Source organism: Apium graveolens, chromosome 4, assembly GCF_009905375.1.
Source record: "Apium graveolens cultivar Ventura chromosome 4, ASM990537v1, whole genome shotgun sequence".
NCBI classification, from domain to species: Eukaryota; Viridiplantae; Streptophyta; class Magnoliopsida; order Apiales; family Apiaceae; genus Apium; species Apium graveolens.
In genome coordinates this window covers 195,349,436-195,421,524 of record NC_133650.1, presented here as the reverse complement: position 1 = coordinate 195,421,524, position 72,089 = coordinate 195,349,436, and the positions used below count along the sequence as shown (strand labels likewise).

Genomic DNA, 72,089 nt, shown 5'->3' with positions numbered 1-72,089 from the left:
AAAATCAAATCAAGTTGATTTTGGTACCCAAGTTTCCCTGGGTCCTGCCTTGTTAGCTTTCTTCTTTGGTTTCTTAAGGCTTGACCTGATTTGACTTGGGAATTTCATATTCATCCTTAGTCATTTGAGTTGAACCTTTGAAACTAGCCATTAAAATAAAATTATCATGCATATTTTGGTTTACATGAAAAGGCATGCTATTTGCAAACATGTTATTCTAGTAAGGCATGTTAAATGGCATTTCAGGCATACTAAATGCAGCATAATAGGATAGGTGCAAATGGCATATTAGCAAATTGTGCATTCTTATTCAGAGCAGGCATAGCATTCATAGGCATGGCAATCATGTTGGGGAAAAAGAAGGTACATACATGGGAGTAGGCATAGCATTCTTGCAATTAACAGACAAATGATTAACACTACCACACTTAACACAGATTTTTCTTGGAGCATATTTATCAGGTGTGTAGTTATTATGTTTATTAATTCCTACTTTCCCATTCCTATTATTTTTCTTTTTGGATTCTTTTTTAACCTTAATCTTTTCTAATATGTCATTTAATTTTTTGATAGACAGATGCCCAACATTAACTTTCTTTTGTTTTGTAACTTGACTTGATTCTCCTGGAACAAAGTTTTAAGAAACTAATCCATATTTCTCATTCAATTTAACTAACTTAGCTTTGCTAACTGGTTTACTCACAGCCGAAAGATGTGGCTCTTTGTTCTCGACGGATAAACCTTTTGATTATCTGACGGATGATTTCATCATCCGTCGAGTCCACATCTGTAAAGAGTCCTTCAACCAGATTGGGGTCAAGCTTCTCTTTGCTCTTTTTCCAGGATGCATCACAAAAGGATTCTATACCTTGAACTTTAGTAATTTGAGCATGAACATCTCTAGATGATTTCCATGCTTTAATTACTTCTTGTTCTCTCTCAAGCTGTTTCCTTAAAATCTCTTCTTTCTTCAAGGACTCAGTTAATTCATCTTTAGCAATTTTACACTCAATTCTCAATTTTTTAAATTCAATAAATTGAGACTCTAACACATTATTCCTCTCACTTAAAAATAAATTGTTCTCTTTTATTTTAGCATTTTCCTTACTGAGATACTTAAGTGTAACACGCAGGTGATATAATTCTGTAGACATGTCATTTATTGCATCATTACACTCAGCTTTGGATAAATGTGCTAGATTAGTGATGATTACTTGATTGCTTGAAGAACTGGTCTCCATTTCATCTGATTTGGCCATAAGGGCTAAATTTAACATAGCTTGTTTCTTCATCTTCATCCAATCCATTTGTAGCCCAGTCATTCTCCTGTGTGATAAAAGCCCTTTCCTTTTGTTTGAGCAACTCAAAGTATTTCTGTTTATAAACAACAGGCTCAAACTTCTTTTTGCTAGAATCAAACTTTCTACACTCACTAGCAAAATGACCTGCCAAGCCACATTTGAAACACTTGAATTTTGACTTATCAACCATGTTTCTATTTGGCTTGGCTGCTCCAAAATTCTTCTTGAATTTGAGCTTGGAAAATCTCCTGGATAAAAATGCTAGATGCTCATCAATATCATCCATGTCATCTTGGATCAACTGATCTTCATTCTCAGCTACCAGCCCTTTACCCTTGCTTTCACAGACCTTTAATATAGACTCAATAGCTTCCACCTGTATCTCTTTCTCCTTCTCTAACTCATCAACTAGTGCTATGGATCCTCCTTTCTTCCTTCCTTTCTCCATCCTTTTATCTTGCTCTATTTCAAGCTCATAGGTTTTCAGGATGCCATACAGTCTCTCCAAGGTGAATTCCTTGTAATCCTGGGAATTTCTCAATGAGACTGTCATTGGCTTCCACTCCTTTGGAGAGATCTAAGGAACTTGAGATTAGAGTCTTTTGTTTGATAGACTCTTCCATGCAGCTTCAGAGCATTTAGTAGCTTTTGAAATCTACTAAATATATCAGTGAGTGACTCACTTTCTTCACAGTGGAAATGCTCATATTGTTTAATCAGGAGCTGCATCTTGTTCTCCCTTACTTGCTCAGTACCATCACAGATAATCTGTATTGTGTCCCAAACCTCTTAGGCTGTTTTACAGTTAATGATGTTATCAAACATATCACCATCAACACCATTGAACAATACGTTCATGGCCTTCTTATCCTTCCTGACTTGCTCAATATCAGGATCTGACCATTTATGCCTAGGTTTTGGAACAGATGGTTCATTGCCAGTTGCAGCTCTCATAGGTACATGAGGACCCCTCTCTATGCAGTCCACATAGGCCTCATCTTGGGAAAGGAGATGTAGGTGCATCTTCACCTTCCAATGATGATAATTCTCTTTGTCCAAAAATGGGATCTTTACTTTAACATCCTTTTTGTTCATCTTGCTGTTTGTTGTGATCTTTACATTCTTTGTACTTCAAGAGCTTGCTCTGATACCAATTATTATTCCTTAACAATACAACAAGAATTACAGAAGGGGGGTTGAATGTAATTCTGGCTTCTTTTTGAGATTCTAAAAATGTTCTAACTTAATATATATATATATATCTATATATATATATATATATATAACAGTGTTTGATTGGCAGTAAGGCGGAATAAAAGAGCAATAGAAATCAAAACTCTAAGTAAGAAAACACAAGCTTTAAAACTTTCTGGTGGATTTGAAAGTATCCACCAGATATATATATATATATATCAGATTTAGAACTCTGTGATGCTTTGAATATCACACAACTGCTTTACAAGTTGAATAAATAAAACTACAGAGAAATTCTTACAGAATATAACTTGATATGTTTCTCTAAAAATAAGCTTGCTTGGTTGATTGTTTTACATGCTAAAATTGGTTTATATATCACCAAGTTACACGACAGTAAGACAAGATAATAAAACAAAACATATCTATTCTAACTCCATGCTGCTTCACTACTCTATTCCAGCATCTTTGAAAATCTTCACATTTGCATGGAAATGGTAATGCTTCTTTGTTCTAAAAATCCCACTTAACAGGCTGCCACATTCCTTTTGCAAACACCCGATGCATGTGACTGTGTTGTCACTATTAACAGCTATTTTGAATTTGATCATCCGTCGGGACTATGTTGGTCATCTTTCGGAAGTCTTGTTGATTATCCGTTGGGAGTCTTGTAGATCATCCGTCGGGAGTCTATCTGTCACTTGACTCTATTTCACTTATACAGAATTACAAGACATCTCATATTTACAATTAGCCAACATACTCTGCATATCTATTTAGTGGTCAACATGATTTGGAGAATCCTACAGAATCTACTAGACAAAAACATGTTATTTACAGAGATGTGCTGCAGTACTTATTTGTTACATAAGGTACACTCTCGATGGATGTCAAATTTTCATCCGTCAGGACTATAAAGTTCATCCGTCGGGACTATAATAGAACATTCGTCGAGAGATACAAAATTCACCAAATTAAATCTACTAAGGTGTTTTGTTTAACTTATCATCAAGTTCAAAACATATTCCTAATAAGAACCCGTCTTAAAAAGGGGATTAAGGTGTTTAAGCATATGAATACGAATTATATGTTAAATAGAAATGTTTAAATGAATATTATATTCCAGTTTAACGTGTCAGCTAGTATAGAGTATGATTGTGAAGCGTAGTTGAAAACGCTTAGCGTCGGGCCGTTAGTCAGGACGCGACCCGTTACGTGAAAAATGAATATTAATAAAAAGGGGGAATTTTTATGCTTGAGCATATTTTAAAATGAGTCGTGATATGTGAGTTTATGTTGTTCCCTATTAATGTGCATGAATATGTGATCTGGAATTTTTAATTGATTTTAAGGGATTTATTTGATTTAAATAAGGTAATATGAACCTTTATATATTTTTATAAAATTATCTGAGTATGGTCAAGGCGTGAAATTTGCTTTATTATCTTCAAAATAGTCCGGGAGACTTTCTAAAAATGATAGATGAAATTATTCTGTAATCGGCGTATTTTAAAATGATTTTATCGGGTTATATTTCTATTTTGAGCGTAACCTTGTAAAATTCATATAAAATAAACCGTACGCCCAAAAATTATTTTAAAAATATGGCTAGAAAGCTAATTTCAAGATCTATATTTTAAAATTGTTATTCGTATCATTTTCACATTTTATGAGAGAGTTATATATTATCCAAATTTGTTTTTGAGTTTTTGAATAAAAGAAAAGAAGTTTCTAGAATTAGTTGGAAAAAGACCATTTTGCACCTCCACTCACTTATAATTACACCCACTCTTCTTTCCTTCCTCCCCAATCTATTATTCCTCTTGGATCACTCTTTCTTTCTCTTTTCTTTTCTCCATCTCTCCCCCAAATTTGCTGTGTGTTTGTGCCTTCTCTCTATCTGTGTCTCTCTCCCTCACTCTGTCTCTCTCCCCCCTCTCTCTGTGTGTGTTTGTGTATGCGTTTGCATGTTTGCGGTTGTGATTATGGTGAGTGTTGTGTATGTGGATTTATTTGATGAAAATTTACTAGTGTGTTATATTTTCCTTTCTCAATTTCTTTCCAAATTGGTTGTAGATATTTGCTTATATGTACTCTGTGTTTTGACCGAGTATTATTTTTGCACCAAAATGTACTATTTAGAAATAAACAAATGGGTCCATGATCTGTATTTTAGGCAATGTTATTGTTTAAATGCTTTGGGTAGAGTTTAAAACTGTTAAAATAGTGTTTGGATGCTTTGGGTAGAATTTAAGACTGTTAAAATAGAAATAAACAAGTGGGTCTTCTATCTATATACTCTTTGCATGTAAGTGTTTAAGAAGGTTTTTGCATCAACATCTCATGGTCATATCTAAGAAAACATAATTTCTTAGTGTGTGATTTTAAGAGAGTATAGGGCACTAAAATTATATGCTTTTCTATGGTTTTGTTTTGATGTTGGTTCAAATTTTGCTAGTAAAAAGAAGGGTTTGATTTTGATTCAAGTTTTGCAAAGGGTTTTGGTTTGAAAGTCTATTTTTTTGTCCGGGTTTTCTTTAAAATGGTTCGAATGGATGAGTTGTGGCTTGAACTTAAGTTTATGCTTGATTCTTGAGCTTGCATATTGATCATTATTAGTTAATAGTTAACTTTTAGGCTTGCATGTTGATCATTGCTAGTTAATAGATAATTTTTGGGCTTGCATGTTGATGATTGGATTTTGGTTCGATTTTATGTAAAAGAAAAAGAGTTTAAAGGGGTTTTCTTGGTAAAAATTGAGTGAAGATAAGCTTTAAAGATAAAAATTGACTTTGCATGTTAATTTAAGAGTTGGATGTTGTTGGTTTGATTAGGGCCGAATAAGGCTTAGATTGTTAAGAAATAAATAAGTTTTAAACTACTTGATTGGTTGATGAGATTTGTGATTTGATAACTTGTTGCTTATGACCTTGTTTTGATTCGATTTTTATGGTATGAATGGATGATATGGCAACATTTAATTAGTTTAAGTCCTAATAAAGCTAGGATAAAAATCTAGATTATGCATGATGACAATAAATGGTTGCATGTTGATTCTTGGCTTGGTTCCATTATTTTGGTTCGAATTTTTGAGTTAAAAAGAAAGGAATAAGTTGTTTGGTTGTCGAGTTATTTGTTTGGTTTACTATGTGTTTTTGGTTCAAATTTTGGTATTAGAAAGAAAAGGATGAGTTGTTTCGATATAAGGTTATATAAGTAAGGTTTGGAGTATTAAGGTATAGTATGTTATGTGATATCGTTGAGTCGTACTATGTGATTCGATGATTAATTGTAAATTTGGAGTATACGAGTATATAATGCATGATATGAGAATATGGTCGAGCATATCAAGCATATCAAAAATTAATTAATTTGATAATCAGTTAACCAAGTTTTAATACATTAACAATCAAATCTTTGCGTAGTACACTCATAAAACGCATTCGAATAATCACATAATCAATTAAGTTAGCAAATCAGATAAGTAACTTAGTATTTTATGAATTTCACTTATACAAACAGACTAAATTTCCATTCACAATCAAAGAAAATGCTATCATATCCTTCTCTATACAAGTTCTCGGACGAGGTTTAGGATTTAATTAAATCAACAGATTCATAGAAGCCAGAGTATCATATCAAGCACATCAAAACCCGGCTCATTCAATAATCAATCAAGCAAATAACAATAAGCTATCACTTCTTTTCACGGTTTACTCACAAGATGCATTCGAACAATTCCATACTCAATCAAGACACATATCAGATAACCAATTCAACATCTCAAGGATTTCACTCATATATTAGAGACTTGCAAATGTTAAAAAAACTTCCTAGTGTAAGAACTCGAATTTTTGAGACCTTATAAAACGTTTAATGAATAGTAACCCTGATGGACGGGGAAAACTTTTTACCCCACACTATGTAGTGCATGAGAAAATGAGTTTCGGATTTGATATTATGATTATACGTACCAAATGAGTGTATGTAAACGCTATTAGTTTTCGAAGAAAACGAACTTTGAAAAATGACCATATTTATGAATCATCGAGGATTACGAGAATCACAATATAATTACGAATTTAAAACCCTACGGATTTATATCCAAGTACGATAATTCAAAACATAAGGAATAAATATGAGAGGAATTACGTCGCGAACCATTTACGAGGAAGTATTACGAAAACGTTTAAGCGACCGAGCGAATGCGTAAACGATTAAATAAATGTAACGCAGTAACTAACCATGGTAGAAAAGTATCCATGGTTACTTTATCAAATAGTAAGCTAAGGTGTAGGATGATCAACCAAGGCTATCAAATAATAAGCTAAAGAGCTAAACAAATGGATTAGCTTAAATCTACCAATGCTAGCTAGATTTGTCTCCAAGATTGGCAAAAAAGATCAAATCCTAGGATAGATACTAAGGAATAACAATCAAATAAAAATATATCACAAGCCTCATTTCCAAGAAGCAACCAAGGAAGCATCACCAAAAACTCTCTCTTTCTCTCCCAACCTTCTCCATTCGGCCCTTCACCCTAAAACAAAGAAATCAAAATCAAAACTTCAAGCTCTAGCCATGGATAAATCCTCCCATTAATTCTCAAGCTTCCTACCAACCAAACTAAGGTAAGATAAATCTTTTTTCTCTTTTTATCAAGGTTTGATGGGTGAAATAAAATCAAGAAAGTTGATAATGAAAAGTGTGAATAGTAACTCTTCTTTGGTTTCTTGATTTTAATGGTTGTTTTAGGTTCCAAAAGCTATACAAAGCACTCCCAAGACTTCACCATCATCAATAACACATCTCAAGATCTCAATAAAGGTATAAATCTTTGACCCTACATTATTTAACATTTAAGTTCAAGATCCTTTTAGTATGTAGTTGTAAACCTAGTTTTGATGGGAGTATTGTTGTAATCTTGATGTTTAGCTAAGTAGATTTAAGGTTGATTGTTGTTGCCTCAAGAACATGATGTTCTTGAGAGGAGTTAGTGTGGTGATGATGATATGTTGATTATTGGTGGTAGTATAAAGATTTAAGGCATAAACGAAACTCCGATCGTGACCGTAATCTCGTTAAAATGAACAAAACATAATTTTAAGTTTCTGCAGAAATTCCCAAAGATGTAAACTGTAGTTTCTTGACAAATAACCATTTATTATGATAGAAAATGTTATAAGGATCGTTTAAGCACTTGAATCGCTTGATTCCGAATTACGGATAAAAAATTATGGTCGTTTTAATAAAAGTGATTTACGCGATAAAAATTGCTACGAATTACGAACTTTGAAAATATAAAGGACCGACTTAATAATGTTCATAAATCATGAAATTTTTACAGAGAGTATTACATTGAGTTTCCTAACTGCCATAAAAATTTCAAGTGATTTAATGATTTTTCAATTTTATAAAAATATCGAAGCCGAGACCGCGCGATTTGAAACCGTAGAATCCATAAGCAGAGCCGACGACGAAAATGAAAATGATCTTAAGATACTTTAAAAAAGGAAGCAACCATGATGTGAATAAGGACTTAAAGGAATAATAAGGATAATATAAGTTGAGAGGGTGCATAATAATTAGCGCATGAGTGCGGGTAGCCGTATAACCTAACGAAACGAATTGTGTTTATGATTATAGATTTCCGAGCGGAGCCTAGAGTATCCTCCACCTCGAGATACTCAGGCAAGTTTATGAACCCAACTCCATTTACTGTTGTGTTGTGAAAGGATTACTTTATTATCATTGCATAAATACCATGCTTGCCATGATACGTAGTAATTGAACTTTTCGCATAATATAGCGATGTTGTAAGATAAGTAAGTATCGTAGAATGTTTAATTCCTCTTTAAGCGTGACATATAAGTATAAGATCGTGAGTCGGTCGGGATTTTAAGATAAAAACCCGGTGATCATCCCGGTGATATTATAGGACGATTAAAAGTCCATAGTAGTACGGTTTAAAAGGACTCAACGTCCACTTACAAAATACTAAACACCTCGAACTTTTATTAAAACGATTTCTAAAGATCATACTCCCTCAACTATACTTTATCATTCGAATAATAAATATCTATTTAATGTTCATTTATTATGGGAGATGTATTCTCCAGTGAATATTTATTTCAGACTTGATTAAATATTAAAGATTATTAAATTACTTAAACATAAATTAGTTGAGGAATATTATTTCAAACATTCTTTTAAAAGTATAATTATTCGAGGTTTAATTATTCAACGATTAATATTTGATTATTAAGCATTAGTTATTTAATGGTTTAATTATGATTTAAAACTCATAGAACCTGATTCAAAATTTCGGAAAATCATTCGAATAATTTCAGATCGTCGGAGAATATTATCTCAACTTATCTTAAATATTTGGATTATAGTTTCAAAAGAAACTCCCCCTAATATAATAAATATGTTGACAACGGTCAACTCACATCCCTAGTACTTCCTCCGAAAATTCTCGGAAGTACATATATATACGTACAAATCAAAGTGTACCTATCCACGAGCAATATGCTTGGGGAACAATATAAGTTCCGGATTGATGATGAGATTCTTACAAGGACAAGGAGGGGTAGACTCCGGTACTTCGTGGACTGGGGAGACTACCAATTTACTACCACATGAGAAGGTATCTTATATACTGATGAACATGTGGAGTATGCGTACCTGAGAGGGATGGACACAAAACCGTGTCTTGAGAGGGATAGACACGAAGTGTGTACCTGAGAGGGACAGACACTGAAAAGGCCCAAATGTGGCTAGGGTGATAACCAATAATAAAAAGGGAATCATCCATCTACATGTAGAAAAGGTTATTATTTCCGTAGTACGACTGATCATCGTATACGGTGGTTCCGGTGAATGTCTTATTCTTCCAATTAAAATTGTGATGCAATACCGTAACCCAAGCCTAGGTGTTGAGTTTACTATTAAGGTATTCGCAGGATAATAAAATCCAATAAATAATTGTCATATGAAGGTGTGTATCACCAAGGAAAACTATTTTCGAATAAAACATAATTATCATATATGATGTTTTACGTGAGTTACCATACAGTCATTTTCATACTGTACATTTTTATGCAGTGCATTATAGCTCACACTTGTTTTCTTAAATTGACACAACACAACAGTGAATCAAGATGCCTACCATGAGAACCACAACCAGGAAACAGGTAGGAAATGGACAACTGTTCCGTAGGTTGTTTGGTGTTGTACCACAGGTAGTCCGAATAAGCTGGATTGGTTTTCAGTTGTTTTTAGTTCGGCTTATTTATAAGTATGACTTATGTAAGGTAATAAATAAGAAACGTATATTTGGCCGACGGACTAGCCTTACTTAAAGGTTATTCCCCGGTAAAATTTAATTACTTTTGGGTTGTAATAATTATCACTTTGTGGTTGATCTACTCTAGTAATGAATGGTTCGTTTCCAAGACAATAACCTGTAAGTGTGTGTGTGTGTGTGATAAGTATGGGGTCTTAAAGTATGAGTATTTATATATTGTGATGTGAGGTATGTGGTTTATGGTGATTGAGATGGCGTGGCCTCCGAGATCCCTGACCCCGGATTTTGGGGCGCCAAACTAGGGCCTGTACCTTAGCCAAGTGTACAGATCTTACGTGGTTGACTCAGTCGCGGACTAAGTCAAACTCTGAATTCGTGAGTTTGAGCCGTATGCAACATCTTTCTTCGCAGCTCCTTCATCCTCAATCAGTTCGTTTTCTTCTCCTGTCATTAATCTTATAAAACATATTAGGGTTTTATAAAATCAAACAAAACTGAAAATGCGACTATTTATGTGTGTGTCTATGAAAACAACAAGTCGTTCGTATGTCCGATTCGATGATTTTCAACAATTTATAAAGAAATTGCTGATTGAGTTCATCGAATTCATTTTTTTTTACCAACCCAACATGATTTTTCATCAATATTATGGATGATTGATGAAATGTTAAAAGAAACGAGCACATATCGTGTAATTGACTATCTAATTTCATAGAAAATCAAGTGATTTGATCAGGATAGGTTTCTAGGGTTTGAGAAAGGAGAGAGATAGACGAGCGGCGAAAGAGAGAGTTTAGACATTAGGTTTATGAGTGAGCCGTGAGAGAGAACTGTAGAAACAGTGTACAAATTTTATATTTTAGAGAATCAATGGATGAGATTTGATTACATCATAAATGTGTGGCTGAGATCGTAGGGTTAAAAAATATGGATTGGGTTCAACACAATTGGGCTGGGCCTTCAAAAAAACAATTAGGTTAAAAAAAATGTTAGAAAATTTATCTGGACTATATTTGTCCATAGAAATATTCATGGGCTTAATATTAATTTTACTTGGGCCTAATAATAATTCTGTTGGGCTTGACCAAAAACAATTCAAAATATAATTATATATATAGATATATTTAAAAAATATTTTTCCAAGATCAAATAAATAACATCTATTTATATAATATATAAATATTTTATGAAATATCAGAATATATAATATTTATTTTTGTGAGAATAGATTCCAAGCACTTAAAAATCTCATGGAATAATAATATTCACTTAATTATTTCTATTTTCCCGGTAAATCTGGGCTGTTTAAGTTCTCCCTAAACCCAATCAATAATTTTCTTTATTGATAAATCTGAATTTTAGAGAAGCTTAATAGCTTGATCAAGAAATATCCTTTTCGCGAGATGGCTTATGATCCTCAAATATTCTCACTTTATTTTTATAGATATTTATATTGTTGAGAATTGGCTAAGTCGAAGATCATGATATGTCTAACAATCAGGATATGATCAACTGATGTGATATGATTATTCGTTGAAAGCTTCCTTATCATCCGTTGACGAGCTTTAGTCATCCATTGAAATATACAAATGATTATCCGTTGAAGCTACAACATTTATCCGTTGAGAATGACTTGGATGATAAGCCAGGACTGCGAGATAAATCAGAAGGTGCTGATTTATAGGATTTAGTTGATTTAGATATGTAAAGTGTTTGAGTTATATTGTAATATATCTTGTAATTGATAGAGGACTAATTTGTAGCTGTGTAGTATATAAACACAGAATAGGTTATCACAATGTGGTGTGCAGAACTCGAGTATTCATATAACCTAGAAGCTCTTAAGAATATTATTCTTGAGAGAGTTTTATAACAGTTTATCAAAGATCAATATAAACTATTATTTGATTCATCTGTTCTTACTTTACTTTCTTAATACATCAATTTGTTTAGAAATTATATCCAACCTCCTTAGACAATTACTTTACTGGGCAACAAGTGGTACTTACTTCCAGTCATCTTGACCTTTGCAAATTACTTTACTGGGCAACAAGTGGTATCAGAGCGTCAAATTAAACTGTTAATTTGCAAAGGTCAAGATGACTGGAAGTAAGTATGAAAGCATGAAAATTCCCATCCTGAAGAAAGCTGATTACTCTACATAGAGAGTAAAGATGTTGATATTCCTTGAAGCTATTGATGATTCATAAGTTGATATCATCAAAACAGGACATTCATACCCTATGAAAACTGTGGCTATGACTACAAATACTCTTGAACATTATGCCATAAAGGAAAAATCAAAGTGGTCATATCCAGAAAAAGATGCAATGCTTAAGGATGCTAAAGTCATGAATATTCTGCATAATAGTTTGGACAATATGATGTCAAATAGAATTATTTCCTGCAAGCCTGCAAAGAAGATATGTGATGCCTTGGAGACACAGTGCCAATATGCAATGGCAATAAAGAAAAATAGAAGAGTTGTTCTTGTGCAAGAATATGAGCAATTTGATGCCAAGGATGATGAGTCAATTACTGACATATATAATAGATTTCTGACACTGTCGAATGATATATCATTGGTTGGAAAAGAATATGAAAGAGAAGACTCAAATCGTTGGTTTGACCGACGGACTACGCTCACAAAGGCAAGGAAAAAATGAGTGAGAGGTCAAGGAGAAGAAACATTATGGATGAGTCAGATATTGATGATGTATCAGATCCTGGATACTGATGAGGATTCTAAGATTGATATGGATGATCCTCAAATGGTTGAAATGGATGTAATGCTTGTGAAAGGCTTCAGAAGGATGAGGTTTGCAAAACCACAAAGAAAAGGTGGTTTCAACAGAAGGTTCTCTAGTCAAGGCAAAGACAGGTTCAGAAAGAGTGATGGTCAGTACAACAAGGAAAGGAAGTTTGACAAGACCAAGGTGACATGTTACAACTGTAATGAAAGGGGACATCTGGCTAATGAGTGCCCCAAGATAATTGGAAAAACTTTGGTCATAACAAACTCCAACAGAGACTGGATGGATTCATCAGAAACTGACAATGATGATGAATGCTATGCACTCATTAAACTCATGGAGAGAATGCCTCAGGAACTGATAAGGTACCTTCAGTTATATTTCCTGTTGATATTGATAATTTGTTTAACTGCAAACCTTCTTATACTCTTTGCATGTTACTTTTAAAAGTAAGACTATTGAATGTGTTAGTTTGATTGCTGATAATAAAAGGCTTAAAGAAAGAAATGATTTCTTAAAACCTGAGTTAGTTTACATGCATGAGAATGAAAAGGCATGTAAGAAGGCACAATATAATGAAACTCAGATAAACATTTGTTATTCCCAAACAATCTAAACAAGAATTATAGAAGGGGGTTGATTGGAATTCTGGCTTCTTTTGAATTTCAAGAACAGTTCTTCTCTAAATAAATAACTGTGTTTGATTTTGCAATAGTGCAGAATAAAAGTAAAGTAGAAATCAAAACACAAAGCATTTTAATACAGGTATTTAAAAACTTTCTGGTGGATTGAAATTGTTCACCAGAGATATATATTAAGTAGAGAACTCTGTGTTACTAAATGTACACAGCTGCTTACAAGTTGAACAACAAGAATAGAGAAATTATTTACAGATTTTGCCTTATCTATTTCTCTGGTAATTGCTTACTTTCTTAGATACAAATTAACTTGCTACCCTTGGTTTATATATCACCAAGTTACATGATAAAAAGATAAGATAATAAGACAAACTATTTTTAGTCTAATTACATGCTGCTATACTTCTCTTTCCAGCATCTTTGAATATCTTCCGTTTAAAATGGAAATGGAAATGCTTCTTTTGTTCTCTAAAACTTTAGTTAGGCTGCCACATTCCATTTGCATACAATCAACGCATGTGACTATCAAGTCACTGTCAACTGCTCTTTTGAATATGATCATTCTTTGAAACTTTGGTTGATCATCCATTGAAACTCAGGTTGATCATCCGTCGAGACTTATGTTGATCATCCGTGAGACTTTTTGAATCATCCGTTGAGACCTTCTTCTTGCCATTTGACTTCATTTCATTTATACAAGATTACAAGGCATCTAATATTTACAATTATCCATCCTATCTTTCATATCAATCTAGTAGTCAATCATGACTCAAACATTCTACAACATCTAGTTCACTAAGTTACATAAGTACATAAATGTGCTACTAGTCTTATTGATACATAAGCTACTCTTTTAACGGATGTTGAATTGATCATTCGTTGAAAGCTACAATTTCATTTAAATAAAATCTACTAAGTGTTTTGTTCAAGTTACCATCAAGTACACAACATATTCCTAACAATCTCCACCAATTTATGTCTACTGGAATTGTAGCCATAAATTAAGAGAAACTTGATGATAACAAAACACTCTATGAATACAGTTAGAGATAAAGTAGATTAAAATTTACAAGTGCTACAGTTTGTTGAAAAATCTTACAAGGAAAGATTTGTAGAGTGTCTTATAGATCATTTTTAAGGTGCTCCTCTAGACTGAACAAATTAGATCATTTCTTTGATGGTCTTGACTTCTTTCCCAGCTTCACATCATTCTCTTCAATCTGATATTGGAGTTCTCTGAAAAATTCCGATTCATCCTCATTTGTTAGATCTAGCTTTTCTTGCATTTCTTTGAGAGTTTCATTGCTTGCAATCTTTAGCTGGTCTTCCAATCTGAAGAATCTTCTAATATATTTTTCATCCTTGAACTCCATAATCCAGTATGGCTTCAAGTGCACCTTATCTCCAGTAAAAGGAATTGTCAATACTCTTGGGAGTGCATTTGGTCCTCTCCAGCTATTCCTCATCTCCTTAATCTTGTTTAATACCATTTTCTTGGCAACTATATTGAATCCAAATTTTTTTTGATTGTAGAGAAGATGGTTACTAGAGTGGAATAACCTTCATTGAGAATTCTGTGAAGTGGCCATGTAAACTCTTTACTACCCTTGTACTTGAAGACTAGTCTCTCTGGAAGGTGCTTGTAGGCATCAATAGATCTAACTTCTTCTAGCTCATTCAGATAGACATTTATGTCTGAAATTCCTTGATGTCACATATGTAGAGTTGATCTCCCTTGTTGACATTAGGCTTGGGTTTGGCCACTTGCTTGGATTTTAGTTTGGCAGGCTTGACTGTTTTGACTATTCTTTCCTTTGTCTTCCTTTGTTTGGAAAAGATTGGAAGATTTAGATCAGGAAGAGGCAAGTTGTCCCAATCTATAGGTTCATCCTTGAGAATCACAGGTTCACCATGAAAAGTGATGTTGGGATCAACCTTGAATTCAACCTCCTTCATTATAAGTAAGCTGGTTACCTTGAAGTTTTAGATTTGACAGGCATGTAGTCCTCCTTATCATCATTGAAATCCATCTTCCTCTTTGCATGGATCTTGTATCTAAAATTCTTCTTTGGTTGCTTTGGTTCTTCCTTCTTTCCTTCATCCATATTTTCAGTTGTCACAGTAAGCAATGTGACTTCTGTGGTTGCAGGCTTCTTGGCTAGGTTCTTGGCTTCTAAAGTAGCTCGCTTTTGTTGTTGTTTAATCCTCACCTTTTCTTCTTTCTTGGCCTCTGCAAACTGTGGATGTCTAGACACTACACAGTTAATTTACCATTCTTGTAGATCTTAGCAATTCTGTTCTTTGACACTGTATCTCTGGGATCTTTGGATAAGGCAATAGACCTTGCAAACAACTTCTTTTCATCTAGCCTAGGGGTTTCATAAGATAGGTCCAGTGGATTTTTGTCTGAATTCTTTGGATAATTCCTTTTTGGTTGAAAGATCAGACTAGCCTTTGGAGACTTGATTGATGAGGGTTGACCCCTTTCCATCTTCCCTAGGCTCATTTCATTGACTGAAATTTGTCTCAATTTACAAAAGTGAGAAAAGACCTTGTCTTGCTTTTCAATTGGACCAAATTTCTTCTTAATATTTTTATCAAGCTTCCTCCATTTTGCATCTAGCTCTTGCTCAACTGCTGCAACATCAAGCTTTTTAGATTTTTCATTTGATTCCAACTTAGTAGCTGCTATCTTGATTAGATCAATGATGTCCAAGACTGGCGGCTTAGGGAAAGAAATTGCTGGCACAATTACTTTACTGAATTGAATGTTTAGCACTTTCTCCCCCTCACTTATTGACTCCCCTTGGCTAAATGGAACAACTGGGTCTTTCTCCCCCTTTTTATTAGCATTAAGTTGAGTAGAGGAAGAAGTCTGTGCAGCCATCAGTTTCTGAAGTAGCTGAGTTTATTGGGCTTGATGTAGATGGATTTGAGTAATTAAGGTTTCCAGAATTTTGAGTCTTTTATCCAAGGAGTCCACCTTGCTGGCTAGATCAAAAAAATTTCTTAGTTGTCTCTTGATGTCAATGATGGTTGTGTTGGGAAACTAAGCATCCAGTCTCTCAGTAACATCCTTCTTGACTTGATCAATTACTGTCTCTAGCTCAGTGAAATCCAGATTTTGTTTGAGAGATTGAATTTGATATAATTGGAGAGAGTTTATTTGTGCTTGTAGAAGTCTCTTGGTGTATGCATTTGTAGTAGTGTGAAGAGCTGTCTGAGTTTGTTGAATGATGTGAGATATAGTGGATTTAAAATGGTCTTCATCACATGTTTTGGAGAACACCCAAGATGGCATGTTTGATCTTGAGCTAGGGCCTGCTTCTCCTCTATATCCATGAACTCTTCTTCATCATCATCTTCATCCCTAAAAATATCTTCAGAACCACCAGTTCCATAATATCCTTATTAAGCACTACAGTTTATTGGGAAACTGTACTGTGGCTAGGCTGGGATGCACTCACCTCTCTATCCTTATCCTTAGGGCTTCTTTGATGTTCACCCTGTCCCTCACCAGCCTCACTTTCCTTCCCACTCCCCTCTTGCCTTTGTGTGGATTTTACAACTAGTTTCTTTTGGGAGAAACTAGAGGGGGCTTATTTTAATTTGGATATGGAGATTCTTGGTTTTGTGGCTTGGCTAGGCATCCTTTTGGTCATAGTCATATATTCCATTTCCACATATATTTGCAAAGAATTGATTGATTGAGAAGTGGTAGGGACAGAAGTGTTTACCTCACTTACCTGAGGCTGTTCCATGATTGGCATGTACATAAGGGGAACATCCTTGTAGTGATTTGACCTATTAAGATCAGCAATAACTCTTATCTCTTGGACCCAACAAGCTAACTTGATTGTTTGGTTCTCAATTGAGAGATTCTCAAAAATAAAATTAGCTATCATCATGAAGAATCTAGCATAATAAATATTCTTAGACCACTTCTTTATATCCCCTAGTTTTCTCCCTAACTCATACATAACAGAAGTGCTGAAATTTGGATGTTTATTTCTGATAAAATCTAGATATTTTAATATTTAATTATCCAGAATAAAATATAGATAATTTTGGTATTTTTCTGGGAATTTTTGGATTGTTATGTAAATTTATAAAAATTTAAAGAATTAGTAATGATTATTGTTACATAATTATAAAATTTCTTTTTGGAATCAGATATCATCCCACTTCAACCATTTTTACAACCCGAAACTCTTTCAAAAGCTCCTTCCTGACCTAATATGATAATTCTGAACATTTTCCGTATTTTGACTTTCTCGATCCGGGGTACAGTTTGACCTGTACGAGTCCCGGCGTGAAATTTTCGATATGCTAATCATTTTATAGACCAATAAAAATTCGCATTCTCAGAAGACGAGATACTATTACCTCATTTTCGTGTAAAGTGTTTTATAGGAAGTTATGTTTTAATAATTATCCAAGTTTGGTATTCAAATTGTATCGTCTTTTTAGTTACTTAGCGCCTAAGTAACCTATTTTTGGATCCGATATATAAAAGTAATTATTGAATTATTAAATAAATAAAATATGTGATGGTTCTGTCAGCTATGTTTTGCTGTATTATTAATTTGTTGTGATTTGTTGGATGCGAAGATTAATTTTATAATTAATTATCGAGCTGTATGAAGTTAATTCATTTTTAAAGTAATTTTATTACATATTTATTCTTATAAATGCTAAAATTATTTCTAAAATTATTTTTGTTGCTTTATAATTTTATTTACTATTTTTAGGAGTTTATAAAATTTAGAAATCAATATTTTATTGATTATTTATCTCTAAATGATTTTCTGATTTCATTAATTATAAAATCAGTATTTAATTCCAGAATGCTTCAAAAGATTATGAAAATTTTATTTTATTAAGTTTGGAATATTTCAAGAATTTTAAAATTATTTCGTAATTTTTTTGGCTTTTAATCACCCGCACTTTTGTTTGTTAAATTGTAAAAGGCAGGTCGATTGCGCGTTCCAAAAATGACTTAAAATTTTAGTAAATTATATATTATTAGTTTTAAATTATCCTGAGATTTTTAAAACTATTCTTGTAAATAGTCGGGTTATTTTTACCCGTTAAATGCTCGTTAAATTGATAAATTACGATTCGAATATAGCTTTTCGGGATAGTTGATCAGATAAGGATCACAACTTTTATCAATTCATTTACCATTTCCCTTTCTATTGTCTTTCTCCTGAACATCTCACAGTCTCTCCCCTCGATCTCGATTTTTGTCTCTCTCAATATCTCTCATCTCCCTTCTCTTCCACTCTCCATTTGCTCTTCTCTTAACCCTCGATCGTCTCCAGTTCTGATATACTTTCCTCTGTTGTCGTCGTGTTGTGGTCGCCGCCTTTTGCCGCTCCGGCGAGGTGGTGGCGTGTGTGCTATTATCTGCGTATATCTGGTCCTCGTGTGTGTGTGTGTATACCTGCGTATGTATATGTATTTATCTTTGTGTGTGTATCGTGTCATGTGTGTGTTCAGGTGCGAAGTGTGTGTGTGTAGCGCCCCAAAATCCGGGGTCAGGAATCTTGGAGGCCACTCCATCTGAACTACTACAACCACATAACTCACACTACAATATATAAATACTCACGCTTCATGACCCCACACTTATCACACACACACACTTACAGGTTATTGTCTTGGAAATGAACCATTCATAACTAGAGTAATTCAACCATCAAGTGATAATTATTACAACCAAAAAGTGATTAAGTCTTACCGGGGAGTAATTTTTAAGTAAGGCTAGTCCGTTGGGCAAATATATGTTTCTTGTTTATTACCTTACATAAGTCATACTTATAAATAAGCCGAACTAAAAACAACTGAAAACTAATCCAGCTTATTCGGACTACCTGTGGTACAACACCAAACAATCTACGGAACAGCTGGCCATTTCCTACCCGTTTCTTGGTTGTGGTTCTCATGGCAGGCATCTTGATTCACTGTTGTGTTGTGTCAATTTAAGAAAACAAGTGTGAGCTATAATGCCCAGCATAATAATGTACAGTATGCGAATGACTGTATGATAACTTACGTAAAACATCATGTATGATAGTTATGTTTTATTCGAAATTAGTTTTCCTTGGTGATACACACCTTCTTATGAAAACAATTCTTTAATGGATTTTATTAACCTGTGAATACCTTAAAAGTAAACCCAGCACATAGGCTTGGGTTACGGTATTGCATCATAATTCCAATTGGAAGAATTAGGACATTCGTTGGAGCCACCGCATACGATGATCAGTCGTACTACGATAAAAGTAACCTTTTCTACTAGTAGAAGGACGACACCTTCGTATCCCGGTTATCACCCTTGTCACATACGGGCTATGTGTCCTCATTTCGGGTATACACACACTTCACAGGTCCGTAGGTACATACCGTCTCCTACGGTACCAGTAGTCTATCCAATACACGAATACTTGGATCCTACCCCTCCCTTGTCCTTTAGGAGATCCTATCATATCTCGAGAACTCGAACCACATCAAAGTTCCCCCAAGCGTTTTGCTTGTTGATAGGCATAACTTTACTTTATATATATATGTACTTCCAAAAGTTTTCGGAGGAAGTACTAAGGATGTGAGTTGACCGTTGTCAACAGATAATTAAATAAGGGGAGAAAGTTTCTCCTTGAAACTATATTCAAAATATTAAACAAGTCGAGATAATATTCTCCGACGATCTGAAATTATTCGAATGATCTTCGAAATCAAAAAGTAATTTAAATCCGGTTCTATGATTTTTAAATCATAAATAAACCCTTTAATAAATAATAATTAATTAAATGATAATCGATAAATAATTAAACCTCGAATGAGTTTACTCTTGTAAAAGAATATTTAAATTAATATTCCTCAACTAGTTTATGTCTATGAAATTAATAATCTTTAATATTTAATCGAGTTTGAAATAAATAATCGTTGGGGTATACTTCTCCCATAATAAAGGAATAGGTATATAATATTTATTATTCGAACGCTAAAATATTGTTGAGGGAATATGATCGTTGGGAAATCATTTTAATAAAAGTTCGAGGTATTTTAATGTTTCATAAGTGGACGCTGAGTCCCTTTAAAACGTATTATTATGGACTTGTAATCGTCCTATAATATTACTGGAATGATTCCCGGATTTTTTTCTTGAAATCCCGACCAACTCTCGGTCTTATTATAATATGTTACGCTTATAGCGGAATTAAACATTTCATGGTATATACTTATCGTACAACATGGCTATATCATGCAAAATTCAATAACTACGTATCATGGAAAACATGGTACTTATGCAATGATAATAAAATAATCCTTTCACAACACAACAATAAATGGAGTTGGGTTCGTAAACTTTCCTGGGTATCTCGAGGTGGAGGATGTTCTAGGTTCCGCTTGGAAATCTATTAATCATTAACACAATTCGTTAGGTCCCATTCTAATTTACGGCGACTCGCATTCATGCGCTACTTATTATACACCCTTTCAACTTGTACTTCCCTTATTATTCCTTTAAGTCCTTATTCACATCATGGTCGCTTCATTTCTCTAAGTATCTTAGGTTCATTTTCATTATCGCCGCCGGCTCCGCTTATGGATTCTACAGTTTCTACTAGCGCGGTCTCGGCTCCGATATTTTTATAAATTGAAAAATATTATTTTCAATTGAAATTTTTATGGAAGTTAGGAAACTCAATATGTTACTCTCTGTAAAAATTTCATGATTTATGAACACTTTAAGTCGATCCTTTATATTTTCAAAGTTCGTAATTCGTAGCGGTTTTTGTCGTGTAAATCACTTTTAGTAAAACGGCCATAACTTTCGATCCGTAAATCGGAATCAAGCGATTCAAGCGCCTAAACGATCCTTATAACACATTCTATCATAATAAAGGTTTAGTTTTCAATAAACTACAGTTTACAGCTTCAGGACTTTCTGCAGAAATTTAAAGTTACGATTTGTTCGTTTTAATGGAATTACGTTTATGATTGGAGTTTTGTTTACGCCCTAACTCTTAATACAACCACTAACAATCATCATCTCATCATCAACACACAAAATACTCTCAAGAACATCATGTTCTTGAGGCAACAACAATCAACCTCACATCTACTTAACTAAACATCAAGATTTCAACAATACCACTTTTAAAACTAGGCATCTACATACTAAATGGATCTTGAAAATGAATCTTAACTAAAGTTGGGCCAAAGATTTTTACCTTTCTTGAAATATTGAGATGTGTTCTTGAGGATGGTGGATTCTTGGAAGTGCTTGGTGTCATTTTTGGAACCTAAAACCACCATTGAAATCAAGAAACCAAAGAAGTGTTACTATTCATACTATTCACTAGTAAATTTCTTGATTTTATTTCACCCATCAAACCTTGATAAAAAGAGATGAAAGAATTTTCGTACCTTAGTTTGGTTGCTAGGAAGCTTGAGAATTAATGGGATGATTTTACCATGGCTAGAACTTGAGATTTTGAATTGGATTTCTTGGCTTGGATGAAATAGCCGAATGAAAGCAATGTGGAAGGGGGGGTTTATGCTTGCTTCCTTGGGTGCTTCTAGGAAATGGGATGGTGATATCTTTCTATTGATTGTTATTCTTCCTAGTATAGAATCCTAGGTTTATTCCTTGTTGAAAATCTTGGGGACAAATCCAAGTAGCTTGCTAGCTTACAAGCTAAACTACATGTGCTAGCTTCCTTAGCACACTATTTGGCTAGCTTGCTTGATCATCCTAAGTTTAGCTCACTATTTGATAAAGTAACCATGGTTACTATCTTACCATGGTTAGTTAGTGCGTTACGTTTATTTAATCGTTTACGCGTTCGCTCAGTCGCTTAAGCGTTTTCGTAATACTAACTCGTAAATGGTTCGTGACGTAATTCCTTTCGTATTTATTCCTTTTATTTTGAATTATCATACTTGAATATAAATCCGTAGGGTTTTAATCTTGTAATTATATTGTGACTCCCGTAATCCTCGATGAGTCGTAAATACGGTCGTTTTTCAAAGTTCGTTTTCTTCGAAAACTAATAGCGTTTACATACACTCATTTGGTACGTATAATTATAATACCAACTCCGAAACTCATTTTCTCATGTACTACATAGTGTGGGCTCAAAAGTTTTTCCCGTCCATCAGGGTTACTATTCATTAACATTTTACAAGGTCTCAAAAATTCGAGTTATTACAGTCTTCCCCTCTAACAAGGATTCCGTCCCGGAATCAATTAGAAAATAAGTGGGGATATCTATTCCTTATTGCGTCTTCAAGTTCCCAAGTTGATTCCTCAACATTTTGATTTCTCCATAAGATTCTCACCAGCTTCACAGTCTTGTTTCTCAGCACTTGTTCTTTTTCGTCCATTATCCTTAGTGGCTGCTCGATGTAGGTTAGGTCTGGTTGTAAATCTACCTGCTCGTATTCTATTACATGTCGTGCATCTGCATGGTACTTCCTTAACATGGACACGTGGAACACGTTGTGCACTTGTTGCAGATTAGGAAGCAAGGCGAGCTCGTAAGCTAGAGGTCCTATTCTCCTCAAAATTTTAAAGGGACCTAGGAATCTGGGACTCAGCTTCCCTTTCTTCCCAAACCTCATCACTCCTTTCCACGGAGATACCTTCAATAGCACAGAATCTTCTACTTCATATTCCCTATCCTTCCTAGTCTGGTCATCGTACTTCTTTTGTCTATCCTGAGCTGCTACCAGTCTTTTTCTGATGAGTCTCACCATTTCCCTGGTTTGTTGGACTAACTCTGGCCCTAATATCTTGTGTTCTCCAACTTCATCCCAATATAGGGGAGAGCGACATCTCCTTCCGTAAAGAGCTTCATACGGAGGCATTCCTATGCTAGCGTGATACCTATTGTTGTAAGCAAATTCGATCAGGGGTAAGTGGTCATCCCAATTTCCTTTGAAATCAATGGCACACACTCGTAGCATATCTTCTAGGGTCTGAATAGTCCTTTCGCTTTGTCCATCAGTCTGGGGGTGGTGATCGGTACTCATGTTTATTCTGGTGCCTACACATTCCTGGAAGCTTCTCCAAAATCGAGAATTAAACCTTGGGTCTCTATCTGACACTATGGCTACAAGAACGCCGTGTCTCACTACAATTTCTTTCAAGTAAATATCCATCAACTTGTCTACGGTGTACCTTTCGTTGATTGGTAGGAAGTGTGCGGACTTGGTCAATCTATCTACGATAACCCATATGGCGTCGTGATTGGTCTTTGTCCTTGGTAAGCCTATCACAAAATCCATGGCTATATGCTCCCATTTCCTTTCCGAAATTTCCAGGGGCCGTAATAGTCCACTAGGTCGCTGATGTTCCGCCTTCACTCTCTGGCATGTCAAGCACTTGCTGACCCACTCTGCTACTTCTCTCTTCATGTTAGGCCACCATCATGGTACATTTTCGTACATCCTGGGTGGATTGAATATCTGGAGCTGTGCCCTTCGTGCAGCAGCTCATCCTTTAACTCTTGCACATTTGGAATCCAAATTCGGGACGCATACCTCATGATCCCTTTCTCCTCCTTCTCGCATCTTACTTCTTCACCGGTCAATGTTTCTTTTTCTTTATCCGTCTTCTTTTCCTGACATACTCGTATCTTTTTAGTCAGTTCCGGCACTAGCTTAATCTCAAATAATCCTTCAGTTCCTTTACCGGTCATTCTCATGTCAATTTCCATCTTCTCGAATTCTTTAATTAGCTCCTCTGATGTCATTATCATCTTGAGTCTTTCCTTCCTACTAAGGGCGTCAGCCACCACATTGGCTTTACCCGGATGATAGAAAATTTCACAGTCATAGTCCTTTATCAATTCTAACCATCTCATCTGTCTCATGTTCAGTTCCTTCTGAGTGAAGATATATTTGAGGCTTCTATGGTCAGTGTAGATCTCGCATTTCTCACCGTATAAGTAGTGTCTCCAAATTTTCAGGGCAAACACTATGGCTGCTAGTTCTAGATCGTGCGTCGGGTATCTACTCTCATACTTCTTCAATTGTCAAGAGGCATATGCTATAACTTTGCCGTGCTGCATCAGTACACATCCTAATCTTTTAAGCGATGCGTCGCTGTATATCACAAACTCTCCCTTTCCATCGGGAAGAGCGAGCACTGGTGCCGACATCAGCTTCCTTTTCAGCTCTTGAAAACTCTCCTCACATTTCTCTGTCCATACAAACTTTTCTGTCTTCCGGGTAAGTCTAGTCAGTGGACCGGCTATCTTAGCAAAGTCTTGCACGAATCTTCGGTAATATCCTACTAAACCCACAAAACTCCTAACCTCTGTTGGGGTAGTTAGTCTTTCCCAATTGGATATCGCCTCTATTTTGGCAGGGTCAACTAAAACTCCTTTGCTACTCACCACATGTCCTAAAAACTGAACTTCTCTCAACCAAAACTCGCACTTCGAGAACTTGGCATATAATTTCTCATTCCTCAAGATTTCTAAGACTATCCTCAAATGTTCTGCATGTTCTTGCTCTGTCCTTGAGTAGATCAGAATATCATCTATAAAAACTATCACACATATATCCAGGTACTTTTTGAACACTCTATTCATCAAATCCATAAAGGTTGCGGGTGCATTGGTTAACCCAAACGACATGACTAAGAACTCATAGTGCCCATACCTAGTGCGAAAATCAGTCTTCGGTATATCTTCCGGTTTGATTTTCAACTGGTGATATCCTGTTCTCAAATCTATTTTGGAAAAATGTATAGCTCCCTTGAGTTGGTCGAATAGATCATCAATTCTGGGGAGAGGGTACCTATTCTTAATAGTCAACTTATTCAGCTATCGATAGTCTATGCATAATCTCATACCGCCGTCCTTTTTCTTTATGAACAGTACTGGTGCTCCCCATGGCGACACACTAGGTCTTATCATTCCATTATCTAATAACTCTTGCAGTTGAGAAGCTAGTTCCTTCATCTCAACTGGGGCTAGCCTATATGGGGCCTTGGATACTGGTGCCGTTCCTGGTGCTAATTCTATAGCGAATTCTATTTCCCTGTCAGGTGGCAACCCTGGTAAGTTCTCTGGGAATACATCCTTGAATTCGTTCACTACGGGTATGTCCTGTATATTAGGGACCTTCTTCTTGGTATCTATCATATAAGCCAAATAGGCCTCGTTTCCCTTCCTTAACAATCTTTTTGCTTGTAGCATAGTCAGAAATTTCTGTTTCTGTTGTTAACCTTTAAACACTACTTCTTTTTCATTCTGCAGTCTTATCTTTACTCTCTTCCATTCACAATATATTTGCGCTCCGTTACTGGATAACCAATCCATTCCTAAGATAACATCAAATCCTCCTAACGCAAATGGGATTAGGTCAACCTCGAAGACCTTCCCTTCTAATTTCAACTTGCACTTAGGGTGTACTTGATTTACAGGAATTATTTCTTTGTTTGTTATTTCCACTTGTAATATCTCGTGTACGGGTATGGTGTTAAGTTTTAATTTTTTAGCAAAATCTTGAGATATAAATGACTTGGTTGCTCCGGAATTAAATAGGACATTTGCATGCTCGAAATTTATCAAAAGGGTACCTGCTATCACGTTAGTGTTTCGAACAGTATCCTGAACAGTCATGTTGAAGGTCCTAGCAGCTGGGGGTCGGTTGGATGCAGCTCTGCTCATACCTGAGACTGGGGGCTTCATTACTGGGCAATCCTTCCTCATATGTCCTACTTTCCCACATTGGAAACATATCTTGCTATATTGGGGACAGTTGTTGGCAAGGTGTCCAGGTTGGTCGCACTTGTAACATTTCAGAGGGGCTCTTGCCTGGGTGCACATCCCAAGGTGTTTTTTTTCCGTATGTCTGACATTCTGGTATTGGGGTACGTGGTTGGCTATGAAATGTTGCCCTAGATTATCCGCCGCCCTCGCCAACACTCTCGCTTGGGGCCTTTCTGAATCCGGGGCCTCGCGCAGGTTGGGACACCACTCCCCTGACGAACCTGCTTGGAAGGCTCCTGTTCCCGGTTCCTATTCATTGGCTTCCTATCTTCCTCTTCCTATTTTCCTTTTCCTTCACACTCTGCTCACTGCCAGCTTCAATAATCGAGGCTTTCTGCACTATGGTGGCATAGTCTGTCAGCTCTAACACCGCTACTCGGTTTTGGATCCATTATTTCAGACCAAGCTGAAACCTTCGCGCTTTCTTTTCTTCAGTATTCACGAACTCAGGCACAAATCTTGACAACTCAGTAAACTTGGCCTCATATTCTGCCATCGTCATCCTATCCTGTTTCAACTCCAGAAACTTAATCTCCATCTGGGTCTCCATAAACCTAGGGAAATACTTTTCTAAGAACAGTCGGGTAAATCTATCCCATGAGATCACAACATCAATCTCTAGGTTTCGTTTAGACTCCCACAAGTAGTTAGCTTCTCCTTTCAGTATGTAAGAAGCAAAAATGGTCTTGTGTCGTTCCTCAACACCTAGTATCTCGAAGGACTTTTCTATCTCCTTGAGCCAGGCCCGTGCTTCAACGGGGTCGGCAGATCCTAGAAACTCTGCGGGTTTGAGAGATTTGAAGGCCCTAAAGGCAGTGGCTGCAGTCTGTTGGGCAGCATGTGCCTGTGGTAAAATAGGCTATTGGTTCAGATTTGCTCTTAGCAGTTCCATTAATTCATTCATGGGGTTCCCTCCCTGATGGGTATCCTCAGCCTCTTCTTCTACATATTCTTCCTCATCATATTCATTATTGTCTAGGTCCTCTTCACTTTCTTCATTTATTACAGGGTCAAGTTCATTTCGTTGTTGGTTAACTGATTCTGCGGGTTGTGCCTTGGTTCCTCTTCTACGGGGTGGCATTGTTCTGATAATGAAGATTTGTCAACAGTTGGATTAATTTATTCATGTGTGAGCATGCAATTTATTATCTAGCATGTTTTTATAAAGTGCAATAATATGGACATCAATTTCTTGATAATTGCTTAGATATATATTTCATAGGGTCACCCACTTATATCTTGGGGAACAAAATAACTAGCTGAGTTCATACATGCCTGATTGTAATACATCACTACTTGTCATGAATACTAAAATGCAAATACATAAGTCGTGTACCCTGAAGGGCTAGGAACGCTATCTACTACTAGTTATCCTATCAAAATTGGTGACAAGTCACCCAGCCTTCTTCAAGGTCCATATTTAGTCACTAGTCCCTCAGTCACTGTCACTGCGCGTGAGGTCACGCACCCTCCTCATCGCTCCTGCCAACATCTGCTCTGCATCAACTATCGGGATGTATCCTCCAATCGCTGTCATCCTCATTTGAACCCGGGCACGGAGCTCGATCCCATCAATCTCTCTGCGGGCTATGGCTGGGGAAGCAGCTCTGAAATCCCCTGGTTATCCTAGTCTGATGGCTCTCTCAGCTGACAATGCATGGCGTAACTCCGTAATGCGAGCATATGCCGCAGTAATCTCAGCGTTAAGCTGAGCCACCATCCAGTCGTGTACAGGTACATGTATGGTCGTCGGGGGTGGTAGAGGTGAGTCTGGGTCGCTAGAGGATATATCGTAAGCCTCGTAGACCTATGCATATATCCTATCCTCGTCATCATCATCAGTATAGGGCATAGGGCTTTGAATCCCTGGGGGTGGGGTAGGAGAGCGAATAGTCGGGTGAGGGTACATCTCTACATTCCTCCAGCCTACGTCATCTCCTTGGGTCATCTCAACGTCATTAGCTATGGGGACAGGAAGGTCAATCTCCTCCTCTGGGACATCCTTAGTAGGGTCATCATCCGAATCATCAATGTGTGGTTTCTCTGGCTCGGGAGTAGGGTAACGTTTAGGAACCATAACATCCTCAACAGGGTCAACCTCCCTCATAGGCTCCACTGGTACCTGACACAATAGGCAAGGTGTTACTAACTTAGAGTCGAAATTCCCTTGAGGGTAAAACTGTCAAGACTACCCATGTAGCCCGACGATGAACTCGACTTGACCTCTAATTGAATATTTTATTATTCTTACGTCTACGTATTTTATATCCTATCATTTTCAAGATTTGATAACCTAAGGCTTTGATACCATTTATGTGGCGCCCCAAAATCCGGGGTCAGGAATCTCGGAGGCCACGCCATCTAAACTACTACAACCACATAACTCACACTACAATATATAAATACTCATGCTTCATGACCCCACACTTATCACACACAAACACTTACAGCTTATTGTCTTGGAAATGAACCATTCATAACTAGAGTAATTCAACCATCAAGTGATAATTATTACAACCCAAAAGTGATTAAGTCTTACCGGGCAGTAACCTTTAAGTAAGGCTAGTCCGTCGGACAAATATACGTTTCTTGTTTATTACATTACATAAGTCATACTTATAAATAAGCCGAACTAAAATCAACTGAAAACTAATCCAGCTTATTCGGACTACCTGCGGTACATCACCAAATAATCTACGGAACAGCTGGCGATTTCCTACCCATTTTCTGGCTGTGGTTGTCATGGCAGGCATCTTGATTCACTGTTGTGTTGTGTCAATTTAAGAAAATAAGTGTGAGATATAATGCCCAACATAATAATGTACAGTATGCAAATGACTGTATGATAACTTACGTAAAATATCATATATGATAGTTATGTTTTATTCAAAATTAGTTTTCCTTGGTGATACACACCTTCTTATGAAAACAATTCTTTAATGGATTTTATTAACCTGCAAATACCTTAAAAGTAAACCCAGCACCTAGGCTTGGGTTACTGTATTGCATCACAATTCCAATTGGAAGAATTAGGACATTCGTTGGAGCCACCGCATACGATGATCAGTTGTACTGCGATAAAAGTAACCTTTTCTACTAGTAGAAGGACGACACCTTCGTATCCCGGTTATCACCCTTGCCGCATACGGGCTATGTGTCCTCATTTCGGGTATACACACATTTCGCAGGTCCGTAGGTGCATATTGTACCGTCTCCTACGGTAGAAGTAGTCTATCCAATACACGAAGTACTTGGATCCTACCCCTCCCTTGCCCTTTAGGAGATCCTATCATATCTCGAGAACTCGAACCACATCAAGTTCCCCCAAGCGTTTTGCTTGTTGATAGGCATAGCTTTACTTTATATATATGTACTTCCGAAAGTTTTCGGAGGAAGTACTAAGGATGTGAGTTGACCGTTGTCAACAGATAATTAAATAAGGGGGAAAAGTTTCTCCTTGAAACTATATTCAAAATATTAAACAAGTCGAGATAATATTCTCCGACGATCTGAAATTATTCGAATGATCTTCGAAATCAAAAAGTAATTTAAATCTGGTTCTATGATTTTTAAATCATAAATAAACCCTTAAAAAATAATAATTAATTAAATGATAATCGATAAATAATTAAACCTCGAATGAGTTTACTCTTGTAAAAGAATATTTAAAATAATATTCCTCAACTAGTTTATGTCTATGAAATCAATAATCTTTAATGTTTAATCGGGTTTGAAATAAATAATCGTTGGAGTATACTTCTCCCATAATAAAGAAATAGGTATATAATATTTATTATTCGAACGCTAAAATATTGTTGAGGGAATATGGTCGTTGGAAAGTCATTTTAATAAAAGTTCGAGGTATTTTAATGTTTCTTAAGTGGAAGTTGAGTCCCTTTAAAACATACTATTATGGACTTGTAATCGTCCTATAATATGACCGGAATGATTCTCGGGTTTTTATCTTGAAATACCGACCGACTCTCGGTCTTATTTTAATATGTTACGCTTATAGCGGAATTAAACATTTCACGATATTTACTTATCGTACAACATGGCTATATCATGCAAAATTCAATAACTACGTATCATGGCAAACATGGTACTTATGCAATGATAATAAAACAATCCTTTCACAACACAACAGTAAATGGAGTTGGGTTCGTAAACTTGCCTGGGTATCTCGAGGTGGAGGATGCTCTAGGTTCCGCTCGGAAGTCTATTAATCATAAACACAATTGGTTAGGTACCGTTCTAATTTACGGCGACTCGCATTCATGCGCTACTTATTATGCACCCTCTCAACCTTTACTTCCCTTATTATTCCTTTAAGTCCTTATTCACATCATGGTCGCTTCATTTCTCTAAGTATCTTAGGTTCATTTTCATTATCGCCGCCGGCTCCGCTTATGGATTCTACGGTTTCTACTAGCGCGATCTCGGCTCCGATATTTTTATAAAATTGAAAAATATTATTTTCAATTGAAATTTTTATGGAAGTTAGGAAACTCAATATGTTACTCTCTGTAAAAATTTCATGATTTATGAACACTTTTAAGTCGATCCTTTATATTTTCAAAATTCATAATTCATAGCAGTTTTTGTCGCGTAAATCACTTTTAGTAAAACGGCCATAACTTTTGATCCGAAAATCGGAATCAAGAGATTCAAGCGCCTAAACGATCCTTATAACATTGTCTATCATAATCAAGGGTTGTTTTTCAAGAAACTACAGTTTACATCTTCAGGAATTTCTGCAGAAACTTAAAGTTACGATTTGTTCGTTTTAACGGAATTCGGTTTATGATCGGGGTTTCATTTACGCCCTAACTCTTAATACAACCACCAACAATCATCATCTCATCATCAAAACACAAAATCCTCTCAAGAACATCATGTTCTTGAGGCAACAATAATCAACATCACATCTACTTAACTAAACATCAAGATTTCAACAATACCACTTTTAAAACTTGGTTTACATCTACATACTAAATGGATCTTGAAAATGAATCTTAACTAAAGTTGGGCCAAATATTTTTACCTTTCTTGAAAGATTGAGATGTGTTCTTGAGGATGGTGGATTCTTGGAAGTGCTTGGTGTGATTTTTGGAACCTAAAACTACCATTGAAATCAAGAAACCAAAGAAGAGTTACTATTCATACTATTCACTAGTAACTTTCTTGATTTTATTTCACCCATCAAACCTTGATAAAAAGGGATGAAAGAATTTTCTTACCTTAGTTTGGTTTCTAGAAAGCTTGAAAATTAATGGGATGATTTTACCATGGCTAGAACTTGAGATTTTGAATTGGATTTCTTGGCTTGGATGAAATAGCCGAATGAAAGCAATGTGGAGGGGGGTTTATGCTTGCTTCCTTGGGTGCTTCTAGGAAATGGGATGGTGATATCTTTCTATTGATTGTTATTCTTCCTAGTATAGGACCCTAGGTTTATTCCTTGTTGCAAATCTTTGGGACAAATCCAAGTAGCTTGCTAGCTTACAAGCTAAACTACATGTGATAGCTTCCTTAGCACACTATTTGGCTAGCTTGCTTGATCATCCTAAGTTTAGCTCACTATTTTATAAAGTAACCATGGTTACTTTCTTACCATGGTCAGTTAGTGTGTTACGTTTATTTAATCATTTACGCGTTCGCTCGGTCGCTTTAGCGTTTTCGTAATACTCACTCGTAAATGGTTCGCGACGTAATTCCTTTCGTATTTATTCCTTATATTTTGAATTATCATACTTGAATATAAATCCGTAGGGTTTTAATCTTGTAATTATATTGTGACTCCCGTAATCCTCGATGAGTCATAAATACGGTCTTTTTTCAAAGTTCGTTTCTTCGAAAACTAATAGCGTTTACATACACTCATTTGGACGTATAATTATAATATCAACTCCGAAACTCATTTTCTGATGCACTACATAATGTGGGCTCAAAAGTTTTTCCCGTCCGTCAGGGTTACTATTCATTAACGTTTTACAAGGTCTCAAAAATTCGAGTTATTACAGTGTGTTTTGGGGTGGTGATGGCTGAGGTTTCGCGGTTGTTGCTCTGTTTTTCCGGTCAATTATTCCGGCTTCTTGTGCTGTTTTCCGATTGGGATTGTTTGGTTACTGTTGGATATATTTTATTTCATTTTCGCAGAAACTATTTGATTTTTATTTATGAAATAAAATATTTCGTACGGGAATTGTTAGTAACTAATCGGTGAAATCCGCGTAGGATGCCTGAAATAAACGGGAGCCCGTGAATTTTACCGCCGTCGGCGATGAGCCTCAGCGAGCCGATGGTGGACGGTGATGATTTTGTCTGAGTCCTACGAATAAAAACATAAAAATACGGATAACAGTAATAGATAATTGAATGATATCGGTGATTGGGATTGGTGAATTGTGGATGATTGCGATTGTTGTTGTTGTGATTGACGTCGAAATGATTCAACGGGTAGGCCAATAAATAAAGGACACACTGCCCGATTTTCGGGAAAATTAATTCTGAAAAAACGGGAACGTAACCTGTAATCATCAGAGACGTCGAACGAGGATATATAATTAAATTTTACGAAACCTACTCACGTGACGTGACAAGATATTTTATGAATAATTGATTACCCAATTTTCAAATCAACAAATATACGTATTTTCCGAAAATAAATACCGAACCAAGTTTTGAAGGTGCCAGCCATAATTGCTATGTGTATTTCAATAATACCTATAAATACGAGACGGGATATGAAACTGTATGGGTAAAAGTGATAGCGGTTTGATGTTGAGTTTAAGTGATTATCTGAATTAAGGTATTTCAACCCTGTAGGTCCTAGACGGAAAATCCGAGTATCGACATCGGACTAGGAATGATCTAGCGATTAGACGTCGAGATCAATGAAGTTCCAATCGAAGGATTTGAGTGTTGGGATCGTATCCAAATGGGATAGTAGTTTGACGATAAAGCTGAACGTTCAAGGCAATCCAAAAGTCAACCAGTAATAGCGATTAAAGATTATTAAGGCAAGTATTCTTGATTTTTCTTTTAAAATACTGCAAATTTTTCTTCGTTCCTATTCTAAGTTCAGAATAGTTAAATGTTTTACATTTCACTGCAATTACTCTGATTATGCATGTTCCTTTTATTGTTGTTCATATAATTCGATTGCTCTCTTGAGCAAATACCCATTCTTTCGGGTTATTTGCGAACCCTGAATTGAGATGCTTTGAATTCAAAATAATTTGACATCAAAATACTCCACGGGCTGGATAATAATGATGTGTGGGATTAAGTTTTGCTTAATCCTAAGGACCGGGACATGACCGGTGCCTTGAGATGGGCCGTAGTGCCTGGGGACCCAACTGGATCTATACAGGTAGGTATAGATCTGCACTGTATCCTGACTGATCAGCAGGATATAGGTGCGAACTAGTGTCCAGTCTAATTTGTTGTTAATCGCCATTAACGGCATTCTATCTCGAAAGTTTTATGATTCCAAAAGCCGGACAAAACCCTGATTCTGGAGAAAAATTTTGGGAATCGCTTGTCACTTTTGGATTTATAGTTAGAGGCTGGTGATAACCAACTTTTATTCGCTCAACTTACTCAAATAAATAGAATTGTTTAAAATTGTTTAAAGATTTTTTCCGGAAATTTCCCTTTAAAATTAATGCTTAAAACTCAAACTATATACTTGCTGGGCATTTTTGGCTCACTCTTGCTTTGTACATTCTTATTGCTTCCGGAAACAAATAAGGATAAAAGTGAATAGCTTTGATAAACATCAGAAGTTAGAGAGATTTTCGCTACGAGAGGTTGAAGATATTAGAAGAATATGACAAGAGCATTAGTTTAAAGGTATTTACACTTGTATTCTAGTTATTGTAAGTTGTAGAAGGTTAGATTCTTCTTTCATACCATAACCTGTAACCGATCCGGATTCAAGGGGTTAATTGAATATTCTTTTATTTTATGTAAAGATTGTTTCGTGACACCAAATCTGGACCCCGGATTTGGGGTGTTACAAGTTGGTATCAGAGCTATAGGTTATTGGTCACTGAAATAAGAATAGGTGAGAGTAGGATACGAGTAATAGGTTATATGAGATAGGAAAGACCCTAGGCACACTCATGTTAAGTTAAGTTGAGGGCTAATTAAAAATAGTAGGTCCAATATGGAATTGGTAAGCCAGGATTGTTGAGGGAAGTGTAAGGCAAATATCACAACGTTATAGGTATATTGAGATCTCATATCCTATAGTAATGAGGAATCGACAGATTGACGGAGACTGGGTATGTTACCCTACTTTTCATGTGGTTTTGATGAAAATGTGATTGATTCTGGTGAGGACTTGTGTAAGGGAAGCTAAGTGAGTATTAGTATAATTTAACTTAGGTATTAGGACGAGTTCCACACCGAAGGAAACCAGTTGATGGAAGCCGATGAAGAACCAATGTTTCAAGTTTCGAAGGCACCACCGTTGCGAGAAGATTCTTATCACTTATCGGGCGCTGCGCGAGGAATGATATCTACCTTACTAGGTGTAGGTAAGACTAGCAAGAAGATGTGACCTTATCTACAGAAAGAACGTCGAATTGCATGGGTGGTTGCAAGTACAACGTCAAGGACGACGACGAGAATATCAAAGATAGTAGTAAATGTCAGCGTTGCGGTAGAATTGTGAATAAAATGATATACGACGGTAAATGAAGTTTCATCGACTAATAAGTGCGAGCAGAATTCAAGGAAAAGTAGAAGAAGTACCAAAGTAGAGAGACCCTTATATGGGCATTCTTTTAATTAGATATTACATTGGTGAATCATAAAAATAGCAAGTAACTTATACAGTAATGACGGCCAAATATTTGATTTCCAAAACTTAAAAAAATGAGAATTCGAAACAGATTTTCTTAATCAACTTTTAGAAGACTTTTCCATAACATGAGTTTCACAATTTGGTTGTCGAATTACTACTTAAGTTCTTGTTATTATAAACAGAAAATGACCTAAAATGAAGAATGTAATTAGACTTGGAGGACCAAGTAGACCCACTAGTAAGAAAAAAGTTTAAAGTTTTCTGTGAAAGATGAAAGTAAACTTGGTTTAATAATATCAATAATTGAATCAACATGGTAAAACATTATTTACCCAATTCATGAAATTGTTAAAATTTAACGAGATTCGTAATTTGAACGGACAATGGATGATTGAAGGAAATGGAAGAATCTTCCAGATGATAGTATCCCTATCGACGGAATTGAGGCGTTGCGTGATCGATGGGTATTTTACGCGTCATAGATGAGAGCTGAAGCAGTGATTACAAATTTCAGAAGGACGCGATGAAGATCAAATTAATGAAGCATTGGATGTGAAGGCATTTCCAGATAACATTTCGTAGCAATGATGTGACTTGAATCGTGAACCTGTATTCGAACGATCCTGAAGGCATATGTAGGCGAAGCGTGGAAGGTGATCAACATTGACATTCTTTCTTCTAATACGATAGCATATGTTCTTCTTGATTGTTGAATACTTATGAGCTTCTTCTGTTGATAAATCATATGAGGCAAAAATGAAAGAAAATTTAGTTTATTCCTTCTGAATTGTATCTTTTCTCAAATTATTAATTCCTGATTGAGACAAACAGTGTTGTGGTATGACGCTTTGTCGAAATGACGAAAAGTTGGGCGGGACGCCACCTAATCATGTGTTGTATACCATATAGTATGAAAGACTGGCCATCTTGAGTATGAATATGGTTGTCTCATTCACATCTAAATCTTCGCTCATTCTTCTTCCTTCAATTTATTGATTTACGGATTATTCCAACTGTTTGTTGCATTGTTATTTCTTATTCAGTTTTCAATCAAAATCATATTCACAAACTTTCCTCTTGCATTGAGTCTGTTCTCTGACGATTACAAAAGAGATAGAATAGTCCCGTACGACAGGTAGAATTACGTGTCGAAGGAGGATATGATTGCAAGCCGATAAATGGTGGACATTTGCAAGGAAGAATGGATACACCGACGACGCAGTCGTGGCAAAGATATCAAATCAGACAGTTGTTCATGTTACGAGGATCTCATCATTATGGTAGATTACGTTAACATGATGTACTTCAAATCAGAAGATTTCGACAAAAAAATGAATCGTTAGTGAACCATAACAAATAAATTAATTAAAAAATATGGGAGTAAAGTGGTGTGCGTCAGATAAAGCAAACGAGTATCGGGATGATAATCAAAGATCAAGGAAATTCTGAACCATAATTTAGACTGGAAATTAATATGTGAAGCATCCTTTTGTCGTGGAAAGATATTTGTTGTGAAGGTTCAAGATAGAAGGAATCTTAAATGCAATCAAATTTCGAATGTGTTCTTCAAGGAATTGGGAGGTTCTCCAATTTGAGTAAATAAGTTATGGTAAATTGGATACCCATAACTGGACTTGTGACGAAAGTTTGATACTGGAACATAAGTGGAGATGAAGGAATGGTGATTCGACTGTGGAATCTTTTAAGAAATAATGATCTGACGACTGAGTTTCCACCAAATTGCGACAATAGTAATGAAAACCATGCGTGGTTATTAAAAGATAAACATAATAATAAAGAAAATTAAGGACGTATCATCAAAGATAAAAGATTGGATGCGGCATAATTCTTGAAAGTAACTATACACAATTGGTAATGACAAGAAATAAGTTAAAAGAATTGCGAAATAAAAATCCTTGAAAACCAACAAGATAAATTTTAAGTTCATTTATAATCCTTTGTAATATTGTGAAAAAAATTGAGAAAAGTATGGTTATATTAATCATTGTTGGTTTAAGACCTCAGTCCAATTAAAAAGATATATGTTATGCTAGTGAGATACTAATACTTACTTTGTTGTTAGATATCAAAGGTGGTATTAATACAGATGATTGATGTTGACATAAGTATGGAACGTTGTGAGCATCAAAGTTTGTATTGATATCTAATTTGATATGATAATAAAATGAGTATTAGTACCAAGAGACCGGGTTGTGAATAAAGTTATGATTCATTCCGTTCCAAATTAATATATTTCTTTCAGACAGTAAAAGATTCTCGCGATGAATATCCTTGATAGTGATTGAAAAGAAATTGGAATATACTGTTAAGTGGTAAGTTAAATGGAATTGTTGAAATTTTCCTTTAAAGTTTAAAATTTTGGAATAGATGTAGGACATTTTGAAACATGAGATGCAATGAGCTCAGTATATCGAACGCAGATGAATGAAAAGTACAAGAGATCGATTAAAGATTCTGGAATATGATTGAAAATGATCATAGGTCATGCTAATCGAATGGAAAGAGACATGAGAAGTAAAGTAGAACAGTCAGTGAAAATGGAAGACATTCATTAGCACGAATTATTAGAGTTAAAACCAAAATAAGATTAGTGCAAACTAAGTTAGTCCTTTGAGAAAATGAGATAAATAGAACGATTGTGAATGAGTTGGTCTTGTTGTCACAGGTATAACGAGTTCATAAGACATTCATTTGTGTATGGCCATGAAGAGTAATTTAGCTCCAAATGTAGGAAGTAAAGATTGAATTAGGGGTTGCATGAGCAACTGATAAATTTAATGATGGTAGAGGACCGTTGAATGGTGATTAAAGTGATGAGTTCCGAGAAATTTTAAGTAAGATACTCGAAAAATATCATGGTTTATTCCTTAGCATGATTCTGAGGACAGAATCCTTTTAAGGGGGAAAGATGTAACGTCTGAGAAATATTATGTAATTATTTTTATCAAAAAATAATTATTATGTGATCTTATGTAAATTTTGGTGAATTATTTGATAATGGATATTAATATTTGGATGTTTATTTCTGATAAAATCTAGATATTTTAATATTTAATTATCGAGAATAAAATATAGATAATTTTGGTATTTTTCTAGGAATTTTTGGATTTTTATGTGAATTTATAAGAAATTATAGAATTAATAATGATTATACTTACATAATTATAAAATTTCTTTTTAGAATCAGAAATCGTCCCACTTCAACCGTTTTTGCGTTTTTACAACCCGAAACTCTTCTGAAAGCTCCTTCCTAACCTAATCTTATAATTCTGAATACTTCCCGTGTTTTGACTTTCTCGATCCGGGGTACGGTTTGACCTGTACGAGTCCTGGCATGAAATTTTCGATACGCTAATCATTTTATAGACCAATACAAATTCTTATTCTCAGAAGACGAGATATTATTACCTCGTTTTCGTGTAAAGTGTTTTATAGGAAGTTTTGTTTTGATAATTATCCAAGTTTGGTATTAAAATTGTATATTGGAAATGAACGGAGAAGTGGTGGAACGTGTGCCGCTGGAATGGAATGAGATAAGAATCTCTGGAGATCTTTCCTCTCCACTTACTCGTAACAGGCTCCGAAATCCAGGGAGGTGTTCTTGAAGACATGGCCCTTGATAGAAACTTCTCTCTGCTAAGTAACCTATTTTCGGATCCGATATATAAATGTAATTACTGAATTATTAAATAAATAAAATATGTGATGGTTCTGTCAACTATGTTTTGTTGTATTATTAATTGGTTGTGATTTGTTGGATGCGAAGATTAATTTTATAATTAATTATCGAGCTTTATGAATTTAATTCATTTTCAAATTAATTTTATTACATATTTATTCTTATAAATGCTAAAATTGTTTTAAAATTATTTTTGTTGCTTTATAATTTTATTTACTATTTTTAGGAGTTTATAAAATTTAGAAATCAATATTTTATTGATTATTTATCTCTAAATGATTTTCTGATTGCATTTAATTGTAAAATCAGTATTTAATTCCAGAATGCTTCAAAAATTATGAAAATTTTATTTTATTAAGTTTGGAATATTTCAAGAATTTTAAAATTATTTCATAAATTTTTTGGCTTTTAATCACGCACACTTTTGTTTGTTAAATTGTAAAAGGCGGGTCGATTGCGCGTTCCAAAAATGACTTAAAAATTTAGAAAATTATATATTATTAGTTTTAAATTATCCTGAGATTTTTAAAAATATTCTTGTAAATAGTTGGGTTATTTTTTCTCGTTAAATGCTCGTTAAATTGATAAATTACGATTCGAATATAGCTTTTCGGGATAGTTGATCAAATAAGGATCACAGCTTTTATCAATTCATTTACCATTTCCCTTTCTGTTGTCTTTCTCCCGAACATCTCACAGTCTCTCCCCTCGATCTCGATTTTTGTCTCTCTCAATATCTCTCCTCTCCCTTCTCTTCCACTCTCCCTGTGCTCTTCTCTTTCCCCTCGATTGTCTCCAGTTCTAGTATACTTTCCTCTTTTGTCACTGTGTTGTGGTCGCCGCCCTTCGCCGCTCCGGCGAGGTGGTGGCGCGTGTGCTATTATCTGTGTGTGTCTGGTCCTCATGTGTGTGTGTGTGTGTTTACCTATGTATAAATATGTATTTATCTGTATGTGTGTATCGTTTCATGTGTGTGTTCAGGTGCGAAGTGTGTGTGTGTGTTTTAGGGTGGTGATGGCTGAGGTTTCGCGGCTGTTGCTCTGTTTTTCCGGTCAATTATTTCGGCTTCTTGTGCTATTTTCCGATTGGGATTGTTTGGTTACTGTTGGATATATTTTATTTCATTTATGCAGAAAATATTTAATTTTTATTTATGAAATAAAATATTTCGTGCGAGAATTGTTAGTAACTAATCGGTGAAATCCGCGTAGGATGCCCGAAATAAACGGGAACCCGCGAATTTTACCGCCGTCGGCGATGAGCCTCGGCGAGCGGACGGTGGACGGTCATGATTTTATCTGAGTCCTACGAATAATAAAATAAAAATACGAATAACAATAATAAATAATTGAATCATATCGATGATTGGGATTGGTGAATTGTGGATGATTGTGATTGTTGTTGTTGTGATTGACGTTGAAATGATTCGACGGGTAGGCCGATAAATAAAGGAAACTCTACCCGATTTTCGGGAAAATTAATTCCGAAAATACGGGAACGTAACTTGTAATTATCGAAGACGTCGAACGAGGATATATAATTAAATTTTATGAAACCTACTCACGTGATGTGACAAGATATTTTGTGATTAATCGATTACCCTATTTTCAAAATAACAAATATATGTATTTTCCGAAAATAAATACCGAACCAAGTTCTGAAGGTGCCAGCCATAATTGTTATGTGTATTTTAATAATACCTATAAATACGAGATGGGATATGAAACCGTATGGGTAGAAGTGATAGCGATTTGATTTTGAGTTTAAGCGATTATCTGAATTAGGGTATTCAACCCTGTAGGTCCTAGATGGAAAACCCGAGTATCGACATCAGACTAGGAATGATCTAGCGATTAAACGTCGAGATTAATGAAGTTCCAATCGAAGGATCTGAGTGTTGGGATCGCATCCAAATGGGATAATAGTTTGATGATAAAGTCGAACGTTCAAGGCAATCCAAAAGTCAACCAGTAATAGCGATTAAAGCTTATTAAGGCAAGTATTCCTAATTTTTCTTTTAAAATACTGCAAATATTTCTTCGTTCCTATTCTAAGTTCAGAATAGTTAAATTTTTTACATTTTGCTGCAATTACTCTGATTATGCATGTTCCTTTCATTATTGTTCCTATAATTCGATTGCTCTCTTGAGCAAATACCCATTCTTTCGGGTTATTTGCGAACCCTGAACTGGGATGTTTTGAATTCAAAATGATTTGACATCAAAATACTCTACGGGCTGGATAATTATGATGTGTGGGATTAAGTTTTACTTAATCTTAAGGACCGGGACATGACCGGTGCCTTGAGATGGGCCGTAGTGCCTGGGGACCCAACTGGATCTATAAAGGTAGGTATAGATCTGCACTGTATCCTGACTGATTAGCAGGATATAGGTGCGAACTAGTGTCCAGTATAATTTGTTGTTGATCCCCATTAACGGCATTCTCTCTCGAAAGTTTTATGATTCCAAAAGCCGGACAAAACCCTGATTCTGGAGAAGAATTTTGGGAATCGCTTGTCAATTTTGGATTTATAGTTAGAGGCTGGTGACAGCCAACGCTTATTCGCTCAACTAATTCAAATAAATAGAATTGTTTAAAATTGTTTAAAGATTTTGTCCGGAAATTTCCCTTTAAAATTAATGCTTAAAACTCAGACTATATACTTGCTGGGCATTTTTAGCTCACTCTTGCTTTGTACATTTTTATTTCTTCCAGAAACGGATAAGGATAAAAGTGAATAGGTTTGATAGACAGCAGAAGTTAGAGAAATTTCCGCTACGAGAGGTTGAAGATGTTAGACGAAATGACAAGAGCATTAGTTTAAAGGTATTTACACTTGTATTCTAGTTATTGTAAGTTGTAGAAGGTTAGATTCTTGTTTCATACCATAACCTGTAAACGATCCGGATTCAAGGGTTTAATTGAATATTCTTTTATTTTATGTAAAGATTGTTTCATGATACCAAATCTGGACCCTGGATTTGGGATGTTACAATAGAAACTAGCATGTTACTTACATCAGTGTCTGTGTGTGAAGCAAGTGTGTTATTTTCAGGAAATTTGAAGCATTTCTCAATAGCATCACAGTTAATAGAATGTTCAGTACCTTTGAGAGTGAAGGTGATAGTTTTGTCCTTAGAGTTGAACACTGCTGTAGTCTAAATTTCCTCGACAACTTGACAGTAGATGGTTGGAGACTCAAGTATGGCATAACTCAATTTGCAGTTCAGTATGAAGTTCATCATCTTGTGATAATCTTCAGATGCCGGAATTTGCTTGTTTACTAGAGCCACAAAGTTGTTCTTTTCATAGATAAACCCAGTTGAGGACATGATTTTGACTACGGGTGCCATTTCTGTGATTGGAGTTAGTTGCAGAAGAGAGTTTTTGCTTTTGGGAAGATGAGAGTAAGAGAAATTGCTTGAGAAAAATAAATGTGAAAAATAGAAATAAAATTAGCTTTTATACTTACTCAGAAATAAACTATCTAAAAATAAAAAGTAAATAAAGTAACCAATCAAATTAGCCCAAAATAGTCATTTCAAAAATAAGGAAAATTGTCAAAATTCTAAGATTATCCGTTGAAATATACATACAGGCTGTAAGTACATTCGACGGATGATGCTTAAAATTAATGGCTAAGATTGAGTGCAATTCGATAGATGATGATAACAGTACCCAGAGTGATAATTGATATTTCTACGGATAATAAAATTCAACGGATGTTCATTTCAACGGATAATGAACATCTGTCGAGATATAAATTTTGACTTAGCCAAAATTTTATCTTTTATAGAAATATCAACTTTTACTCTGGCTGCGGTTCAATTTGCTTAGACATCAATATATATTACGAGTAATTAAGCATACCTAACTCACTTACCAACCAAGTGAAGGTGGATTCATCAAGTGGCTTGGTAAAGATGTCTGCAAGTTGCTTTTCACCTGGAACAAAATGAAGTTCCACAGTACCATTCATAACATGCTCTCTAATGAAGTGGTACTTGATGTCAATGTGCTTGGTCCTTGAATACTGTACTAGATTTTCAGTAATTGCAATGGCACTTGTGTTGTCACAGAAAATAGGAATTCTATTCACCTGTAGACTATAGTCCAAAAGTTAATTTTTCATTCATAAAATCTGAGCACAACAACTACCAGCAGCAATATATTCAGCTTCAGCTGTAGAAGTAGAAACTGAATTTTGCTTTTTACTGAACCAGGATATTAGCTTATTTCCTAGAAATTGACAGGTTCTTGTTGTACTTTTTCTATCAATTTTCCAACCTGCATAATCTGCATCTGAATAACCAGTTAGGTCAAAACCAGAATCTCTAGGATACCAAATGCCAAAGACATGTAGCAAACATTATATCTGGCCTACTGGTTGTTAAATATAAAAGTGAGACAACCATGCCTCTATAACTTGAAATATCCACATACTTTTCAGTAGTGTTTAATTCAAGTTTAGTTGCAGTAGCCATGGGAGTTTTTTTATCTGTAGAACCAAATATAATATCATCTACATAAATTTGAACAAGTATACTAGAGCCATTAATATTTCTAAAGAATAGAGTTTTCTCAACAGTACCTCTTGTGAAGTGATTTTCTAAAAGGAACTTTGACAAAGTATCATACCAGGCTCTAGGTGATTCCTTCAATCCATGAAGTGCTTTCAAAAGATAGTAGACATATTCTGGAAAATTTGGGTCTTCAAAACCAGGAGGCTGACTAACATAGACTTCTTCCTCTAAGTCTCCATTTAGAAAAGCACTTTTAACATCCATTTGATAGACTTTGAAATTGGCATGGGCTGCATAGGCTAAGAAGATTCTGATGGCTTCAAGTCTTGCAACAGGAGCAAAGGTTTCATCAAATTTAATTCCTTCTTGTTGACAGTAGCCCTTAGCAACCAATCTAGCTTTGTTCCTGACTACAATATCATTTTTATCCATCTTGTTTCTGAATACCCACTTAGTGTAAATAGGATTCTTTCCTTTAGGCTTGGGTACCAGCTTCCATACTTTATTCCTTTCAAATTGGTTTAGCTCCTCTTGCATAGCTAAAACCCAATCAGGATCCAACAAAGCTTCCTCTAACTTTTTAGGCTCTTCCTGTGATAGAAAGATGCTATATAGACATTCCTCTTGAGTAGCTTTTCTTGTTTGCACTGTTGAAGATGCATCACCAATGATTAGTTCAAATGGGTGATATCTAGTCCATTTTCTATGTTGTGGTAAATTAGCTCTAGATGAAAAGGCCTCATTGTTGTCTTGATATGTGACAGAGTTTTGATTGGAAGAAACTCCCCCTAAGTTTGTGGATCTTTGACTTGTAGTTGGGGTCCTTTCTGATTGTCATCTGTATTGGCCCTTAATTTCTATTGATGGTTCAACGAATATTGAGTTTTGCATTTCAACGGATGATGCAGTATGTCTTTCAATGGATGATGCACTTGATCTTTCAACGGATGTTGAGTTGTATGCTTCATTGATTGTAGACTTCTCTACATTGTCCTTAGATATTTGTCCTTGATCACTTTCATCATCACTCTCTTCACAAATCATCTTAACATTGTCAAATTTGAGGCTTTCATGGAAATCTCTATCTTGTCGTCCTTCTATCTTTTTATCATCAAACACAACATGTACAGATTCCATAACAATGTTGGTTCTGAGATTGTAGACTCTATATGCTTTTCCAACTGCATATCCAACAAAAATGCCTTCATCTGCTTTGGCATCAAACTTTCCATGCTGATCAGTTTGATCCCTTAAGATATAAAATTTACAGCCAAATACATGAAGAAAGTTTAGTGTTGACTTCTTGTTCTTGAACAATTGGTAGGGTGTCATGCATTTTGTTTGATTAACCAAAGAAATATTCTTAGTGTAGCATGCAATATTCACAGCTTCAACCCAAAAATATGTTGGTAACTTTGATTCTTCTAGCATTGTCCTTGCAGCTTCAATAAGAGATCTATTTTTCCTTTCCACCACACCATTTTGTTGTGGAGTTCTTGCTGCTGAGAATTCATGCATGATCCCATTTTCTTCACAAAATGATCTCATCACAGAATTCTTGAACTCAGTTCCATTATCAATCCTGATTCTTCTTACTTTGACATCAGGGTGATTGTTTACTTGCCTTATGTGATTGATGATAATTTCACTAGCTTCATCTTTGGATTTTAGAAAATATGTCCAAGAGAACTTTGAGAAATCATCCACAATTACTAGGTAGTATCTTTTCCTTGAGATGGACAATATATTGACTAGTCCAATGTTAGGGCTAGAAATCATCCATAATTGCTCGGCAGTATATTTTTCTTGAGATGGACAATATATTCTAGTTCGTTCCCACGGGGAATGGTTTAAGTTAATTTTAATCAATGTACTTATGCAAAAATGGTATGGTTATTATCCAATGCTAAGACGAATAACAAATTGAGATTGTTTTAAGTACGCTTAAATAAGATAGTATACTACAGAATATTAACTAAGAGATTAGAGAGATTGTTTTACTATATGACACCAACATGGGATTCTACCTTCATTACTACTTGATTCAATAGTCTCTTCGTTCTTAACCTTAGAATGCAATGGTGATGACACTAATCAGATAACACGAAACTGATAAACGACAACTTTCGTTGTATGAATACCATACTACCAAACATCCACAAAAAAGACAGAAGCCGAATAGACACCAATTATATTGAGACCCTATATATCTATAGAACTTGACAACATAATGGTTTAATGCGCAAGTTATCTATCATGATTACATAGGGCAAGTAAGATGGTTAAAATTACCTACGAATCATGCATTAAAAATATATAAACCTATGCTAGCATGGCAAGTTATAAACCCCTAAATTCACTTTCGCTTCATTAGAGATTAACACGCTATCTTATAAGTTTGCGACGCTCATAAGATGAATAAGAATAACCAATACTAGGATATCATACAATCACCACACACTAAGGCATCGTAATAAATTACCTAATGAAATCAATAAGTAAATCCGTTAGAACCCCACGATAACGATTAGCCCATAATCGGACTCATCATCAACGTGGGTTCCGCTGAAAGCATGGTATAATAAACGTAGTCTTTATACTGAATAAATAATAAAACCAAGTGTGAAACAAGAGTATAGGTTCACAAGCAAGAAAACTAGCATCCAAAGTTACAACTTAAAATAAAGAATCACAAGAATAAACTAGATGCTCTTCGCCTTGGTTGAATTGTGCTCTTCGGTCTTTTTACGCCTTCTTCTTAAGCTCTGGTATGTCTTGTTATGAAAAACGATCATAAGTTATGTATATATAGCAGCCAATGCAGATTAGAAGTCCTTTATATCAAAATCAAAGTAGAACCAGGATTCCTAGAATTCGACCAGGAACGGCCGCGCGCTTCAACAGCGTGGGCGCGCTGCACTTTTGTAATTTTGGCGCGGGCGCGCGCTACTACAATGCGGGCGCGCCGAATCTCTAGATAAAATCCTAATTTATGCTTTTCTTGCTGGTTTGAGTTGGTCATTTCACGAGCAATCTTCTTGACACATTCCTAACACCATATTAGCATCAAAATAATGCCAAATCACCTGGATCTTTTATTTATGCCTGAAATGCAAAAATACTACAAAAACACATCAAATACACAAATAACTCGAGTACAAAACATCAAGTCAAGCCTTTATAGGACATAATAAGTGGACATAAATGCCACTTAACACACCCCCAAACTTGAACCGATATTTGCTCTCAAGCATAAATAAACTCAAAGAACAAGAAATAAAAATGCATGAATGCAAACTATATGAATGCAACGATCCCTATAGAATAACTAAACCAATCAACAAGAAACATCTCAATAAATGTAGTTATTCGCACAAAGATCAATCAAATCCCACTAATCAACTTACAAGAAAGAAACATGCGTGTGTGCAAATGCTTACAGATATACTATCATAACTAGATCAATAATCATGACTCACTACTCATTAAAGCAATCACAAGGTTATACATAGAATAAAAGCTAAACTCAAAATAACTTATAACACTTTAATTCTTATATCGGAGTTTTACATGGATTCATGCTTTTATTCACAACACATAAACAACACAAATATGCTTATTTGACCGTGCAATGAGTGAGGTCCACAAAGTACTTATACAATAATACCCATGTAGGGAGCGTTAGGTTAGTGGATCCCAAACTATAAAAAGCCTTAACTATATGGTAACTATATGAGACTCACATGGTAAATATGCAACTATATGAACTATACTAGCATGAATATGCAAACTATATGAGACTCACACAAAATACATAATTCTTAACTACTACCCCCAAACTTAAAATATTCATTATCCTCAATGAAGGTAATAGCAAGGACTCAGGCATACCTACTCAGAATCAGGGTCATCACCCTCAAGGGGTGGAGTGTCAAGAGTGTTTGGAGGCGGATATACAGAATCCTCACTAAATATTGGCCACTGAATGTCAACTCATGTGGCTCTGAATTAGTCCCCAACGTCTGGGTAAGTACCTGTGCAAAGTGACTATGGATGTCATGCATCGCATCCATCCTCAACAAGCGCCTATACTGTGCTGAACTCATCCCAGCACTACCCTGTACTTCCTCCTCCTACTGCTGCTGTTGCGATCCCGAAGGACCGACCTCTCCCAACTCAGCTCTCAAAGCGACTATGCTCGCCTGCGTCGTGCCACCAACATATGCCTAAGGAGCTGACCTTCCACCTGGCAGATGGTCATAAGAATATCCAAGACCCTTAGGATCGGGCTTCCCACCATACCACTCCTGCATATTCAACATCGTCGAACTATCAATCGGGCCACTCGGGAGCTGCAGCTGCTCATGTGTGGGCCAATAAATGCCAATCTCCATACACAACTTCGTCACAATGGACGCATAGGGTATATAACCCGTAGTACTCCCTCGAAGAAACCTCAAAATACCCTAATGGATAACCATCCCAAGATCCACATAGTCTCCCTGAAGAATCCCCCACAACAGACGTGCACCCTCCACAGTAACATCATGCACGCGAGAAGATGGCATTATGTTAGCACAGATAAATGATGTTAGCACAGATAAAAGAATTCCATGTACGTGCAAACCTGTTCATGCACGAGGCAGGAAATGTGGCATATTCGTCCGTGCCCTTCTTGAACTTCTAGTGAGTCTCAGGCTCACACAGGGTAGCAATAATCAAATCCAAGTTAAACTCCACCGGTCTCTTCTCATTCCAATTCTCCTGTCCTGGCCTCCTCTCGGGCTACTCAATCGCCCTACGAATAGCCTCAGCACTATACTCCAAAGTCAGCCCCCTAACCATCGTGAAACCATTCTTCTCCGCCTTAGCATTCGCGTAGAACTCATACACCACACTCATGGACACAGCAACGGGTGTCTCGCAAAAAGCAACCCAGCCCATCTCCAAGATCATCTCCAACAACTTACCATCTTTCCCCGATGGCAGAAAACCACGCTCCTTGGCTACAGGCTTCGAAAGCAGCCTCGCATACTCCGCCTAAGCCTCGGGAGTTGAAAACCTAGGCCTCACACAACCCGCACTCGAAGAAGCAGTGGTGCTACTGCTAACTTGGGTTCGTTATCTTTTTGGTGCCATTGAGATTGAATAAGCTTGAGAGAATCGAAGTTTGTAAGAGGGATTTGTGTGTTTGAGAGTTTGAGAAGTGATGGAGGAGTTGTTAATAAGTGTATGTATATATAGGGAGAGAATTAGTTATGAAAAAGAAGTAAGAATTGATTATGGGAATAATGGGAATAATGGGTTTGATTTGGAGAGGGAAATATGGGATGTGGGAGAGTAAAATTCGGGTAGGAATTGATTTTGCCTTCAAATTCCCGAATTTCTATTTTTTTAGAATTAGGGACCCAGCGCGGTCGCGCGCTACCTCAATGACGGCGCACCGTGCTCCTGCCAATCCAGCGCGGCCGCCTCTCCAGGTAGCGTAGGCGCGCACAGTTTTTGTCAAATCAGCGCGGGCGTGCCATTCTAGTGTAGTTGGTACTGAATTTTTCTATTTTTCTGATTTTTTTATGTTTTTCTCCTTTTTGTTATTCTTCCTCCATCTACTAATATACAACAAACCTGGTTGCCTCCCAAGAAGCGCGTGGTTTACGTCATTAGCTTGACGTAGAATCTCAAGATCAAGTAGACAATAGAACGACACTAACCACCTCATAGTTTTCCATATCCCCATAGTAATGCTTCAACCTCTGTCCATTCACTTTGAACGCTTAGCCTGGATCATTCTCAAAAATCTTCACGGCTCCATGCGGAAACATAATTTTGATTGTGAAAGGCTCGGACCACCTCGAATTTAATTTTCCAGGAAAAAGAAGGAGACGAGAGTTGAATAACAGAACTTGTTGCCCCGACACAAATGATTTGAGCACCAGACCCCTATGGTTATTATCCTCTTGACTTTCTCCTTATACATTTTGTTGCTTTCATACGCTTGAAGTCGAAATTCATCGAGTTCATTCAATGGAAGCATTCTTTTCTTACCAGGTGCATCCAGATCAAGGTTCAACGTCTTCAAAGCCCAATACGCTTTATGCCCGAGCTCCACAGGCAAATGATAACCCTTACCATAAACCAGTTAAAATGGTAACATACCTAACAGAGTCTTGTATGCTGTTCTATACGCCCAAACAGCTTCATCAAGCTTCAAAGACCAATCCTTCCTTGATGGACACATAACTTTCTCTAGAATACGCTTGATCTCTCTGTTAGACACCTCAACTTGACCATTAGTCTGAGGATGGTAGGCTGTAGCAATGTGATGATTCACATTATACCTTTGCATCATAGCAGTGAACTTGTGATTGCAGAAATGCGATCCCTCGTCACTGATTATGACTCTTGGAGTCCCAAATTGTATGAATATCTGCTTATGAAGAAAAATAAGCACTACCTTCGCATCATTTGTTGGCAAAGCCTTGACTTGAACCCATTTCGAGACATAATCAACTGCCAACAAGATATACTGATTATTTCAAGATGAGACAAACGGCCCCATGAAGTCGATTCCTCAAACAGCAAAGACTTCAACCTCGAGAAGCACATTAAGAGGCATCTCATCCCTCTTAGACATATTACCCATCCGCTAGCATGATCACACTTTAAAATAAAGTGATGCGCATCATTAAACATTGTAGGCGAGAAGAATCCCGCTTGAAGACATGAGTTGTTGTCTTCTATCCACCATAGTGGCCTCCATAAATAGTCAAATGCAGGCTCCCAAGATCCCCCCCGTTTCGCTGTACGGAATACATCTTCTGATGAATTGGTCAGCTCCTTGCCTAAACAGATATGGTTGATCCTACATGTACCACTTCACCTCCTGAAGAAACTTCTTCCTTTGAGCATAAGATAAATATGGAGGCATGATATTACTCACAAGGTAGTTCACAATGTTAACAAACCACGTTTCTTCTTCTTGTAACCCAAAAAGCTGCTCATCGGGAAAAGACTCATTTATCAATGTCTTATCTTGTGAAGTTGCACTTGGGTCTTCCAAACGCGAGAGATGATCAACGACTTGATTCTCAGTACCTTTTCTGTCCTTGATCTCTAATTCAAATTCCTGAAACAAAAGAACTCATCTAATCAATATAGGCTTTGAGTCCTTCTTCAAGATGAGATATCGAATTGCAGCGTGATCAGTGAAAACTATCACCTTCGTCCCAAGCAAATAAGATCGAAACTTCTCAAAACCGTAGACAATGGCCAAAAGTTCTTTCTCAGTAGTAGTATAATTCAGTTGAGCTCCATTGAACGTCTTACTAGCATAGTAGACCACATGAAATATGTTGTTCTTTTTCTGCCCAAGAACTGCTACAACTACATAGTCACTTGCCTCGCACATCACCTCAAAAGGTCCATTCCAATCAGGTGCAGTTATGACAGGTGTCGTGATCAAACTCTTCTTCAAGAACTCAAAAGCAGCTAGGCACTCGTTATCAAACTTGAACGGGACATCCTTATCTAGAAGATTGTACAAGGGTTTAGAGATTTTGGAGAAGCCCTTGATGAACCGCCTATAGAAACCCGCATGACCAAGAAAGCTGCGAACTCCCTTAACAAAAATTGGTGGAGGAAGATTTTCAATGACCCCCACCTTGGCTTTGTCCACCTGAAGACCCTTACTAGAGACCTTGTGCCCAAGAATAATGCCATGTCACACCATAAAGTGACAATTTTCCCAGTTGAGAACTAGATTGGTCTCAATACACCTTTTAAGAACTGCGCCAAGATTCTGCAAGCACTTATCAAAAGAATCACCAAACACTGTAGAAATCGTCCATAAACACCTCCACATTCTGACCAATCATGTCAGAGAAGATAGCCATCATGCATCTCTGAAATGTGGCAGGTGCTCTACACAAACCAAAAGAAATTCTTCTAAAGGCGAAAGTACCAAATGGACAAGTGAAAGTAGTTTTTTTCCTGATCTTCTTGAGCAATACAAATCTGATTATAGCCCGAATAGCCATCCAGAAGACAGTAGTACTCGTGCCCAGCCAATCTGTCAAGCATCTGATCAATAAAAGGCAGGGGGAAGTGATCCTTTCTCGTGGCCTTGTTCAGCTTCCTGTAGTCCATGCAAACTCTCAACCCCGTGATTGTTCGAGTAGGAATGAGCTCATTCTTCTCATTAGCTACAACCGTGATACCTCCTTTCTTCGGCACACACTGAACTGGACTCACCCAAGAACTGTCAGAAATGGGATAGATGATCCCTTCATCCATCCATTTGAGAATTTCCTTCTTCACAACTTCTTTCATGATTGGATTAAGCCTTCTCTATTGCTCAACAATAGGCTTGCTACCTTCCTCTAGCAGAATTTTATGCATGCAATAAGAAGGGTCGATTCCTTTAATATCTGTTATAGTCCATCCAATTGCCGATTTGAACTCTCTAAGAATTCTTAAGAGTTTTTCCTCATCACTTAAGTGTTCAGGCAATAGTTTAAGCTCAAGTGTAGGAGCTTCCTCAATAGATGGTTTGAGGCGCTTTGGAGATTTGTTCAGCTCCTCCATTCCAAGAGATTCAAAAGGCATATCCATCTTCCGCTTCCAAGGAGAAGCATTCAGATATTACAACTGCTCATCATCTTCATCATCTTTACTATCTGAATTCCCCAATAAGGCCTTTTTCTAAGGCATCAAACCTTAGCAATTGATCAAGTTCTGAAGTAACCAAAGAATCGACCAACTCCACTTTGAAGCATTCCTCATTTTCCTTAGGAAATTTCATGGCATTGAACACATTGAAAGTTACATCCTGATCCAACACCTGCATGGTGAGCTCACCCTTCTACACATCAATCAAGGTTCGTCCCGTAGCCAAGAATGGTCTTCCCAAGATTATGGGAATCTTCTTATCCTCCTCGAAATCAAGAATTACAAAATCGGCAGGGAAGATGAGTTTGTCCACCTTGATCAAGACATCCTCCACAATGTCTCATGGATATGTAATAGAACGATTGGCTAACTACAAGGTCATATAAGTCAATTTTGGATCAGGTAAGTCCAACTTCTTGAAGATTGACAAAGGAATCAGATTGATGCTAGCTCCCAAGTCACATAAGCATTTGTCAAATGACATTTTTCCAATGGTGCAAGGAATAGTGAAGCTTCCAGGATCTTTAAACTTCAGAGGCAACTTCTATTATAGCACAACAATACATTCCTTCGTAAGAGAAACAATCTCTAAGTCATCAAGCTTCACTTTTCGAGAAAGAATACCTTTCATAAACTTCGCATAACTAGGCATCTGTTCAAGAGCTTCAGCGAAAGATATGTTGATATGAAGTTTCTTGAACACCTCTAGAATTTTCTCAAACTGCTTATCCAGCTTTTTCTTTTGCAGTCTTGTAGGAAAAGGAGGTGGAGGATAGATCTGCTTCTCCCCTGTATTACCCTCGGAAGGAGTGTGTTTAACAGTAGTCTTCCTTAGTTCCACTTCAGCTTCCTTCTGCACTTCTTCTTCAGCCACAACTTCTTCATCCGAAACTTGAGAGTGTTCGGGATTCACAACCTTCCCATACCTCAATATAATTACCTTTACCTGCTCTTTAGCTTCCCTCTTTCCTGGCACATAAGTATCACTAGGGAGTGTACCAGGTTGATGATTTAGCAAGATATTGGAAATTTGTCCAGTTTGATTTTCCAAGGTCTTGATAGAAACCGCTTGGCTCTTGTACATGAGCCTCAACTCCTCCAATTCAGATTTTTTATTAGACTGCTACAGCTGGAGTTGTTTCCTTGGTGCGTATTGCGGTTGCTGAAAACCAGGAGGGTTGTACTGTTTTGCTGAATACTGCTGATAAGGTTGTTAAACCGCATTCTGAGAATTACACCAACTGAAGTTAGGATTATTGCGGTTGTTGGGATGATTGGTGGCAGTTGTTGGGATGATTGGTCAGTCTCGTGCGCACCAGCACAAAGCTCATAGACAATAGTGATCTGATTAACTCCATTATTAGCCAAAAAATCCACCTCTCTCGTCAAAGCCTTAAGCTGAACTGCTATAGCAGTAACTGCATCCACTTCCAGAATTCTGGTTACCTTTCCCTGAGGTAGTCTCTGAGTAGGATTCTGGTACTCATTAGCAGCCATCGGTTCAATCAATTCATAAGCTTCATCATAGCTTTTAGCCCACAAGGCTCCTCCTGATGCTGCATCAAGCAAGGGTCTAAAAGTAGCACCCAAACCATTATAGAAGAAGTTAATGATCATCCAGTCAGGCATCCTATGATGAGGGCACTTCCTAAGCATCTCTTTATAGCGATCCCAAGCCTCATATAAAGATTCTTCAGATTGTTGAGCAAATTGAGTAAGTGCATTTCTGATTGCCGCAGTCTTCACTATAGGAAAGAATTTAGTGAAGAACTTTTGAGCAAGATCCTCCTATTTGGTGATAGACCCTGGTGGCAGAGAATGTAACCAGCACTTAACTTTATCCCACAGAGAGAATGGAAAAAGCCTCAGCTTAATGGCATCTTCAGAAAATCCATTGAACTTGAAAGTGTCATAGATCTCGATGAAATCTCTGATGTGCATGTTGGGGTATTCTATCGGAGAACCCCCAAATTGAACTAAGTTCTGTATCATTTGAATCGTGCTCGACTTGATCTCAAAGGTATTAGTCGAGATGGTTGGTCGAACAATGCTAGACTAAATATCATTAATCTTTGGTTGAGAGTAATCCATCAAAGCCTTCAGATTCGCTTTGGTTCTCCCATTGCAATAAATGCTTCTTCTTCAACTTTCTCCTCGACAAGAACTTCCTCGAAAACTTCCTTAGCTACTACAAGGAAATAAGTAAGTAACAATGTCCGAGTCAATGAACTTTAACGACCGTTGATGACAAACACATAAACTAAAAATTAACACCGAGTACCCGACAGCGACGCCAAAAACTTGTTAGGCTAGAACACACGCTAATATTCACGCAAGTATACGCGATCGCAAGTAATATAGAATTAATTCTAGTTCATTACCACAGGGTCTGGTTTAAGTTAATTTTAATCAATGTATTTATGCAACAATAGTATGGTTATTATCCAATGCTAAGACGAATAACAAATTGAGATTATTTTAACTACGCTTAAGTAAGACATTATACTAAAGAATATTAACTAAAAGATTGTTTTACTATATGACCCAAACATGGGATTCTAACTTCATTACTACTTCATACAATAGTCTCTTCATTCTTAACCTTAGCATGCAATGGTGATGACACTAATCAGATACACGAAACTGATAAATGCCAACTTTCGTTGTACGAATACCATACTACCAGACATCCATAAAAGAGATAGAAATTGAATAGACACCAATTATATTCAGACCCTATATGTCTATAGAATTTGACAATATAACGGTTTAATGCGCAAGTTATCTATCATGATTATATAGGGAAAGTAAGATGGTTAAAATTACCTACGAATCATGCATAACAAATACATGAACTTATGCTAGGATGGCAAGTTCTAGACCCCTAAATTCACTTTCGCTTCATTAGAGATTAACACGCTATCTTATAAGTTCGCGATGCTCATAAGATGAATAAGCACAACCAATACTAGGATATCATACAATCACCACACACTAAGGCATCGAAACAAATTAACTAAAGAAATCCATAAGTAAATCCGTTAGAACCCCACGATAATGATTAGCCCATAATCAGACTCATCATCAATGTGGGTTCCAATGAAAGCATGGTATAATAAACGTAGTCTTTATGCTAAATAAATAATAAAACCAAGTACGAAACAAGAGTATAGGTTTACAAGCAAGAAAACTAGCATCCAAAGTTACAACATAAAACAAAGAATCACAAGAATAAACTAGATCCTCTTCACCTTGCTTGAATTATGATCTTCGGTCTTCGTATGCCTTCTCCATAAGCTCTGGTACGTCTTGTTATGAAAAACGATCATAAGTTATGTATATATAGCAGCCCATGCAGATTAGAAGTCCTTCGGATCAAAATCTGAGTAGAAACAAGATTCCTGGAATTTGACCCGGCGCGGGCGCGCGCCATAATAGTGCGGGCGCACTGACTCTCTGGAGAAAATCCTAACTTCTGCTTTTCTTGCTGATTTGATTTGGTCTTTTCACGAGCAATCTTCTTGACACATTCCTAACACCATATTAGCATCAAAATAATGCCAAATCACCTGGATCTTTTATTTATGCCTGAAATGCAAAAACAATACAAAAACACAAATAACTCGAGTATAAAACATCAAGTCAAGCCTTTATAGGACATATAAGTGGACATAAATGCCACTTAACATCCAAATAAATCCATGTGTAGTAGTTGCAAAGGTTCATCAATTATTGAATCAAGCTTCTTTCTAAATGATGACTTGATTTGCTTTCCATTCTGACATACATCACACCGTCCATCCTTTGAGAATTCCACTTGAGGAATACCTCTCACCAAGTCTTTCCTGACTAGCTCATTCATAGTCTTGAAGTTAAGGTGAGACAACTTCTTGTGCCATAGCCAACATTCATCTTGACTTTCCTTCCTAAATAGACAAGTGATAGATTCTGTATTTGATGAGTTGAAATCAGCTAAATACACATTCCTTTTTCTCACTCCAGTGAGAACCACTTTGTTGCTTCTCTTGTTGGTCACAACACAGGCTTGAGAATTGAATGTTACTGAGTTGCCCTTGTCACAAAGTTGGTTGATACTCAACAAATTATGCTTGAGTCCATCCACTAGGGAAACTTCTTCAATGATGACATTATCCTTTAATATCAAGCCATATCCCACAGTATAACCCTTGCTGTCATCTCCAAATGTGATACTTAGGCCAGCTCTTTCCTTGAACTTAGTGAGCAGGGTAGATACTCCAGTCACGTGCCTTGAGCACCCACTATCCAAATACCAAAGATTCTTTCTGTTTCCCTGCACACAAAAAAATCAAATCAAGTTGATTTTGGTACCCCAAGTTTCCTTGGTACCTGTTTTGTTAGCCTTTTTCTTAGGTTTCTTAGGCTTGTCCTCATTTGACTTAGGCATTTGGGGTTCATCATTAGTCAATTGAGTAGAGTCTTTAAGACCATTCATCATTGCAGAATTATCATGCACAAGCTGGTTATCATGAAAAGGCATATTCTGTGCAAACATGTTATTCCAATATGGCATGCTAAAAGGCATGTGTGGCATACTGAATGCGGCATAGTAAGGATTTTAAGCAAATGGCATATTAACAAAATGTGCATTCAAATTATGTGCAGACATAACATTAACAGGAATTGTAGGCATGTTGGGAAATGAAGGTGGTGCAGACATGGGAGTAGGCATAACAAGTTTGCAATTAACAGACAAGTGATTAACACTACCACACTTAACATGGATTTTTCTTGGTGCATATTTATCAGGTGTGTAGTTGCTATGTTTGTTAATTCCTACTTTCCCATTTCTATTTTTTTCCTTTTTAATTATGCTTTTACTTTAATTTTCTCCAATTTGTCATTCAGTTGCTTGATAGACAGATGCTCTACATTGACTCTCTTGTTATTGTTCACTTGACTTGTTTCTCCAGGAATTTTAGTTAGCTTAGCTTTGCTAATAGGCTTTTTCTCACTCGACGGATGCTCCTTTAGATCTTTCGACGGATGACATTCATCATCCGTTGAATCCACATCTGTAGAAAGTCCTTCTACTAAATTAGAATCTAGTTTCTCCTTTCTCTTTTTCCAGGCTTCATCACAGAAGGATTTCTGATAGGAAATAAATAAGTCCTGATTACGTAGATAATATTGCATTAATTACATATGATTTGGGCTACAAGGCCTAATAAGAAGATGTATGACATTCAGACCAAAAAGGTTAACACATTGATCAGGCCTGATGGACCAGATCAGGCCTGATGGAACAAAGAAGGCCCAAAACCCTGAATATTAATTAATTTCGTAATTCATTAATAAGGGAGAAAAACAACTATTAAGATGAGTCCTAGTGGGGATATAAATCCTTGTACTTTGGCCTCCAAGGAACCTCATGGGATAAGGAATCAGCTTCCTACTTCCTAGGACTCCAAAGTCCTCTAATTCTGAGACTGGACAACCAAGTCTTTCAACCCAAGTCCAATTTAAGGATTCCCAACATCTATATAAGGGGTCTCACCCCACAAATCAGAACTACATTTTTTGACTTGATCCTTGGCAATCAGCAAGGTACGTAGGCATCTTGTCAAGGCAGATTGAGTCACGAAACACAAGGTACGTAGGCATCTTGTCAAGGCATCTTGTCGATGAATGCCATATTGAGCACATTCCAAGGGAGGAAAATGCTAAGGCAGATGCCTTATCAAAGTTTGCTTCATCTGAGATAGAGGAAAGTTCAGGAAGTGTGTACTACTGTGTTCTGAAGACACAGAGCATTGATGTTAAGCTTGTAGCTCCTATAGGTGTGGGGACGTCATGGATAGATCCCATGCAGACCCATATTCAAACCGGTTGGTTGCTAAATGATGCTACTGAAGCACAGAAGTTGGCTGTTCGAGCACTAAGATACTCCTTGATAGATGGGATTTTGTATAAAAGATCTTATGTAGTTCCCTACTTAAGATGTCTCAGGCCCGATGAGGCACGGTTGGCTCTTGAAGAAGTGCATGAAGGTATTTGTGGGAAACACTTAGGGGGCAGAGCACTAGCTCATAAGATAACCCATTTAGGCTTCTATTGGCCAGAATTGATGGTCGATGCCAAGGAGTATGTGAAGAAGTGTGACCGCTGTCAGAAGCATGCACCTGTCGTTAGACAACCCCCCGAGATGCTGACCTCCATCAACTCACCCATCCCCTTTTCTATATGGGGAATGGATATACTTGGGCCTTTCCCCATGGCCATGACATAAAGGAAATTCCTGATTGTAGCCATTGATTATTTTGCTAGGTGGATTGAAGCGAAGCCTTTGGCCAAAATCATAACTAAGCAGGTTGCACAATTCCTGTGGGAAAATATCATGTGCCGATATGGAATTCCCCGCATCCTAGTCACTGACAATGGAACATAGTTCAACAATGAGGAATTCAAGAAGTATTGTGAGGATAATGAAATTGAATTACGGTTCACCTTTGTGGCTCACCCGCAAGCCAATGGGAAAGCGAAAGTGGCGAATCGAATAATCCTGGATGGACTAAAGAAGAGGATCGAGAAGTCGAGGAATAATTGGGTTAATGAAATAATCCCAATTCTATGGGCCTATAGGACTACCTGTAGAGTCACGACTGGAGCAACTCCCTTCATGTTAGCATATGGGGCAGAAGCAGTTATTCCTGTAGAGATATCACATTCCTCCCCCAGGATAAAAGCTTTCAATGCTGAGGAAAATGAGGAAGGGCAAAGGTTAGCCCTGGATTTAATTGATGAAGTGCGAGATGAGGCACATGCGAAGATAGTGGAATATCAGAAAAAGGCTTCATTCTACTACAACCTGAGGGTTAAAGAAAGGTTCTTCAAACAGGGTGACTTAGTCTTGAGGAAGGTGGAAGCTTCTGGTGTAGGGCAGAAAGGGAAGCTTGCCCCAAATTGGGAAGGGCCATACAAGGTCAAGAGTGTTCGGGGTAGAGGAACCTACAAGCTTGAGACTATGGATGGTTTTGAAGTCCCGAGAACTTGGCATGCACAAAACCTGAAGATTTACTATACGTGAAATGGTTGAGCACGATTCTCACTTGTCCAGTGACAAGTAGGTTGAAAAGCACCTTGAAGCTTTGCTTGCTTATGATTTACATATTTTAGTTTTGTTTTGAGGTTTATTAAGACTGGTGTAAGGGATGAATCCCAACAATTTGTGAAATTCAGAAAGTTTTCAAAATATGTTCCAATAACAAGACAAGTAAACTAAATGCATAAGATGAAAGCATAAAGTTCAATAAATAAAACTGGTTCAAATAAATAATATAAATTCAAATAAACAAAGTCTCAAAGACAAGATAAAATAGATAAGCCACGCAGGGCTGGAAAAGCTCTAAGGAGCAGAGGTGCCCTCCACATCCATATCATCATCTTCGCCGCTCTCGCTGGAAGCCTCAGTAGTCCCGAAGGAGGAAGAGCTATCATCTGCAGTAGGCCTAGAAGATGACTCGAGAGGAGGAAGAAGCGGGTCCTGAGGAATACGATCCGAGACGACCACTCGGGTACGGAACCTCTGTAGCAAAGCCTCATCTTCAGGGCAAATATAGTCCGCTGGGTTAATTTCAAGGCAAGCCTCGTTCACGGTCCCAAGGGCCGTGTCCCAGCCAGTCCTAAAAAACCCAGGGAACACTGATCATCCCACACCCTCATGGACTGGGTAAACTCCTCCGAGTCTAAGTAGTTGTCAATCGCCTTGTCCTTCTCGGCCCTAAGGACAACCAGCTCGGCTTTGGAATCTCCAAGCTCCTCCTTCTTGCGCTTAAGCTTTCGCTCCAAAGCGGGGTACTTCTTCTGCTGCTTCCTGAGGGCATTGTCAGTTTTGTCAGAAGCCCTCTTCCATGATTCGGCTTGCCTCACAGCGCCATGGAAGTAGGCGTTAGACTGAAATGAAATAATAAACAGAAATGTAAGGCAAGTGAATGCTACAAGAAAAAAAAAAGTACAAACGTAAGAAAGAAAATTTTCAAGAAATAATCATACCAAGGCTAAGGACTGAGCTCCCATGAGCTTTATCCTCTCCAAGTCAGGAGTAGCCACCACATCGGTGAATTCCTTGGGAGTTACGCCATGGTAAGGCCAATCCCAGGCGTGCTTCATGGATCCAACCACGGTATCCCCTCGGCGGAATCCCCAGAGAGGCTGAAAGGTGCCCATAGCAGCAGAGACAGGAGCAGCAGTAGTGATAGGGGCATTGTGGCCCTCAGCTCCCTCAGCTGGAACCTCCACCATGGGCTCCTTGTGCTTCCATAGGAAGCTAGGCTCCGTTGCCTTTCCTCGAGTATTCAGGCCCGCAAGACGAGCCTTCTTCATCCTGGAAGTCTCCTCAACGAGAGGCACATTATCCTCGTTGATCTCCTTAGCAGTTGCAAAACAAGAGAAAAAACAAAATAAGTGGTGTCAATAATGCATGAAACAAACTAAAAATGAGAAGGGAAGAAAAATACCCTGTTGAGAAATAGAGGATAGCCCCACGTGGATGAGGGAGAAATCCTCTAAAAGAGTCCAGCTGATAGTGGCACCATCATCCCAAGTAAGTTCATCATAAATGATAATTTCCTCGGGGGTTAAGTGAATGGATTTGAGGCTACCATCACTAACCTTCCCGAAGGAAGATCTGAAGAGGGTGCCCCAGTCACCATTCTCCCACCTTAACCCAACAAAACTATTCCTCTAATTTTAGTTATTGTCGGGAATGGAGGCGCTGTTATAAATATGCTTACACTTGGGCCTTTGTTTAACGTAGACCCAACCACAATTACCAGAAGAACTGTTGTAACATTGAAAAACCTTCCTAAAAACATCTACGGATAAGGGAAAACCTCCCCTAAGACAACAAACCATGAAACATAAAATGTTCCTCCAGGCGTTTGGAGGAAGCTGACAGTGATTTATTTGTAAATCAGCTAGGAGGTGAGGAATGAAGGGATGAAAAGGAAACCTAAGCCCAACATCAAGGGCATCTGTGTAAACGAAAAGAGTATCGGGTTTCCAGTGGCAAGTACGGTCGCCACCAGAAACTGGAACTAGCCTAAGGGGAGGACGAGCCTAAGGGGAGGACGAACATTATAACGTGCATTTAACTTATCATAATCTATATTGTGCCAAGTGTTGCAATGATTAAAAGAGTCGAGATGTGCAGTGGAGGGACATTCGTCCCCCCTAGTATTAATCATATCTATCAAAGACATGTAAGAAGAGCGGATCTCGACATCCTTACCTCGTTTTGAAGCTGAGGCAATCTTGGCCGCTCTCTCAGCACCTTTGTCTGCCATTAATGGAGGTTGAAGAAAACCTTGAAACTTTTGATGGAAAAGGAGGCCAGAAAAGGCTAAGAAAGTAGCCGAAAAATTCTTAAGAAGGAGAGTGTTGAGAGAGGAGAGGGATTTTGGAGAATTGAGTAGGAGTGAAATGAGAAGTGTGAGGGGGTCACACTCCCACCTCACTCTTATATAGGCGGAAGGCAAAAATGGGCCTAGAAAGCCCATTTGGGCCCAGAGTCAAGAAAGTTGTGGAATTTTCTACAAGATGTTGGAAGAATTTTGATTAAACATATATGTTTGAAAACATTTTGGAAAAATCCAAAAAAATCTGGAATTTGGGATGTAAATGCAGGCCCAACCCAAATCTTATTGGGCCTAGGGATAAAGCAAGCCCAGCTCAGGGCCCAAACTTAAACTTTTTAAAGAAAATGAAAAAATTAGAAAAGCCCAGTTGAAATAATGGGCCCAAGATAAAGCCCAATCCATATTTAAATTAAAAACCCAGAAAAGGGCTCGGATAATTGAAGTTATAGACCCAGCAAAAGGGCCAGATTAAAAAATGTGGAGCCAAGTCTTATTGGGCCTTGAATTAATAAAAAGCCCAATTAAGGGATGCCCCAAAGAAAAATCATAACAGTCTTGATCTCATTCGATCAGGATGCTATTTAAATTTCTAGTCGAAAGGAGGAGGTTGAAAATTCCTTCGACCAGAGCTAGGCCCATTCGACCAGAACTTCAATATAATTCCTGATCGAATACTTCTCCTCGAAATTGGCTTCGACTTGGGCTTAAAAGGATAGTTAATTCAGTCAAGAATATAGATCCTGACCGAAAAGGGGAGATTCTTGATCGAACACAAAAAAAAGCAAAAAAAAAATAGGTTGAAAATCCTGGCCGAAGTTCGACCAGGAATTGAGGTCGAAAGCATCCTGCTCGAAACACTGTCGACCAGGGAAATTAGAAGGCTAATTCGACCAGGATCCTGGTCGAACCAGGTATAAAAAAAGGAAGAAAAAGATGGAAATTCCTTAAAATATTTTCTGAAAAAATAAATATTTTCAGGACAATGAGGAATAAATCCCAGAATTAAGGAAACAATTCCAGAAAATTCAGGATAAATCCCAGAATTAAGGGAAAAATCCAGAGAATTAAGGAAAAATCCCAGAATTAAGGGAAAAATCCCAGAATTCAGGGAAAATTCCTGGAAATTAAGATAATTCCTAAATAATAAGGATGAAAGAAAATCGGTGTTAATGTGTAGGTCGCTTCACACTTTACGCAAAAACGATACCCTGTAATGGAACAAGTAAACTTAACTTCTGAGAAACCTATCCACTGTTTCCCAAAAGTTGGGGGGCAAATGATAGGGAATAAATAAATCCTAATTACGTAGTTAATATTGTATTAATTACACTTGATTTGGGTTACAAGGCCCAAGAAGAAGATGTATGACATTCATACCAAAAAGGTTAACACATTGATCAGGCCTGATGGACCAGATCAGGCCTGATGGAACAAAGAAGGCCCAAAACCTTGAATATTAATTAATTTCATAATTAAATTAATAAGGGAGAAAAATAGATATTAAGATGAGTCCTAGTGGGGATATAAATCCTTGTAGATTGGCCTCCAAGGAACCTCATTGGATAAGGAATCAGCTTCTACTTCCTAGGACTCCAAAATCCATTCTAATTCTGAGACTGGGCAACCAAGTCTCCTAACCCAAGTCCAATTTAAGGACTCCCAACATCTATATAAGGGGTCTCACCCCACAAATTAGAACTACATTTTTTGACTTGATCGTTGGCAATCAGCAAGGTACGTAGGCATCTTGTCAAGGCAGATTGAGTCACGAAACACAAGAGCAGTCAAATCGAGCCTCGAAGCTCACATTCCTTAGTGATAAACACAGTAATTATTATACCTTAGTTTTTGATCCATATAATTCTATACCTTGAACTTTAGTAATTTGAGCATGGACATCTCTAGATGATTTCCATGCCTTAATTACTTCCTATTCTCGTTCAAGATGCTTTCTTAAAATCTCCTTTTTCTTTAAGGATTCAGTTAGTTCATCTTTAGCAATCTTGCATTCTATCTTTAATTTTTTCAAACTCAACAAATTGAATCTTTAGCACATTGTTTGTTTCACTTAAAAACAAATTATTCTCTTTAAGTTTGGTGTTTTATTTAGTGAGAGACTTGAGTGTGACACGCAGATGGTATAATTTAGTAGACATGTCATTTATGGCATCATTACAATCAGCTTTAGATAAATGTGCTAGGTTAGCGGTGATTACCTGATTGATTGATGAACTAACCTCTGTTTCATCTAATTTGACCATAAGTGGTAGATTGACATAGCTTGTATCTTCATCCTCTTCTAATTCATCTGCAGCCCAGTCATTTTCTTGTGTAATGAAAGCCCTTTCCTTTTGCTTGAGCAACTCAAAATATTTCTGTTTGTAATCAACAGGCTCAAACTTCTTTTTACCAGAATCAGACTTTCTGCATTCATTAGAAAAATGACCTGTTAAGCCACACTTGAAACATTTGAATTTGGACTTATCAACCATGTTTCTATTTGACTTAGCTGCTCCAAAATTCTTCTTGAATTCGAGCTTGGAAAATCTCCTGAATAGAAAAGCAAGATGCTCATTTATGTCATCCATGTCATCTTGACTATGATTGTCTTCATGATCAGCTACTAGCCCTTTTACCTTGTCTTCACAAACTCTATGGTTTGGTTTAGATTCAACATCTTCAACCTTTGTCTCCTTCTCCTTATCTTGCTCAGCAACCAATGTAATGGATCCTCCCTTCTTTCTTCGTTTCTCCATCTTCTCATCTTGCTCTATTTCAAGCTCATAAGTCTTTAGAATCCCATACGGTCTATCCAAGGTGAATTTCTTATAATCTTGAGAATTTCTTAATGAGATTGCCATAGACTTCCATTCCTTTGGCAGATATCTAAGGAATTTGAGGTTTGAATCTTTTGTTTGATAGATCCTTCCATGCAGTTTTAGAGCACTCGGTAATTTTTGAAATCTACTGAAAATGTCAGTGAGTAACTCACTTTCTTCACTGTGGAAATGCTCATATTGCTGAATCAAAAGTGGCATTTTGTTTTCCCTTACTTGCTCAGTTCCATCACATATAATTTAAATTATGTCCCAGACATCCTTAGCAGTTTTGCAGTTTATGATGTTGTCAAACATTTAACCATCAACACTATTAAACAAAATGTTCATGGCCTTTTTATCCTTATGAACTTGTTCAATATCAGGATCAGACCATTCTGCTTTAGGCTTTGGGATAGATGGTTCATTTCTTGTAGCAGCTCTCATAGGGACATGTGGACCTTTCTCAATGCAGTCCACATATGCTTCATCTTGAGATAGGAGATGCAGGTGCATCTTCACCTTCCAATGATGATGGTTGTCTTTGTCCAAAAATGGAATTTTTACTCCAACATCTTTTCTGCTCATCTTGTTAGTTGTTGTGATCTTTAAACTCTTTGTTCTTTAAGAGCTTGCTCTGAGACCAATTGTTATTCCCAAACAATCTAAACAAGAATTACAGAAGGGGGTTGAATGGAATTCTAGCTTCTTTTGGATTTCAAGAACAGTTTTTCTACAAATAAATAATTATGTTTGATTTTGTAATAGTGCGGAATGAAAGTAAAGTAGAAATCAAAACATAAAGCATTTAAATACAAGTATTTAAAAACTTTCTGGTGGATTAAACTTTTCCACCAGAGATATATATTAAGTAGAGAACTCTGTGTTACAAAATGTACACAGCTGCTTACAAGTTGAACAACAAGAATAGAGAAATTTTTTACAGATTTTGCCTTATCAATTTCTCTAGTAATTGCTTACTTTTTTAGATATAATTCAACTTGCTACCCTTGGTTTATATATCACCAAGTTACATGATAAAAAGACAAGATAATAAGATAAACTATTTCTAGTCTAGTTACATGCTGCTACACTTCTCTTTCCACCATATTTGAATATCTTCTGTTTAACATGGAAATGGAAATGCTTCTTTTGTTCTCTAAATCCTGAATTAGGCTGCCACATTCCATTTGCATACAATCAACGCATGTGACTCTCAAGTCACTGTCAACTGCACTTTTGAATCTGATCATCCATTGAAACTTTGGTTGATCATCCGTTGAAACTCAAATTGATCATCCGTCGAGACTTATGTTGATCATCCGTTGAGACTTTGTGAATTATCCGTTGAGACTGTCTTCTTGCCATTTGACTCCATTTTATTTATACAATATTACAAGGGATTTAATATTTATAATTATCCATCCTATCTTGCATATCATTCTAGTAGTCAATCATGATTCAAATATTCTACAACATCTAGTTCACTAAGTTACTTAAGTATGCAGAAATGTGCTACTAGTCTTATTGATACATAAGATACTCGTTCAACGGATGTTGAATTGATCATCCGTTGAAAGCTACGATTTTACTTAAATAAAATCTACTAAGTATTTTGTTCAAGTTATCATCAAGTACACAACATATTCCTAATAACATTAGGTATGCCAGACTTGAGAAAGTTCTAGAAAAGGAAAGAGAGGTGCTTAAAACATGGAGGACCTCTGGAAAGAAAGTTCATGATTTTATTAGTAATAAAAACTAGAAAGAATGTCTTGGTTATAACAAATTTGATGATAGAAATATCAATAAATCCATCAATAACACTACTCCAATTAAGTTTGTTGGAACTGATAAAAGTGGAGTTGAGTCTGTCTATGAATTTGGTTCTACCTCTAAGAACAATGCTGAAGAAAAAGATGAACCTAGAGTCCCTACTAAAAGGAAAGAAGATCCTAAAATGCAAGAAAAGAAATGTAAAAATATAGGACTTCTCTCTAAGAGACAGTTAGACAAGAAAATATGTGAGGTAACTTCTAAAGCTCCCAAACCTAGGTCTAAGAGAGGTAGAAATGGAAAACAAGGAATAAACAAAGCAAACAACTGTAAGTACATTCCTAATGCTCCTAGGAAAGCTTGTTTTAACTGCGGTAATACTAATCATGTTGCTATTGATTGCAGGAAGCCTCAAAATAAAGTTTCTAAAATTCCCGATTTTGATATTAGTGGTAGATCAGTATTATACAAACCACAAAATCCTTGTTCTCACTGTGGTAGTAGTTGGAATTCTATTTACACTTGTAAAGATTATCATAGTTTGTATCACAACAATTATCACCCTTTGCAAAAATTCAATATTTTTTAAATAGAACTGCTAAATTGAATGTGCATACATCTTATAGAGTCAAAAATGTCAAGACAAATCCTGATGGAGTAAATCTTGATGGATCAAATCCTGACAAAAAGTCCGCTAAAGTAAAAATATATAAGATGTCAAAAAGGATCCAACAAGTGCGGGTTCTTAAAAATTCTGACTGATTTCCATATTTCTGATTACAGGAAAACAAGAAGAATGTGCTTGTCTTGGACAGTGGTTGTTCAACACATATGACTGGAACTAAATCCCTTTTTCCAGAATATGAGGAGAAATATGGCCCAATAGTTTCCTATGAAGATGGAAATGTAGGAAAAATACTGGGATATGGCAATATTATCATCGGAAATGTAATCATGTCAAACGTAGCTCTAGTAGATGGACTGAAGCACAACTTGTTGAGCATTAGTCAAATCACTGACAGAGGTTTTATGTCGTGTTCTATGATACGCACCGTGAAGTAGTTCATAAGATCACAAAGAAAACTATTTTCAAACATTATAGACATGGAAACATTTATGAAGCCAATGTTTATGCAAATACTGATAGTCCAGAAACTCTTCTGGTAACCAAAGCATCAATAGATGAAAGTTGTACTACACCAAATATGACCTATTGTAACCCCCTCCAAAAATATGTTACCCCAATATGTTACCTTAGCTATGCTACATATGATCTAATGTAACATTGTGATTTTTGTTTTACCTTAGCCAAAAACATGATGTTACATTAGATATAAATTGTTATAGCTTGTAACATATTTGTAAAAGTGTTAGCTTAGGGTATTAAAATATAAATATAATATATTTTTAAGTTTAAATATTAATTTAATTTAATCTTACAAGAGTGTTGATATGAGTACTCATATATATGTTTCAAAAATATATTATATAATATATTATAAATATTTAAATTATAAAGATAATAAAAAATATATAAATAATTTTTTTAACAAATTTCTTATTAAAATTAAAATATATAAATATAAAACTGATTTTGGCCTTGTAGAGCGGGACAATTTGTTGGGCTCATAGCTGAAAATTTTTGGATTCAAATTTAAAATTTGGGCTCCAAATTTCAGTGACTTTGAAATTTTTCGAACAAACATACCACCAAATTCCCTCTCTTTCCATCTCTGACCTTACTTTCCCTCTCCCTCACCTCTCTCTCGCCAACCTCCCTCTCGCCAAATTTCGCCGCCATTTTTACCTATCAATCCTCCTCGCTAATCTCAACATATTAATCTGTAGGACCTCTCTATTAGTTAAATTAGGACTTTCTAATTAGGGTTTCAGGTGCTTCAATTGAATTGGGGATCTAATTAGGGCTTCCGGTCTTCATTCAATTAGGGCTTCAGGTGAAGGTGTTCGTGTTCAGTTGAAGGTGTTCGTGTTTGGTTTTCAAGTGTTCGTTTTCATTTAGGGCATCCAGTCTGCATTCAATTAAGGTATTTTTCAATTTTTAGGGCTTTGTTTTTATTAAGGCTTTGTAAATATCCTTGTTATTTGCTTTGTTTGATTTGGAATTTAAGGTGTTTATCCATCCGTGTTTCTCTCTCTCTCTCTCTCTCTCACTCTCTCTCTCTCTCTCTCTCTCTCTTTCTGTGCGTTCTGTGTGTGTGTGTGTGTATGTGTGCCTTCTCTCTCTCTCTCTGTCCTTCTCTGTCTGTCTCTCTCTCCCCCCCCTCTCTCTCCGTGTGTTTGTGTATGCATTTGAATGTTTGCCGTTGTGATTACAGTGCGTTTTTGTGTATGTGGATTTATTTAATGAAAATTCACTATTATGTTGTATTGTCCTTTCTCAATTTCTTTCCTAATTGCTTGTAGATATTTGCTTGTATGCACTCTGCGTTTTGACCAAGTATTATTTTTGCACCAAAATGTACTATTTAGAAATAAAAAAATGGGTCCATGATCTGTATTTTAGGCAATGTTAGTGTTTGGATGCTTTGGGTAGAGTTTAAAACTGTTAAAATAGTGTTTGGATGCTTTGGGTAGAGTTTAAGACTGTTAAAATAGAAATAAACAAATGAGTCCATGATCTATTTTTGTATGCACTCTGCGTTTTGACCGAGTATTATTTAAATTAAAAAGGTTTATATTTACTGTGGGGAGAACTACCTAATTCTAATAAATAAAAAAGTAAAAACTCAAATGTAATAGCTTATATTTGAGGTGGACTGCATTTGTTGATTAGAAAATACTTAACCTTTATTTGCAATCAATTTAATAACTCGGTGTAAATTACTATTTCTTAAACTTATATTGGATGACCGGTCTGCTACATGACTGAAATTGACGGCAAAAGACAAAACAAAGAAGGAAACTCAATTATTCATCCAGAAATTCTGAATTTGCCTAAGACCTTGGAAGACAATGTCATAAATAATCTAGGTAGAAAAAAAGGGAAATAAAAAAACAAAATGAATAAAGATACATGAATAAAGAATTTTCTGTTTAAGTGCTTATAGAACTTGACATTTATTTGAAATTATTTAGGTTGTATGAATAGATAATAGAATATTATTTAGGTTAAAATGTATACCTAAAATGACAACTTCTTTACTTGAAAACTTTGCGAATATAGGTTTATTATGTTTGAATGAGTATACAAAAATTAAATATTGTACATTATGACATTTTGAACTGTCGTAATTGTAGTGATGGATGACATGCATGAAATTTGGATAAACCTTCCAAAGTTCAATCAAGGGTATATCAAGGGGATAAAGGCATTTATTAGGTATGCCTTCCCCAAAATGGTTGTAGGCGATGAAATGACATGCCCTTGCAAAAACTGTAAGAACATCACGTGGCATCGTCAAGATATTGTCTGCGATCATCTTATCTGCAGTGGTCATGATCCATTGTATGCAAAATGGATCGTAGAACTTTCACAATTCGGCATCCCAAATTCTACAAGTACTAAGGATAGTGGTCGTAACTTAGGTAATGATTTAGATTTCGGAGATAATTCAGAAAAGAAGTTGCATCGTGCTAATGGACCAAATGCAGATGCTAGGAAATTTTATAGCCATCCGGAAGAGGGAAAACTTCCCTTATTTCCAGGTTGTAAAAACTTTTCTAGATTAGGTTTTATTGTCTGACTTTATTCCTTGAAGTGTGTTCATAGAACTACGGAGTCAGGGTTTGGGGAAATATTAGAGCTGATCAAAGAAGCATTTTCAGAGGAAAATATACCCTTCTCTGTCAGTGCTGCGAATAATAAAATTAGAAATTTAGGTCTCGATTATAACAAGATTCACGCCTGTCCAAACAGTTGTATGCAATATTGGGGTGAAACTGAAAAGAAAGAAAAATGTTGAACTTGTGGTCTTTCAAGGTGGGTTGTAGTTGAAAAGTCAAACACAAATGACGATAAAGCACAGAAGATACCTCGCAAAGTCCCTAAAATGTGATTTGATATTTCCCACTAAGACCAAGGTTACAGGGATTATTCATGTGTATAGATTTTTCAAAACTGATGGTATGACATGTACTTGGACGTAAAAAGGATGGCAAATTTAGGCATCCTGCTGATGTGGAGGCTTGGAAGAAAAGGGATGCCCTTTATCCTCAATTCTCCTCAGAAAGTAGGAACACCAGACTAGGCCTAGAAGCTGACGGATTTAATTCTTTTCGTTCGATGAATATTAATCATAGTACTTGGCCAATAGTTCTGGTACATTACAACCTTCCTCCTTGGCTATGTATGAAGCCAGAAACCTTATTCTTTCAACTCTTATATCTTTTCCAGAATTCCCTAAAAATAGCATTGATGTGTACATGCAACCCCCATTCACCGAGTTGAATGAGTTAAGGTGTAGAAACATACGATGCTTCTACTGATCAGACATTTACCTTACGTGCAAGTCTTTTATGGACAATAAACGATTTCCCGGGCTATGTAATTTTATCCAGATGGAGTACGAAGATGTATTTAGGATGTCCTGTATGTAATTACGAGACCTCTTCAATGTACCCAAAACATAGCAGAAAAGTATGCTACATGAGCCATAAAAAATTTCTTTGTCAATGACACAAATGGAGGTTCGATAAAAAAAAGTTAATTGAAATGGGAGAGCCTCCTGCAACTTTATCAGGAATAGACATCGAAGAGTTATTGGTAAATTTTCAAAATGAGTTAGGAAATAAGAAGAAGGGGGTAGGAAGAAAAATGGTGAAGAAGGTTGATTCCCCTTTCAAGAAAAAGTCGATATTTTTCAGTTTGCCGTATTGGAGTCAGAATTTACATCGGCATAACCTCGATGTTATGCATATCGAGAATAACATTTATGAGAGCATACTTGGAACTATATTGAATATTCCTAGAAAATCAAAAGATCATGTCAATGCTCGTTCAGATCTGGAAGAACTTGGCATCAGGAAGGAGCTTCAACCTGTTAAATCAAGTGATGGTAAATACCTTGAAATCAGAGCTGCCATATTTGACATGACGAACGATGAGAAAGATCCATTTAGTAAGGTACTGAAAAATGCCAAGTTGCCCTATGGTAGTGCATCCAATATTGCTCGGTTTGTGCATACCAAGGAGATAAAAGTATCAGGATATAAGAGTCATGATGCACATTTTGTGTTGCATCATTTATTGTAGTCTGTGGTTAAAAAATCACTTACACCCGTGGTTTCCATCCCTTTAATCAGATTAAGGGCCTTTTTGAGAAGTGTTTGGAGCAAAGTGATCGACTTAAGTGAGATGAAGAGGCTGCAACAAGAAATTATGAAAATTCTTTGTCAATTTGAGACTGTATTTACGCAAGCATTCTTTGATATAATGGTCCATATACTGGTCCACTTATGTAGTGAATTAGCTGATGGTGGACCAGCCCACCTTCGTTCTATATGGGGAGTTGAGAGGTATTTATGCAAACTAAAAAATTAAGTGTGAAACAGAAGTAAACCAGAGGGTCTATCGCTGAGTGTTACCTTGCATAAGAATGCTTGACATTTTTTTCAAGATTCTTAGGTAGCAATGCCGGATCAAATGTTACAAAGTCTGGAAAATTTGAAGGTTTTCCAGAAAAGTTGGAATACCACATTGGTACACGAAAAAATAAAGACGGAAAATCCATAAATTTGAAGGTATCTTAGTGTACGAAAATGCATTGTTATGTTATATTCAATTATGAAAACAAAGAAGTAGAGGAGTTAATTTCGTAAACTTTAATGCCTTGCTTATTTTAATTATAGAATTACTCGAGTTTTTCTAGAACTTTAAACTCTTTCAATTTTATAGAAAGAATCAGACTATGGTTGATGGTCAATCAAAGTTGAAAAGTTATAAAAGGGCTAGAAAGCACACAAAATACTTTTGGAAGTGGATGAAAGAAGAGATTGCCAAAAAGGGGAATATTTCAAAGGAATTAGAAGTTCTTGCAATGGGCCCTAATCGATCAGCTAAGAGATATGGTGGATATGTAATCAATGGTTACAGACACCATACAAAGAACAGGGATTCTAGATGCACAACACAAAATAGTGGTGTTGGTACCAAGAATAAAAAGACTTATATAGGCAGACTCGAGTGAATTTTAATCAAAAGTGCCAGAAATCCGATCCATATGTCATGGTTTCACAAGTACAACAAGTATTCTATGTATAACATCCAGCTGAAAATATGATGTACAACGTCATCAAGAAACTTCCACGGGACTGGTGTGATGTAGAAGATGATCAAAAAAAGATGAATTAGTTATACATGATGCTCACCTTGATGCAGAATTGGAAAATGAAGACAATGAGGCAATTTGGTCAAGGGATGATGTTCCAAAAAGATAAGTCCTTATC

The 72,089-nt window shown here is 36.5% G+C and overlaps 1 protein-coding gene and 1 non-coding gene across 2 annotated transcripts; both read left to right on the top strand.

Annotated features, from left to right (window-relative positions):
- Positions 1 to 12,062: 12,062 nt before the first annotated feature.
- LOC141719260 (uncharacterized) lies at positions 12,063 to 66,746 on the top strand. Its single transcript, XM_074521633.1, has 5 exons — positions 12,063 to 12,389; positions 12,528 to 12,922; positions 13,029 to 13,110; positions 65,674 to 66,144; positions 66,468 to 66,746. Exons 1-5 carry the CDS (start codon positions 12,063 to 12,065, stop codon positions 66,744 to 66,746), a joined length of 1,554 nt encoding a protein of 517 aa, XP_074377734.1.
- LOC141721982 (small nucleolar RNA R71) lies at positions 53,325 to 53,429 on the top strand. Its single transcript, XR_012575021.1, has one exon. It is a non-coding gene; the product is annotated as a small nucleolar RNA R71 (small nucleolar RNA).
- Positions 66,747 to 72,089: the final 5,343 nt, after the last annotated feature.

Excerpts from the sequence above, each read along its gene's own strand:
- LOC141719260 (XM_074521633.1), top strand. The coding sequence starts at position 12,063 with ATGACTACAAATACTCTTGAACATTATGCCATAAAGGAAAAATCAAAG. Across the intron at positions 12,390-12,527 it reads TGTCGAATGATATATCATTG|ATCCTGGATACTGATGAGGA; the intron begins GTTGGAAAAGAA and ends ATGATGTATCAG. Across the intron at positions 13,111-65,673 it reads ACATGCATGAGAATGAAAAG|AAAGAATGTCTTGGTTATAA; the intron begins GCATGTAAGAAG and ends AATAAAAACTAG.